The sequence below is a fragment of the Scyliorhinus torazame genome, chromosome 17 (genome assembly GCF_047496885.1).
Source record: "Scyliorhinus torazame isolate Kashiwa2021f chromosome 17, sScyTor2.1, whole genome shotgun sequence".
Lineage (NCBI taxonomy): Eukaryota > Metazoa > Chordata > Chondrichthyes > Carcharhiniformes > Scyliorhinidae > Scyliorhinus > Scyliorhinus torazame.
The window spans coordinates 166100295-166172383 of NC_092723.1; the positions used below are offsets into that span (position 1 = coordinate 166100295).

Below are 72089 nucleotides of genomic sequence, written 5' to 3' on the forward strand. Positions count from 1 at the left end.
TGTATACATCCCAGGGTGCTGGTTGGTAACAAGTGAGATAGTCTGTCTGTGTGCCAATAAAAATCAGAGCTGTATACATCCCAGGGTGCTTCGACATGGTTGGAAGATTTCCCCCACCCCTCCAAATATAAACAGCCGCTTATTGGAGTATTTCCACTGAGCTGGATTTCCAGGGATTCTGTTAACACGGTCACAGAATAACTAATAATGCACAATCTGCAAATTATGAAGGAGCGCTATGCACTGCATCGTTCGTTCAAAGAGTTGGCAGCACACGCGATGGGCCAAATGACGGGAATTGGCAACCCTCCACGATTGTCCTGGAGACTCCAGGAATTGAAGATCAAGCTCGAGGACACTGATGTGTGCAATCCCGGAGAGAAATCCACAGGACATTAAAAGTTTTTTTTTCATTTTCTCTGGACATAAGAACGTTGATAATGGGAGGAGGTGGCCGTTAGGCTGACAGGCCGGCATTATCTAATTGGGTAATGGGTCTTTTTGCTTTCCAACTGGCAGAGGAAGGTAGTGGGCCATGATGAGTGTGTTGGCCAACCAACGCTGGAGCGTGGGGACAACCTGCGATGAACCCTCCAGGAGCAAATTTAATCCGAGTTGGCAATACTATCGAATGGCCTCTGTGCAGATTCTATCGTGAGAAATATTTCACCTACATGTGAGCCTACTGCCCAGAGAGAGAAAAATCATTCGCAATTCTATAGCATCTCATCGCACTCAGAAACATTTTTCTTGGAAAATTGGACAATGCTAAGAAACAAGCAGGTGCAAGCTCTGTCTGTTGATTAGAACCTTAAACGCTCAGACAGGACAGAAACTACCAAACGATTTATATACTAATGAGCCATCTCCGGGGAGAAAAAGGAAACATTTAGATACACAATGTTAGGACAGACTCCCCGGCGCCAGAAGAAGCTAAGACAAAGCAGACTGACAGTCACCAGGACACGGCCAGCGATCAGGGAACCACCCCTCTATTGGAGGAAAATCGATACAGATGATTGGGAAAGACCCAATTAGTTGAGGCCAAATTCAAGGCCCGCCCAAAAGAGCGCGAAGCCCTTTGCAGTATAAGAGATATCACCCAAGGGAGAATCTTCCTCCTTTGGCTTTGGCTCTCAGTGAAGAGAGAGACCTGACTAGCAGCTGCATCAGACCAAGTAAGTTCCAAGTTAACGCACGCTACGAGATAGATGCTCCTAGTTGCTAACCTGTAAACAGCTCAACCCAGCAGCCTCAGAATCGAGCAACGGTCATTGTTCCTCTGACTGAGTGAGTGCCCGAAGTTAAGTATAGGCTTTGGTAATAGTGGTAGTTTAGTTTGTAGAGTTTATGCATGAGTAGATTTGACTGTGTGTAAATAAATGAGCATTGCTTTTGAACTTACTAACTGGTGTATCGAGTCATTGATCAGTATTCGGTTCTGAACCTTGTGGCAGTGTCGAAAGATACCTGGCGACTCTTGAGCAAACTTGATTAAATAGAGCCAAATTAAGAACCAACCAAAAGTTAGCAACATTTACTGGAAACTCTGGTGGGACTCGATTTAGAAGTGGCCTAACCACTCCGAGAGGACCCAAAATTTGAGTTGAGAATCCAATTGGGAACAGAAAAACCACAAGCGTCAAAACAGTACTGATCAAGCCTCTGCGAATCAGAAGTGTGTTAATGCATGCGTACTAACAGGGATATAAGGTAAACTTGAGAGATTTTGTTGTGAAAAATTGTCGGGAGTTTTGTAGGCCGGAAATTAGCGTAAGCCGTACCCTTGTTTACATCACTGCTTTATCATCCCCTGTTCCAAATTCAGTAGAGGTCCTAGTAGAAAGAATGGCAATAAAGGCAATGGAACGCCTTATGAACCCCCAGGAAGTCGAGGTCGCAGCGACCAGCAGTGGAGTAGGACAGTGACCCGTTTGAGAAGGAGAGATCAGGAAATATATCAAAGGGAAAGGATGGCCCCTTTGGAGTGAATTCTCTGATAATGATGAAACAGAACCCAGGAGTATAGGACATACTTGGTGGGAGAACCTGTCAGAGATGCACAAGAAGAGCTTAGGGAAAACTCGCAAGCCGATGGCAATAGTGTCCTGTTTGGCACAATTGTGAGGCACAGAGGAGGTCGTTAGGACGCTCCGTAGAGAGATAGAGGAGAGAGACAGAAGTAGTGAGGTAGACGTGAGTGAGGTACAGAAAGAGAATCGAGATCTGAAAGAGCAGTTAGCAGCAAGGGACAGAGAGGTGGATGATGCCAAGTGGGCACATCAGTCTTGGCTCATGCATTTGAACAGCTTTCAGACACAATATGATAAAGCCCACCAGGACACGCAACATGCGGTCTTGGTAAGACAAGAAGCAGAACAGCAAGTGGAGAAATTGCAGAAACAATGCAATGATTTAAAAGCAGCCCTTCGAGCACTCCATACTTCCACAACGGAATAAAGGCAGAGCTCAGTAGACCACGCAAAGTGCCGAAAGCAAATTGCAGAATTGCAATCTCTGCTGTCCGTGCAAAATGGATTTCAGAGTACATTCGGACCCCAATTAGATCAAGAAAACGGCCCCAATTGGCAGTATTTGAATGAGACTGCCCATAGATACGTACATGGGACATGTACGCAGGAAAAACCCCAGAAAAGGAAAGCGCCCCAACCGAACAGGCAGAACAGAGGAGGTCGTTAGGATGCTCCGTAGAGAGATAGAGGAGAGAGACAGAAGTAGTGAGGTAGACGTGAGTGAGGTACAGAAAGAGAATCGAGATCTGAAAGAGCAGTTAGCAGCAAGGGACAGAGAGGTGGATGATGCCAAGTGGGCACATCAGTCTTGCCTCGCGCATTTGAACAGCTTTCGGACACAATATGATAAAGCCCACCATGAATCCTGTGACCACACACCGCAGGGCCGCAGGAGAAGGAGAAGCAGATTTCCTCTACACAACCCCATCAACCGTGACCCAATTACGGGATGCGTGTGGAAAAATTACACCGTTCCTTCCCACTTCAGACCCCCACCAATTTTTCGCGAAAGTCAAACAACAGGCAACCCTGTACGGCCTGGAAAAAAAAGAGCAAGTGAAGCTCACAGTTTTAAGCCTCGGCCCTTCAGTCGTAGCAGCCCTTCCTGACCTACAGAATGTAGGAGGAGGCACACTCCAAGAGATGCACACAGCGATCCTAGATGCGATCGGCTTTAACAGAGGAGACCCCGTAGAAGGCCTAAATAAGTGTGAGCAAAAGAAGACAGAGCACCCCACAGCGTTTGCTGGACGTTTGTGGATTCACTTTACCGCAGTTTTTGGAGAGTTAGCCCGCGCCCATTTGTCCCCAGATAATATGGCCAAATGGACCCGAATTCTAGTCTTCCACGCCACAGAAGCAGGACGAAAAGCTTGCGCAAATTATGACCCCTCAGATGAGGCCCACAATGAAAAATGGGTTTTGAAGAGATTGTCCTGCGCTTGGGAGCAATCAATTGCAGGCAAAACCGCATTTATATCACCCGATGAAGAGCATAAGAACATAAGAACTAGGAGCAGGAGTAGGCCATCTGGCCCTTCGAGCCTCCTCCACTATTCAATGAGATCATGGCTGATCTTTTGTGTACTCAGCTCCACTTTCCGACCCGAACACCATAACCCTTAATCCCTTTATTCATCAAAAAACTATCTATCTTTATCTTAAAAACATTTAATGAAGGCGCCTCTACTGCTTCACTGGGCAAGGAATTCCATAGAATCACAGCCCTTCGGGTGAAGAAGTTCCTCCTAAACTCAGTCCTAAATCTACTTCCCCTTATTTTGAGGCTATGCCCCCTAGTTCTGCTTTCACCCGCCAGTGGAAACAACCTGCCCGCATCTATCCTATCTATTCCCTTCATAATCTTATATGTTTCTATAAGATCCCCCCTCATCCTTCTAAATTCTAACGAGTACAGTCCCAGTCTACTCAACCTCTCCTCGTAATCCAACCCCTTCAGCTCTGGGATTAACCTAGTGAATCTCCTCTGCACACCCTCCAGTGCCAGTACGTCCTTTCTCAAGTAAGGAGACCAAAACTGAACACCAGGTGTGGCCTCACTAACGCCTTATACAATTGCAGCAGAACCTCCCTAGTCTTAAACTCCATCCCTCTAGCAATGAAGGACAAAATTCCATTTGCCTTCTTAATCACTTGTTGCACCTGTAAACCAACTTTTTGCGACTTATGCACTAGCACACCCAGGTCTCTCTGCACAGCAGCATGTTTTAATATTTTAGCATTTAAATAATAATCCCTTTTGCTGTTTTTCCTACCAAAATGGATAACCTCACATTTGTCAACATTGTATTCCATCTGCCAGACCCTAGCCCATTCACTTAGCCTATCCAAATCCCTCTGCAGACTTCCAGTATCCTCTGCACTTTTTGCTTTACCACTTATCTTAGTGTCGTCTGCAAACTTGGACACATTGCCCTTGGTCCCCAAACCCAAATCACCTACGTAAATTGTGAACAGTTGTGGGCCCAACACTGATCCCTGAGGGACACCACTAGCTACTGATTGCCAACCAGAGAAACACCCATTAATCCCCACTCTTTGCTTTCTATTAATTAACCAATCCTCTATTCATGCTACTACTTTCCCCTTAATGCCATGCATCTTTATCTTATGCAACAACCTTTTGTGTGGCACCTTGTCAAAGGCTTTCTGGAAAACCAGATATACCACATCCATTGGCTCCCCGTTATCTACCGCACTGTTAATGTCCTCAAAGAATTCCACTAAATTAGTTAGGCACGACCTGCCCTTTATGAACCCATGCTGCGCCTGCCCAATGGGACAATTTCCATCCAGATGCCTCGCTATTTCTTCCTTGATGATAGATTCCAGCATCTTCCCTACTACCGAAGTTAAGCTCACTGGCCTATAATTACCCGCTTTCTGCCTACCTCCTTTTTTAAGCAGTGGCGTCATGTTTGCTAATTTCCAATCTGCCGGGACCACCCCAGAGTCCAGTGAATTTTGGTAAATTATCACAAGTGCATTTGCAATTTCCCTAGCCATCTCTTTTAGCACTCTGGGATGCATTCCATCAGGTCCAGGAGACTTGTCTACCTTTAGCCCCATTAGCTTGCCCATCACTACCTCCTTGGTGATAACGATCCTCTCAAGGTCGTCACCTGTCATAGCCTCATTTCCATCAGTCACTGGCATGTTATTTGTGTCTTCCACTGTGAAGACCGACCCAAAAAACCTGTTCAGTTCCTCAGCCATTTCCTCATCTCCCATTATTAAATCTCTCTTCTCATCCTCTAAAGGACCAATATTTACCTTAGCCACTCTTTTTTGTTTTATGTATTTGTAGAAACTTTTACTATCTGTTTTTATATTCTGAGCAAGTTTACTCTCATAATCTATCTTACTCTTCTTTATAGCTTTTTTAGTAGCTTTCTGTTGCCCCCTAAAGATTTCCCAGTCCTCTAGTCTCCCACTGATCTTTGCTACTTTGTATGTTTTTTCCTTCAATTTGATACTCTCCCTTATTTCCACAGTCGATTTTCCCTCTTTTTACCATCCTTCTTTTTTGTTGGTATAAACCTTTGCTGAGCACTGTGAAAAATCACTTGGAAGGTTCTCCACTGTTCCTCAACTGTTTCACTATAAAGTCTTTGCTCCCAGTCTACCTTAGCTAGTTCTTCTCTCATCCCATTGTAATCTCCTTTGTTTAAGCACAAAACACTAGTGCTTGATTTTACCTTCTCACCCTCCATCTGTATTTTAAATTCCACCATATTGTGATCGCTCCTTCCGCGAGGATCCCTAACTATGAGATCCTGAATCACTCCTGTCTCATTACACAGGACCAGATCTAGGATCGCTTGTTCCCTCGTAGGTTCCATTACATACTGTTCTAGGAAACTATCGCGGATACATTCTATAAACTCCTCAAGGCTGCCTTGACCGACCTGGTTAAACCAATCGACATGTAGATTAATATCCCCCATGATAACTGCTGTACCATTTCTACATGCATCCGTTATTTCTTTGTTTATTGCCTGCCCCACCATAATGTTACTATTTGGTGGCCTATAGATTACTCCTATCAGTGACTTTTTCGCCTTACTATTCCTGATTTCCACCCAAATGGATTCAACCTTATCCTCCATAGCACCGATGTCATCCCTTACTGTTGCCCGGATGTCATCCTTAAATAACAGAGCTACACCACCACCCTTACCATCCACTCTGTCCTTCCGAAAAGTTTGATACCCTCGGATATTTAACTCCCAGTCGTGACCATCCTTTAACCATGTTTCAGTAATGGCCACTAAATCATAGTCATTCACGATGATTTGCGCCATCAACTCATTTACCTTATTCCGAATACTACGAGCATCAGGTAAAGTACACTTATGTTGGCTTTTTTACCTCTGTTCTGAATCTTAATACCTCGATCAGTAACCTCTCCTAAGTTATATTTCTTCTTAACCTTTCTCCTAATTTTCCTTGTCGTTGAACCCATATCTTCATGTAACAACCTGCCGCGTCGCTTACCATTAATGTTTTCACTTCCCGTTTTATTTCTTTTAGTATTCCTGGTTCTATTCACTGAGCTCCCCTCAGTCACTGTACCTTGTACTGTCGCCCTTTTTGATTTTTGACTATGGTTTCTCTGCCTTACTGCCTTTTATGTCTGTCCCTGTTTTACTACCTTCCAACTTCCTGCATCGGTTCCCATCCCCCTGCCACATTAGTTTAAACTCACCCCAACAGCTCTAGCAAACACCCCCCTAGGACATCGGTTCCAGTCCTGCCCAGGTGCAGACCGTCCGGTTTGTACTGGTCCCACCTCCCCCAGAACCGGTTCCAATGTCCAATGAATTTGAATCCCTCCCTCTTGCACCATCTCTCGAGCCACGCATTCATCCTCTCTATCCTGACATTCCTACTCTGACTAACTCGTGGCACTGGTAGCAATCCTGAGATTACTACCTTTGAGGTCCTACGTTTTAGTTTAACTCCTAGCTCCCTAAATTCAGCTTGTAGGACCTTGTCCCGTTTTTTACCTATATCGTTTGTGCCTATGTGCACCACGACAGCTGGCTGTTCACCCTCCCCCCCCCCCAGAATGTCCTGCAACCGCTCCAAGACATCTTTGACCCTTGCACCAGGGAGGCAACATACCATCCTGGAGTCTCGATTGCGTCCGCAGAACCGCCTGTCTATTCCCTTTACAATTGAGTCCCCTATCACTATAGCCCTGCCATTCTTCTTCCTGCCCAGCTGCGCAGCAGAGCCAGCCATGGTGCCATGAACCTGGCTGCTGCTGCCTTCCCCTGGTGAACCAACTCTCTCAACAATATCCAAAGCGGTATATCTGTTTTGCAGGGAGATGACCGCAGAGGACACCTGCACTGCCTTCCTACTCTTGCTCTGTCTTTTGGTCACCCATTTTCTATCTCCCTCAGTACCTTTCACCTGCGGTGTGACCAACTCGCTAAACGTGCTATCCACGACATCCTCAGCATCGCGGATGCTCCAAAGTGAGTCCATCCGCAGCTCCAGAGCCGTTAAGCGGTCTAACAGGAGCTGCAACTGGACACACTTCTTGCACGTGAAGGGGCCAGGGACAGTGGACTTGTCCCTGAGCTCCCACATCACACACGAGGAGCATGACACGGGTCTGAGATCTCCTGCCATGTCTTAAACCTTCGGTTAACTTCAACAACTACAATTTCAACAAAAAAAAAACAAAGAAAAAATAAATAAATATACCAATGAAAAGAAACAGAAAAATAGAAACACTACTTACCAGTCACTTGCCAGGGATAAAAAGCACTTCCTCCCCACCCAGCATCGAATTCCCACCTAGATTCAAATTCCCAAACTCACTCTTAGCTGTGTCTCACTCCTGGCTCTGTCTTCTCTGGCTCACTGAGCAAACTCACTGGGCGTGAGTTTACAAGTTGCTCTTTTTAAACTGTCCTGAATTGACTCCCCTCCCCCACCTGCTTTTAGATCAAGGTAGATTTAAGTGACTGACACTTAACTGCCAACCAGTTATGTGAGTGGGTGGGGCAGCCCTTGTTAACCCACACTGCACAATACTAGCTTAATTTAAATTAATTTAAATTCCTGAAATGTAAAAGGAGCTGCCTTACTGATTTAATTCAATTCCCACCTAGATTCAAGTTCCCAAACTCACTCTTAGCTGTGTCTCACTCCTGGCTCTGTCTTCTCTGGCTCACTGGGAGATGAACCCAGTTAAGGCACACCAGAACCCCGCATGGGTAAATGAGGGCAGAAACAGCCAACCCCAGCCAAAACCTCAAGAATGTTATAATTGTGGACAGCTAGGACACTTTGCACGAGAGTGCAACGGGCCCCAGATGCAGCAGAGAAACCAACCGACAGGCACCCTAAACAAGAATAGGGCAAAGCCGATCCATAACGTTAGCGCCCGTTCAGAGAATGCAGACATGAACGGCGCCGACTGACGGTGTTCAGGCTCCCCAACTTAGATCTGCGACACCCTTTGGGACAAGTCCGGTAGACCGGTAGTAGCAGGCAAAGTTCGGGGACAACCCGTGGAATTTCTTTGGGACACAGAGGGTACCGCACCACACACAATTCCTCCACGATGTTCCAGCGAGACACGTGGCCCACAACAGACACCATTACACTCAGCGGCTTTACAGGCCATTTACAACAGGGACACATCACGGCCCCGATAGCAATACAGATAGAGAACATCGCAACCAGCACCCCGTACTTTCAGTTGATCTGCCCCAGACAGCAGAACATATCCTTGGGATCGATTTCATGAACTCCCATAACCTTTCTTTTGACCCAGTTAACAAGTGTGTATGGAAAATGGCAAAGGCAGCACGAGCCCCGCCACGCTCACAGTAGGAGAATACGTAAATAGGATCAGCTCAGTAGGAGACTTCTGGTTCGACCCTCGAGCCATTAGTGCAGACAAACAGGTGAGGGCAGTCCTGCAGGAACATAAAGCAGCATTTGCACAGCACAAGCACGACTGTGGCAGTTTGACTGACTTTGTGAACATTACAGGTCCCGATCGTAAACCCCAGAAGCAGTACGGATTTCCCCAGGAAGCAGAGGGAGAAATCTCCAAAGTAATAGAGAGTTTGTTGGATGAAGGCGTACTCAGATCAGTAGACTCCACAAACAACACACCGATTTGGCCCGTCAGAAAACCGGATGGATCATGGCGACTGACCATTGATTACCGGGAACTGAACAAAGTAACCACAGCAGCAGCCCCCACCGTAGCCACGAGTCCTGAGACCATGCTCAAACAGGGACTCCAGTCAAAATGTTTTCGGTTTTGGACACTGTCGTCTTGGGTGTTATGTACAAATGATCCATCATGGCTGGAGATGGTGTAACTCAATTTTATTAACTACTCAACTGTAACAACACACTGCTAACTTGGGTACGTCCATTACCAGCTAATCTGTGGACCCTGTCCTATCACTATAGAACATAGAACATAGAACGATACAGTGCAGTACAGGCCCTTCAGCCCACGATGTTGCACCGACATGGGAAGTCAAAAAACAAAATCCATCTAACCTACAATTTGCCATTATCATCCATATGCTTATCCAATAAACTTTTAAATGCCCTCAATATTGGCGAGTTCACTACTGTTGCAGGTAGGGCATTCCACGGCCTCACCACTCTTTGCGTAAAGAACCTACCTCTGACCTCTGTCCTATATCTATTACCCCTCAGTTTAAGGCTATGTCCCCTCGTGCTAGCCATTTCCATCCGCGGGAGAAGGCTCTCACTGTCCACCCTATCTAACCCCCTGATCATTTTGTATGCCTCTATTAAGTCTCCTCTTAACCTTCTTCTCTCTAACGAAAACAACCTCAAGTCCATCAGCCTTTCCTCATAAGATTTTCCCTCCATACCAGGCAACATCCTGGTAAATCTCCTCAGCACCCGCTCCAAAGCTTCCACGTCCTTCCTATAATGCGGTGACCAGAACTGTACGCAATACTCCAAATGCGGCCGTACCAGAGTTTTGTACAGCTGCAACATGACCGCATGACTCCGGAACTCAATCCCTCTACCAATAAAGGCCAACACTCCATAGGCCTTCTTCACAACCCTATCAACCTGGGTGGCAACTTTCAGGGATCTATGTACATGGACACCTAGATCCCTCTGCTCATCCACACTTCCAAGAACTTTACCATTAGCCAAATATTCCGCATTCCTGTTATTCTTTCCAAAGTGAATCACCTCACACTTCTCTACATTAAACTCCATTTGCCACCTCTCAGCCCAGCTCTGCAGCTTATCTATGTCCCTCTGTAACCTGCTACATCCTTCCGCACTGGCGACAACACCACCGACTTTAGTGTCGTCTGCAAATTTACTCACCCACCCTTCTGAGCCCTCCTCTAGGTCATTGATAAAAATGACAAACAGCAACGGCCCCAAAACAGATCCTTGTGATACGCCACTTGTAACTGATCTCCATTCTGAACATTTCCCATCAACCACCACCCTCTGTCTTCTTTCAGCTAGCCAATTTCTGATTCGCATCTCTAAATCACCCTCAATCCCCAGCCTCCGTATTTTCTGCAATAGCCTACCGTGGGGAACCTTATCAAACGCTTTACTGAAATCCATATACACCACATCAACTGCTCTACCCTCGTCTACCTGTTCAGTCACCTTCTCAAAGAACTCGATAAGGTTTGTGAGGAATGACCTACCCTTCACAAAGCCATGCTGACTATCCCTAATCATATTATTCCTATCTAGATGATTATAAATCTTGTCTCTTATAATCCCCTCCAAGACTTTACCCACAACAGACGTGAGGCTCACCGGTCTATAGTTGCCGGGGTTGTCTCTACTCCCCTTCTTGAACAAAGGGACCACATTTGCTATCCTCCAGTCCTCTGGCACTATTCCTGTAGCCAATGATGACATAAAAATCAAAGCCAAAGGCCCAGCAATCTCTTCCCTGGCTTCCCAGGGAATCCTAGGATAAATCCCATCAGGCCCCGGGGACTTATCTATTTTCAGCCTGTCCAGAATTGCCAACACCTCTTCCCTACGTGCCTCAATGCCATCTATTCTAATAGCCTGGGTCTCAGCATTCTCCTCCACAACATTATCTTTTTCCTGAGTGAATACTGACGAAAAATATTTGTTTAGTATCTCGCCTATCTCTTCAGACTCCACACACAACTTCCCATCCCTGTCCTTGACTGGCCCTACTCTTACCCTAGTCATTCTTTTATTCCTGACATACCTATAGAAAGCTTTTGGGTTTTCCTTGATCCTACCTGCCAAATACTTCTCATGTCCCCTCCTTGCTCGTCTTAGCTCTCTCTTTAGATCCTTCCTCGCTACCTTGTAACTATCAAGCGCCCCAACTGAAACTTCACTCCTCATCTTCACATAGGCCTCCTTCTTCCTCTTAACAAGAGATTCCACTTCTTTGGTAAACCACGGTTCCCTCGCTCAACACCTTCCTCCCTGCCTGACCGGTACGTACTTATCAAGAACACGCAGTAGCTGTTCCTTAAACCAGCTCCACATATCCAGTGTGCCCAACACTTGCAGCCTACTTCTCCAACCTATCCCTCCCAAGTCATGTCTAATGGCATCATAATTGCCCTTCCCCCAGCTATAACTCTTGCCCTGCGGGGTATACTTATCCCTTTCCATCACTAACGTAAATGTCACCGAATTGTGGTCACTGTCCCCAAAGTGCTCATCTACCTCCAAATCTAACACCTGGCCTGGTTCATTACCCAAAACCAAATCCAATGTGGCCTCTCCTCTTGTTGGCCTGTCAACATATTGTGTCAGGAAACCCTCCTGCACACATTGTACAAAAAACGACCCATCTATTGTACTCGAACTATATCTTTTCCAGTCAATATTTGGAAAGTTAAAGTCTCCCATAATAACTACCCTGTTACTTTTGCTCTTATCCAGAATCATCTTCGCCATCCTTTCCTCTACATCCCTAGAACTGTTTGGAGGCCTATAGAAAACTCCCAAAAGGGTGACCTCTCCTTTCCTGTTTCTAACCTCAGCCCATACTACCTCGGAAGAAGAGTCCCCATCTAGCATCCTCTCCGCCACCGTAATACTGTTTTTGACTAGCAGCGCCACACCTCCCCCTCTTTTGCCTCCTTCTCTGAGCTTACTAAAACACCTAAACCCCGGAACCTGCAACAACCATTCCTGTCCCTGCTCTATCCATGTCTCCGAAATGGCCCTATCTGGGTGAGGCACTCAGCTCATGGTGAATGTCTGATTGGCAGACTCTGAGCTCAGTGCTCTGAGCTGGCTGCTGCTAGAATCAGCGGGAACTGTAGTGTCCCCTGTTTTTATGGTGCGTGTGCTCTCACTGGTGATTGGCTGCGATGTTGTGTGTGTGCTGGTTGGTCCTACTGCATGTCCATCAGTGTGTGTGTGATTGCACCATGATATGCTGATCTACATATCATGACATCCCCTCTTTTCGCAAAGAATATGTGCCTACATGATAATAAATAAAGAAGTGTAGTGAGTGCATCTAATCATGTGTGTGCAATATTTACAACAATATGTACATGTGGCTATACTATATACACAGGAAGGTGCCAGGTGCAGAAACTATGTTACACCAAGAACAAAACAAATGTTATTAACAAACGACAACAAAATCTTAAACAGTATGGCAAAGTCTTAAACAGTATGTCAGAACATGTCAGTGAGTCCAATATGAAAAGGTTCATTAATTAAGTCTCTCAGGTGGGCGCCGAATTCGGGTTGACCGCCTCAAGGGTGGGCCAGGATCCACCGGCTGAGGAACGGGCCGGGCCACAGTCGAGTGAGGAGGATGCAGGGTGTCCGGAAGGTCAACAAAGTCCATTGCAGGGACAACAGGAGAGCGTAGCACCGGCGCAGGATCACATAGCGAGCGCGGAACCAGACGAAGGGCACGCCGATTGCGGCGGCGAATAGCGCCATCAGGCAGACGAACCAGGAACGAGCGGGGAGCTATCTGTAGGAGAACCTCAGCAGTTGTCGACCAGCCGCCCTCCGGAGGGTGCATGCGGACATTATCTCCAGGCGCCAGGGCAGGAAGATCAGTCGCCCGAGCATCATGTGCCGCCTTTTGTTGCTCGCGCTGTTGCTGCATCCGCCGAAGTACCGGAGCATGGTCGAGGTCTGGGACGTGAATGGGTGGCACAGTAGTCCTGAGGGTGCGACCCATAAGCAGCTGGGCCGGCGATAGGCCCGTGGACAGTGGGGCCGAGCGATAGGCCAGCAAGGCGAGGCAGAAGTCAGATCCTGCATCAGCAGCCTTGCAGAGGAGCCTTTTAACGATATGGACGCCCTTTTCTGCTTTGCAATTCGACTGAGGATGCAGAGGACTGGACGTCATGTGTGTGAAGTTGTATGAGCTGGCGAAGGAAGACCATTCCTGACTCGCAAAGCAGGGGCCATTGTCTGACATCACGGTGAGTGGAATGTTGTGGCGAGCAAAGGTCTCTTTGCAGGCCCGGATGACAGCCGATGACATGGTGTCGTGCAGGCGTATGACCTCTGGATAGCTGGAAAAGTAGTCGATGATGATGACGTAGTCCCTGCCGAGCGCATGGAACCGGTCCACGCCCACCTTCGACCAGGGGGACGTGACCAACTCATGGGGCTGAAGTGTCTCGGGGGTTGTGCCGGCTGAAACCGCTGACAAGTGGGGCAATTGAGCACAGTGTTAGCAATGTCCTCACGTATCCCGGCAAGTACACAGCCTCTCGGGCCCTCCGCCAGCACGTCTCAACGCCGAGATGGCCTTCGTGCAGTTGTTCTAAGACAAGCCGGTGCATGCTGTGTGGGATCACAACTTCAGGAGGACACCATCAACGACTGCCAAGTCGTCCCGAACGTTGTAAAACTGGGCATTGTCCCTTGAGCCACCCGTCCATCATGTGGCGCATCACACGTTGCAGAAGGGGGTCGGCCGCAGTCTCACGTCGAATGTGGGCCAGGCGTGCATCAGTGGCCGGCAGATTGGCAGAAGTAAAGGCTACATGTGCGTCGACTTGGCAAACGAACCCCTCTCGGACGGTGTGTTGACTGCCCTGGACAGAGCGTCTGCTATGATGAGGTCCTTACCCTGGGTGTAAACAAGTTGAAAGTCGTACCTCCGGAGTTTGAGCAGAATGCGCTGGAGGCGAGGGGTCATATTATTTAGGTCCTTTTGAATGATGCCAAACAGCGGGCGATGGTCGGTCTCCACAGTGAACTGGGGAAGGCCATACACATAGTCGTGGAACTTGTCAATGCCAGTCAACAGGCCTAAGCACTCCTTTTCAATCTGTGCATAGCGCTGCTCTGTGAGGGTCATGGCCCGTGACGTATAGGCGACTGGGGCCCATGATGAGGTGTCATCCCGTTGCAGGAGGACGGCCCCAATGCCGGACTGGCTAGCGTCAGTCGAGATTTCCGTCTCCCTTGCAGGATCGAAAAACGCCAGTACCGGGGCGGTGGTGAGCTTGACCTTGAGCTCCTCCCATTCGCGCTGGTGGGTGGGAAGCCACTGGAATTCAGTTGTCTTCCTGACAAGGTGCCGGAGAGCTGTAGTGTGGGAAGCAAGGTTAGGGATGAACTTCCCCAGGAAGTTGACCATTCCGAGGATGCGTAGCACCACCTTCTTGTCTGTGGGCTTTTGCATGGCCGCGATGGCTGCCACCTTGTCGGCATCCGGCTGCACCCCCAACCGGGAGATGTGGTCCCCCAGGAACTTCAGCTCTGTTTGTCCAAAAGAGCATTTGGCTTGGTTAAGGCGCAGGCCCTGGTCCCGTATCCGTTTAAAGGCGCTGGAGGTGACTGATGTGCTCCTGCGGTGTGGTGGACCAAATAATGATGTCGTCTACATAGACGCGCACCCCTTCAATGCCCTCCATCATCTGTTCCATGATGCAATGGAACACTTCAGAGGCCGATATGATGCCAAATGGTATCCTATTGTAGCAGTATCTGCCAAATAGAGTGTTGAAAGTGCACAGCTTCCTGCTGGACTGATCCAATTGAATCTGCCAGAAGCCCTTTGAGGCATCAAGCTTGGTGAATATTTTTGCCCAAGCCATCTCGCACGTGATCTCCTCACATTTGGGTATGGGGTAGTATTCCCTCATTATGTTGCGATTTAAGTCTCTCGGGTCTATACAGATCCGGAGCTCGCCGGAAGGCTTCTTGACGCACACCATGGAGCTGACCCATGCAGTTGGCTCCGTTACCCGGGAAAGCACTCCTTGGTCCTGAAGGTCCTGCAGCTGCTGCTTGAGGCGGTCCTTGAGGGGTGCTGGGATCCTGCGAGGTGCGTGAACTACCGAGGTGGCATCCTGTTTAAGGCGGATTTTGTACGTGTAGGGCAGTGTGCCCATGCCCTCGAAAACATCCTGGTTGTGCGTGAGGATTGAGTTGAGCTGCGCCCTAAAGTCTGCATCTGGGAAATCGGACGTGCCTTCTGGAGAGAGAGAGCGAAAGAGAGTGTACACGCCGAATGAGGTGGAGGATTTTGCACGCCTGTGCGCCTAGCAGAGAGTCCTTTGAGGAGCCCACGATTTCGAATGATAGTATGGCTTTGCGTGAGTTGTGTGTCACTTCGAGCTGGCACGACCCCGTGGCGGGGATGACGTTGCCATTATAGTCAACGAGTTGACAGTTGGATGGCAGAATAGGTGGTCTAACCTTCAGGGTCTGGAATGCTGACCACGCGAGGAGATTGGCGGAGGCACCAGTGTCCAGGCGGAATCTGATCTGGGATCGGTTGACCGTCAGGGTGGCACACCATTCGTCGTCTGGATCAATGCTGTGCACTGACAGCGGCTGGTGTTTTCGACTCGGGGGCAGCGTGTTCTTGTTGATGACAGCAACGCGGAAGGGCTCCCTGTCCTCAGTGTCACTGGTCTGTATGATGTCGGGATCGGACTCGGTGAACGTGGATTGAATTGCCCGAACGTTTCTGCGAGGCTGGTTAAACGGGTACGAGTTGGCAGGCTGAGCTGCTCGACAGCAGGCAGCATAGTGCCAACCTGCCACAGCGTAGGCATTGTCGCGCTTTGGCAGGACATTGCCGCTTTAAATGGGCGGAGCCACAGTTGCACATCGTGACAGTGCGTTCGTTGCGCCACCGCGCATGCGCGGTGCGGTCTTGCGTAGTGCGCGCCTGCGTGTTCCTCTGCGTCAGCGTCCCCTCTTTTGGCGCGTACAAGCGCGGGAGGCCTCAGAAAGCGCACAAAATGGCCGGCCTCCTCCAGGCCGCGGCCCGGGAGGTATTCGATCCTCTGGACCCGCTCCGCCTCGTGGGGCCCGTGCCGCGCCGTTTCGGCTGCCTGGATGTGTGAGTACCGGCTAGTGGCGTTCTTATGCAGGACGCAGGTCTCGATGGCAGTTGCCAGGGTGAGTTGCTTGACCCGAAGGAGCTGCTGGCGCAGGGTGTCCGACATGACCCCGAAAACTACCTGGTCGCGTATCATGGAGTCAGAGGTGGTTCCATAGCCGCAGGACTGCGCGAGGATGCGGAGGTGTGTTAAATAAGACTGGAAAGGTTCGTCCTTACCCTGCAGGCGCTGCTGGAACAGGTACCTATCGAAGCTTTCGTTTACTTCAACGCTGAAGTGTTCGTCGAACTTCAGGAGTACCGTCTTGTATTTGGTTTTGTCCTCGCCGTCTGCAAATGTAAGGGAGTCAAAGATGTGGATGGCATGTTGCCCTGCCGTGGAGAGAAGAAGGGCAATCTTCCTGGTGTCCGATGCATTCTCCCTGTCTGTGGCCTCGAGGAAGAGTTGGAAGCGCTGCTTGAACAGTTTCCAATTGACCCCGAGATTGCCAGCGATTCGGAGCGGCGGCGGCGGGTTGATGTTCTCCATGGTGCAGGACGGCGGATTGCTGATACGTTGCAGGTAAGTCTCACAGGCGCTGGTTTGCGTCTACTTCTGGTACCATGTCGTGTTGGGTGTTCTGATGTACAAACGATCCAACACGGTTGGAGATGGTGTAACTCAATTTTATTAACTACTCAACTATAACAACACACTGCTAACTTGGGTATGTGCATTACCAGCTAATCTGTGGACCCTGTCCTATCACTATCTGGGTGAGGCAGTCAGCACATGGTGAATGTCTGAATGGCAGGCTCTGAGCTGGCTGCTGCTAGAATGAGCGGGAACTGTAGTGTCCCCTGTTTTTATAGTGCGTGTGCTCTCACTGATGATTGGCTGCGATGTTGTGTGTGTGCTGGTTGGTCCTTCTGCATGTCCACCAGTGTGTGTGTGATTGCACCATGATATCCCGATCTAAATGTCATGACAGACATTAGCAATGGCTTCTGGTCCATTCCATTGGCTAAAGCATGCCAGTATAAATTCGCCTTTACATTCCAAGGGCAACAGTACACGTGGACGTGCCTTCCACAAGGCTTCCATAACTCCCCCTCCATTTTCCACCGACAGCTGGCAAATGGTTTAGCAAAATTATCCCGCCCCGATTGTCTGGTCCAGTATGTAGACAACTTGTTACTACAGACAGACACAAAGGGAGAGCACATTTTGCTTCTCGCCGAACTCCTCGCACTCCTAAAAGAAATTGGTTGTAAATTCAACCCCAAGAAGGCCCCGATTCTGAGAGAAAAAGTGATTTACTTGGGAACAGTGATCACGCATGGTAAACGTGAGATCGAGCACAAGAGAATTGACTCGATCGTCAAATTGCCCCTTCCCCACAATGTCTCAGCCCTCCGGTCATTTTTAGGACTGGTTGGCTACTGCCAAAACCATATTGACGGTTTCGCCACTAAAGCAGCGCCCCTTTCCGAACTTCTCAAGAAGCAGGCACCTTGGGAATGGCTTCCACAGCATACAGATGCCGTGGATGCTTTAAAAGGAGCACTCAGCACAGCCCCCGCACTACAGGTCCCAGATCCACATTCCCCGTATGTTATCGAAGTAGCAAGCACCGACCGAACCCTTTCGGCCGTGCTTCTCCTGGAACGCCATGACCAATTACGCCCCGTAGCATACGTCTCACGCGTGTTAGACCCCGTAGAGCAAGGATTTTCTGCCAGCGAAAGGCACCTGCTCGCAGTTTTTTGGGCAGTACAATACTTCGCCTACATTACAGGACTCAACCCCATCACCATCCTCACAGAACACACACCGACACAGCTATTGTTAAACGGCTGAATTAAGGATGGCACTATCAGCCAAATTTGCGCAGCCCGTTGGACCCTTCTTTTGCAGGGACGGGACATCACGGTAAAGAGAACCAAAGCCCACACCTTCCTTGCCGATAACATGCAGTATGCAGGCACCCCTCATGAGTGTGAGATCATCACCACAAAACAGAACACAGGCCCATTTATTCCCAAAACACCCCCCAGGAAAACAGGCAGTACACCCCACAGACCCCAGCCCACAGACGCGTGCGCACCCCTAAGGATTTATGTGGATGGCTCATCCACAGTGTTAAACGGAAAGAGGATTATCGGTTGCGGTACATATGTAGCGGACACGCAGGGACGCGCCCTAGATGAAATTTCCTTGAAGTTGCCAGGATACTTAGACTCGCAGGCAGCAGAGCTGGCAGCGATTGCATACATTGTAGACCAACCAGACTCGTTCCCGACCCCAGCAGACATCTATTCAGACAGCTTGTATGTCTGCAATAGTTTGACAGAGTTCCTACCACTCTGGGAAACAAGTGGATTTGTTTACGCGGACCGTAAACCCCTACCCTCAGCCCCATTACTCCGCCATATCTTAGAGACAGCGAAGGATAGGAAATACGGAATAATTAAGGTTCACAGTCATCACCGTTCTTCCCCCCCCCCCCAAGTAACGTTAAAGCAGACGCCCTAGCGAAGGCAGGCTCCAGGCACGGTTATTTTTGGAACCCCCCCGAAACCCCCCAAGTACACGCAGTTCAGGTCTCACAGACCAACATTCAGGATTTAGCGAAGGCCCAGAAAGAGGACGAGAAACTCAGGGAAGTTTTAAAGAGAACCTTCTCAGCCCCATACGACAAGTTTAAAAATGCAATCACCACACACGACGGTGTGATTTTAAAGGATGGCGTTTATATAGTTCCCAGCCAGGACAGGAACCAGATCATTTGTCAGTTCCATGACAACGATGGACACCAAGGAATTGAACCCACCCTAGCCCACCTCAGACCGCTCTGCTGGTGGCCTGATTTAAAAACCGATGTCACACACTACGTAGAGAATTGTTTAATCTGTGCCCAGAACAATCTGGACAGATATGCTAAAAAGACTCAATTTAGCCATACCCGCCCCGTTAATGCACCCTGAACAAATCTCCAGATAGATTATATAGGACCCCCTACCCCCGTGCAGAAATGGTTACAAGTATGTGTTGGTGGTCATAGACACCTCCACCAAATGGGTGGAAGCATTCCGTCAAGAACTAAAATGGCCAAGACGACGGCTAAAATATTAACACACCACATCTTTACAAGATGGGGCCTCCCACACAGTATAGAGTCCGATCAAGGCTCCCATTTCACCGGACATGTAATGAAAAACGTCCTCACGATTTTCAGAATTAGACAACAGTTCCATATTGCATACCACCCCCAGTCAAGTGGTATTGTAGAACGAATGAATAGGACATTGAAAGCCACCCTCAGGAAAATGGTTCAGCAAAATAATAGTACCTGGGATTCAGTACTCCCATTTGCTTTGATGTTTTTAAGAAACACAGTATCTACATCCATAGGTTACACCCCCCACACCCTCATGACCGGACGCCCCATGAAAGGCACTGAGTATTTACTAGGACTGGATTTGGCCAGCCCCGCAGTTACAGCCCTCACACATGAAAACGCGGTCACACAACTAGTACAGAACATAAAGGCAGCCCAACTCGCCGCAGCAGTGAGACTTGGAATCAGGAAGAAACAGAGCAAGGCCTGTTTCGACAAAACAGTACACGCCACTGAGTTTACAGTAGGGCAACAAGTTATGCTTTCCCTTTACAACCCCAGTTCATTCCTCTCCCTAAACTTTTCCGGACCGTACTCCATTTCGGACAAAGTCAGCCCCTCCGTATACAAAATAACCTATCCCAATGGGTAAGTCTGCGTGGTTTCATATAAACCAGCTCAAGGCTTACGGCTCACAGAATAACCATACACACCACATCTTGCTCGCAGCAGCAGACGAGCACGCCCTGCCCACAGATGACGTATTCCTACCCTCCCCCAACAACGCCAGCCCGCCCTCAGACACAACTTCAACTCCGCCCCCAGAGGCACGACTCCGCCTCTCCCTTCCCTCAACCAGCAGTGACAGCGACAGTGATAGCGATCACGATGACGATAGCCACAGCACACCACGTTACGACTACACCCCTGCACCAGCCCCACTCCCAGTGAATCTGAGCATGATTCCACGGACCCATTTGAGATCACTTATATCAAAGCCCCTGACCCAGACCCACCGCCCGCCGATTACGGATTGAAGCATCGTAGCTCCAACCTCGACACACGATTCTGGCACTGAGACAATTCGTTCAGGCTCATCCGGAATGATGAGATGGATCCCAATTCGCCCCAAGCAGCTTTAGCACGGTTACTACAGACAAGAGTTTGGCAGCCGGGAGAAGATGATGACTTGGAGTCTGACTCCCACCAAACGAATCCCTTTGCGACCCTGTTCGCTAGTGTTATCGTTAAGTGTTGTGTGTAAACTCGGAAAGTTTATCACGGCCCCACGTCACCACTCCTTTAACGCCCCCCGGCTGTTAATGGAACAAGTTTGTCCCAGACAATAGTTCAGAGGAACTAATTTGTCGACAGAACCCGACTCATAGTTGCTCTCCTAATTAGAGAGGCAACCCCCCACGACGACCACATTCTTACCCGTTCTTGCCGGTTGCTCAGGTAGTGGAGAAACGGCATTGGTCTCCGCCCTGCCCGAGGACCCCCCCCCCCCACCCCCCTGGTCAGCTACGCTCGGGTAGAGCACATACGGCATTGATCACCGTCCTACCCGGGGATTCCACCCATTTCTTGCCCATACCACCCATTTTGGCTCATTACGTTCAAAATTCTTTTGTTTGATTTTGGCAACCCTTAGGTTGATTCCCTATGCTATTTACATCCTCAAACACTGGGATGGTAAATCACACAGGCTGCGAGACTGCTCGCAGTATGGCAGTATTTTCTTAGATGTCTTGTCCAAATATTCATTTTTTTTTTTAAATGAGGGAGTCACAGATGGTGACCAATTATAAAGAGAAATTGGCAGTAAAGGACAGACAGACATACGAGATCTTAAGCAAGATAATAACAGAAATTATGCTTGTGTTCACAGAACTCCAGAAACCCAGGAACCCCAGAGGAAGACAAAGAAGAAGTCCGACAAAGATGAAGACAGCCATAGTAATCCAGTGTTCACATGGATCTTAGCGGGATCCCTTCAGTTGAGCGCGGACGCTACCCCCTGACCCCTACCACACAAACCGTAAATGATTCCCACCCCTGAGATACACGGAACCCCGAGATAACTAGCCCAGCGACAGCTAGCAATACCCCGACCTGGTGTGATAGGTTTATCACCTGGTACTCATATGTAGTCGAAGCATTCTTAGTGCTGGCGATACTTTGCAGTGTCGTGCAAACGTTTAGAGTTAGGAAATGGCGAAACAGAGCATATCGCTCTCGCACCCCGGTATACAGACTTAGGTCCCCCATTTTCAGCTTTCACCAGACCCTCGAACCCATTGGCATCCATTTTGTTTCTATGGAATAAAGTGATGTAAACCTCTGTGTCTGACTGCTAGGCCAGAGAAATTGGTGTGCTGTTATTTTGTACAGTTTAAGATGTATAGATTATTTTTGGATTGTTTGTATTTTTGGATTGTTTGAATGAGGATAGTTTATTGAGAATAGTTAGAGGTTCCAGTTTTTTTATTTTTCTGTAATGCATGTATTAATGTCATAGCATCCCGTAGAATTTTTTGGCGATGCATGTATCTGAAATGGTTTAGGTAAAGTTGTGTTGCATAGGATAGGACAGTGTAGAGCCTAAGCATGGGTGCCCCGGGGATCAGAGGATGAAGACGCCATAGTAATGTGATCCTTCATCTTCGCCTTGAGGATCACAAGGAGGGTGAGTCTGGGATGGCCACGTCCCGATTACAAAATGGACACCCGCAAAGAATGCAGGGAAAATTGGACAGTGCTAAGAAACAAGCAGGTGCAAGCTCTGTCTGTTGATTAGAACCTTAGATGCTCAGACAGGACAGAAACTACCAAACAATTTACATACTAATGAGCCATCTCCGGGGACAAAAGGGAAACATTTAGATACACAATGTTAGGACAGACTCCCTGGCGCCAGAAGAAGCTAAGACAAAGCAGACTGACAGTCACCAGAACACGGCCAGCGATCAGGGAACCACCCCTCTATTGGAGGAAAATCGATAGACGATTGGGAAAGACCCAATTAGTTGAGGCCAAGTTCAAGGCCCGCCCAAAAGAGCGCGAAGCCCTTTGCAGTATAAGAGGTATCACCCAAGGGAGAATCTTCCTCCTATGGCTTTGGCTCTCAGTGAAGAGAGACCAGCTACAGCAGACCAAGTAAGTTCCAAGTCAATGCACGCTACGAGATAGACGCTCCTAGTTGCTACCCTGTAAACAGCTCAACCCAGCAGCCTCAGAACCGAGCAACGGCCATTGTTCCTCTGACTAAGTGGGCGCCGAAGCTAAGTATAGGCTTTAGTAATAGTGGTAGTTTAGTTTGTAGAGTCTATGCATGAGTAGATTTGACTGTGTAAATAAATGAGCATTGCTTTTGAACTTACTAACTGGTGTATCGAGTTATTGATCAGTATTTGGTTCTGAACCTTGTGGCGTTGTCCAAAGATACCTGACGACTCTTGAATAGAGCCAAATTAAGAACCAACCAAAAGTTAGCAAACTGCCCAGAGAGAGAAAATCATTCGCAATTCTATAGCATCTCATTGCACTCAGAAACATTTTTCTTTGGTGTGGCAACTATTGAGAGAAACAGATGTTTCGGGCAAATGCTGGACAGTGAACCGCTTCTCTCCGCTAGGAAAGGAATTGTCGGAATCACTTTTTCCATCAATGAGAAAATGGAAAATCTCTTGCAAATTTTAGGCTGCTGATCAGAAGAAAACAGCAGTAAGTAACCCTTTCTTTATTTGGTGAGCGGTGGGGGAAATTTATGTTCTGTCCCATTCACATTCACTCATACAGATTCTACTCATCATCTCCCAGACACAATTCTTGCTGGAATGACAACAGAAGAGAAATAAAATATCCATGAAAGGCCAACATGACCTCTGCCCTCCCCAGTCTAACAATAACCACCACCTCCTCCCCCACTGCCCCCCAAGATCTTTGCACTCCTCCAATCCTGTGCATTTACACCCCCCCCCCCCCCCTTCCCCCTCCACCGTTACTGGCCTGTGGTCAGTTGCCTGGGCCCTAAGCTCCAATTCTACACTGTCTCAACCCACAAATCGGTCCTTAAAATCTGTTTGACCAAGTGTCAAGGAATTGTGTCAGAACAACCCGAAAGATTGGAATATTTTCTGTTGGTAATATTCAGAATTTTAAAAAACTGGTGGAGGGTATGAGTGACAGGCAAGGCAAGTGTGATCAATGCAAAAAAATTCATTTTTGCAGTAATATTAAAATACAGGCAGTGTGGCTGCGAGAGTGGCGATTAAGGTGTCGTAAAAGTAAGGGTATTCATTGATTTGCATGCAGAGTGTTCGCTTACAGATCTTCAGAACCATTTACTTGTTTAAAGATAGATAGATAATGGAACATTGTTTATGTTTGAAGGATACCTGGGGGGTTAAACAAGTCAAGGGACAACTTGTAAGAAGCGACAAAACAATGGCATATGCTTTGGGTATGGATGACGGGTGGAATTTACTAACCACCCCACCACGTTTTGTTCGGCGGGGGAGACAGTGGATTTACCAGTCCCGCCATTGTCAATGGGATTTCCCGTTGACAGCACCCCTCCTCACCGAGTAACCGTGTGCCGGCGTGGGCCCAGAATTTCTCGCTGGCGTGAACACCCAGTAAATTCTGCCTACTGTAGTTAATGGGGCAAGCCAGGTCTGTCTGAAAACGCAGTTGGTTCTAGAACTTTCATTTGAACAGGTGTTTCAGTTTCCTGAAATGTTCTCTCTCCAAAGATTCTGCACAATGAAAAGCAAGTAAACGCCTGGTTGTTAATGGTATTTAATATATATTGGTTTATTTGGAATATAGTGGCACGTCAAGGAAGTTAAAGTTTCTTCTTTACTGAACTGTTATAACTGTGGTTAATTCTGTGATTAAATCAATGTTTGTTCTAATGTAAAAGATACCTTTTGGTCAGCATTATCACGTCTGTGGTAGTGTAACATTTCCTCACAGTTTTACAATTTGAAAATAGTGGGTTCTCACTCAGGGTCCTGACAGAGGAGACTTTGTGAACGATTTTGGCCCTCTCCGTCCGCACGGCCTTCCGGTCTTGCTGAAGGTGACCTCCTGCTATGGGTTCCCCGACAGCGCGGTAGGCGAGCAAAGCAAACGGCCATCAAGTTTGGGGGGGGGGGGGGGGGAAACCAGAAGATCCCTCCACTGGCCTGTTAATGAGCCCAGCAAGACTTCAAAGAGATGTCTGCCGAAAGCAATTTAGTAGGGATGGGCACAGAACAGGAATAGATTTGAATAGGTTGTTGTGATTCAAAAGGAGAAGATATACAAGGTGTGAAAGAAAAGGTGTCATAGGTACGGTATGAATAAAATGTTTTTTACATTCTGAAGTGAAGAGATTAATTTAACCAATTCTGGGAACGATTAGGTCTAAAGAAATTGGGTGAGACAATGGAGAGATCAAAGAGAAAGAACATATTTAAGGTGATAAAAGGAAGTTACTGCAGATGTTGGAATCTGAAACAAAAACAGAAAAGACTGGACAATCTCAGCATGTCTGACAGCATCTGTGGAGAGAGAACGAGCTAACATTTTGAGTCTGGATGACTCTTTGTCAAAACAAGAGAGAACTGGAAATGGGGTCAGATTTATACTGTTGTGGGGAGTGCGTGGAGCAGTGCGGCTGGATAGAGAGTCAGCGATAGGAGGAGATTGACAGAGATGTCATGAACAGAAAGGGAATGTAAATGGGGATAAAATGGAGGGTGACATTAAGATATCAGAATATGCTAATGGCAAATAGGTCACTGGGTATGTTGTGTACATGGCAAGGGCTGGGGTTAGAAATCATGGGGTCCGAAGGATGGGAAGGGGTGGATGGAGAGAGATAGCCATGATGTGGAGATGCCAGCGTTGGACTGGGGTGAGCACAGTAAAAAGTCTTACAACAGCAGGTTACAGTCCAACAGGTTTGTTTCAAATCACTAGCTTTCGAAGCACTGCTCCTTCCTCAGGTGAAATCCTGGAGGAGGAAATTCCTCAGGCGAGAGAGAGCATGTGCATAAGGTGGTGCTGATTTAAGTGGATAATGAAACTTATGAAGGGAACGGTTTTAGATCACAGCCAATAGCAGGAACAATTGGTTAACTCCAGTAGTCAGGGTGAACGAAGCCACGTTTGAATGGCCAACTGCTGGTTAGCCCCAGAGCAACGGCAAAAAGAAAATGTGTGCTAAAAGTTACTGGATTTTTATAGATCTTAAACCGGTGTTGATGAATAGATTTAGGGAGGTTAGCTCTGGAAGCAGTTACATTAAGGACTGTTTAAAGGTTTCAGTGTGTGAAGCCATTGCCTTACTTTAATTGCCATTCTATTTCATTTCATTGTTTTTTCTAATTCTTAACAAACATTTACTTTGCTGTAAAATCATCACAAGTAGTCGGGGACATCGTTTCTGGATTTCTCAACCTCCTCCTCTTACATTACGAATTGCAAACACAAACACATCCAGTGGGTAGCACAGTGGCTAGCACCACTGCATCACAGCACCAGGGACCCGGGTTCAATTCCAGCCTTGGGAGTTTGCTTTATTACAGTTTTATTAAAGGCTCGATATGAATGCAAGCTATTGTCAGCATCACACCTGACAGGGGACGATAAAAATACTTTTTCGTCGGAAAAACAATTCAATGAGCCAAAAGTAGTCAACGTTGTCATGCTGAAATACATTTATTAACAATATACAGTATACACAAAAGACAGAGTATTATACAAGTTACTGAAATGTGCTTATGAGATTTTCAAACTAGATTCTCAGAAGTAGAAGGTGTAACGACTGCACAAATCACTGGTATCAGAAATTTGCCCGTTTATATAAAGGTTTACGTGCTTTCCTTCAAGTAGCTATTTATCTTGCATTATTGACTGCAAAGTATTCAGCTAGAAAGCAAAGATTATTCAGTTTCTATCCACATAGATGGTTGTCATGCTGATTAACACATTCCACCTCTCGCTGCTGGCTACTGCCCACAATCATCTTTCCTTTTCTTTACAGATACTTCAATTTTTCAAGCCCTATTCTTTCCAGCACTTCAAACTAGTAGTACATCAAAATAAAAATCTCGTGGATGCTGGAAATTAAAAATAAACATTAAAAGAAAATGCTGGAAAACACCCATTAGATCAGACAGCGCCTCTGGAGAGAGGTACAGAGTTCATCGTGATCGATCGGCAGAATTGAATGAAGTGTTCCAGCGTAAAGTCGTCGACCTGAAATGCAAACTCAGTTTCTCTACCACAAATGACCCCTGACCCGAACGTTTCCAGCATTTTCTGGGTTTTATATATCAAAGATTTGTTGAAAGTTCGTGCATGTTTCAATCCAAAACTTACAAGATCCACGTGAACCCCAAACAGTGTTACAGACTCCACCGTTAGCCCCCTATGTATTGCTTCTAGTTATTTTATACCTTGAATACGTAGGAGGCTATTCAAAATGTGGCACCTCGATTTTGGCCTTGTGTGAATACGGTTCATTAAAGTATACAAAGTTGGAAAGAGCCACTGTGCATTGCAGGAGGGATACGTTAAGAGTTGACGCTAGCGACAAAAATATATTATCCAAGAATTGCAGCCTGCTGCGTCCAGAACCTGCAGGTCAAATAAGAAAATTAACCATTTTGCTTGCAGAATTCTGGGCTGGAAAGTATTAAAAGGGAATCTAGGGAAAATGAATACAAACAGGAGCTGGTCAGAATCTAGAGCGTCCTCAAAACGTACTAATCCACTACCCTTTACAATCCTCAAGCAATACAGGAAATCCACCTTTGATAATCACACCCCATTTTTCCCCCCAAATCCCTTCAACCTCCTTAGTGCTCCTGTAAGGGAGCCTCAGAATACTGTGTTTAAACAGATTGCATTACTATACTTAATAAAGAGTACCAACCCGAATGCTGACCGAATGTCAGTGTTTGGTCAGCGCCACTGATATTACACTTTTGTCGCTAAAACTTAAGATTTCTTCTTATTTTTGTACTGTCAGTCGATTCTGTACTGTCAGTCAATTTAAATGCATTGTGAAGCATGTGTTTATTTATAGCTACCCAGTGACAGCATTAAAATGTACTTCCCCTCTCTCGCCAACTTAAAACAGTGATGTGCCAATGTGCGAGAAGCCAATATTTAATCTCCATAATTAGCTCTCAAATTTTACTGCTTGAAGTAACTCATTACTATCAATATAAATCTGGTGAAGATGTTGCAAGATTGGTGGGGGTGGAGGTGGAGGGGCGGGGAATGTAAAAATATTTTCAACGCTGCTTAAAACAGCAGTTAGCATACAAAAAGAAATCAAACCATCTGATGCGCAGTAAAATGGTTCCTCTATATAGTGTCTTACACTGAGGCTGTAATGCTCAGGAAGATTGCGCCTGCCCTTGCCTCCCCTCTTTACCCATCTCACATTTTGTAATTGCCACCAAATTCGATAAGACTTTGCATTTCACACACCATCTGGTGAAACCCACGAGAGCGTCAAAAGACAAGACCAGGTAAGCTAAGACATTTTTAACCAGGCAGCTCTGGAAATACGTACGAGACATGGTGCTCAAATGGAGGCATTGGTAGCCTGTAGGTTATTAGCCTGTAGGTTATTAGGCCAAGCAAGTCTCACACGATTCTTGTCGACATAATCCAGTTACTCTGTCCTGTAATGAAGGCTGGTTGCACTATCAAAACTCAGCTCAAGTTAATTCTCAGCTCAAGTTTAAAAAAAAAAATTAAGCAACAAACACAAAAAGCTGGTGGAAAGCATCTCATCTGTTCGCTAGCACGATTAAAACTGCGCTACGACAAATCATATGCAAGATATACCTTAAGCATAAAGCAAATAAGCAGCTGGCATGTAAAAAGGTAAAGCTTTGGTCACAGTCTTTTAATGATCATATTAACGGGTATTTTCTTTTTAATCCTCTGCCATTTGAGGCGCTGAAGAAACAAATATCAATGGAGTGAGGATGTTAACTCTGCCTGGAGGTCAGGGGAAACCAAAGAGTTCAAATGGGACAATCCATTCAGCTTAAAAGTTGCTGAAAATTTCATGCTTCTTGTTCCAGTCCATCGGAGGGGCCCTCTTGTTCTTGCGTTTCGCTTGCATTTTCTCTCTGGTTTCAGCCGCTGTGGGACTTAAATTCAATCCGCTCTCTGCAAATGGATCATTGTCTAGGTCTTCTTTCATCTGCATGGGTTCAGAAAAATGGTAGAGAAAATAAATAGGAATATAGTTAAAAGGTACATAGCCATGATAGAATGGCGGAGCAGACTCAATGGGCCAAATGGCCTAATTCTGCTCCGATATCTTATGAACTTATGAATACACACACATTTAAAAAAAAGAGAGCAATAACCGGTCTAACTGATTGGCAAAGAAAAGGCTGGTGGCAGTGAATGACATGAAAGACATCTCTAAAATTTTGAATAGCATAGGCATGTCCAAAATGAGGGGTAGTCACTAATAAATCCAATAGGGAATTCAGGAGAAACATGTTAAGTAGAGAGTGGTTCGAATGTGGAACAAGCTACCACAGGGTGTGGTGGAGTGGAGTAGCGTAGGTGCATTTAAGAGGAGGCTAGATAAACACTTGGGAGAAAGCATTAGAAGGACATGTTGATGGAGGGAGCCGATGAGAGGTAGGAGATGACTCACTGGACATTATATTCCACGCAACGTCCATGTCTGTGCTGCAAATTCTACATATCGTGCAGTTGAATAAGTAGATTGTAAAATTCTACTCTGAAAGTAAGTTTTAATTCAAATGCCCTAGGATCCAGGTTTCTAATTTTGATGCTATTCATGGAAGTAAGCTGCTTCAAAACAGAACCTGGCTTTGCAACTTTAATTAGGGCACTGCTCCAATTGTATTCATATCACAAGAGCATTTATGTTTTTTTTTAATTGGGATGCTTCTGCAATCCAATTCATATTATTAGAGTCTCCTTAGATTATAATTCCTATAATTTAACTAAATAAATTTCATTTAAAGGTCTGATTAGACCTTTGCGTGCAGCCATGTGAAGAAAACGCGAGATACTCTTAGAAATAATCACCGCTCTCGGTACAATATGAAACACCCCCAAAGAGCTGAAGAATACCAAGCCCTACAATTAAGCTTGCTCTAATTTGTGGGGAACTGGGTTTTTAATTACAGTCTCGTTTCAGCAAACATGCGCCCTCATTGTATCTCACCTTGCTAGAAAGTTCAAAATAATTCCTTTCGGCCAACTGCTAAATCAAGAAAATAATGTCAAAGCCAGTACATTTTAACTCATTATAGTGAGCAAGAGGATTCTCCAGTAATTTGTAGAGGAATAAATAAGATCTCATTAAAACTCTAAATCTGAAAGTGATGGTGCGCTCTGTAACAGGTACACATCACAAGAGCCTAAAATGACATGCATGCCATTATCTGTCACCTGCATTAGTTGTATATGAGTGCTCAGAGAGGCTGTATATAGCCTGGTGCAGTCGACCGCAATGATTAGTGCTCCTCATTTGCCCTTTTGAAAGACTGGAATCCTTCACAGGTCAACATTCCATCGCTTTCTGCCATGTGGAATGAATTCATTTTGAATTAGGTAAATTTTCCCTCAGGAAAATTGATAGCCCTGCTGTCAGCCAATGCCGGATAATTCACTTTAGTCTCATTTATCTTCAGGCAAGGGGTACTCTTTTCTCTCTGACTGATCCAAATTAATTAGGTCACTGCAAGTGCGGAGCAGCGCACATTTACTGCTTGCTCTCCTCATGCCCAACGTCCACTCAGGAGATGAGCGATTAGCAAACTTTCATTCCAGTAAGTAGCAAAGGAGTTACCGTTAGGCACAATTAAATTGTGCTGTATTGCAATTTGGCAAGATTCACCAGCTTTGCAAGATTTGCACCCCCAGAAGTGTGTTCACAGGCAAAACTGTATTTGCTTTTCACAGAAACAGAACATTTGGATAGCATTGGTACAACAACAATTTATCTGTGCTGCTATTCGCAATTACACAGTTGTCTCTTTGTACAATTGGTGGCACTTAATGCAACAAGTCTAAAATATGATCCCCATAAATCCAATTGGTCAGCAATTTAACATTGTTAAAACTGAGCTGCAAAAATAGGTAAGAAATATTAACACGTGTGCAACAAAAACCTGCATTTATACGGGCACCTTTTGTGCAGAAAAATGTTGCATGGTGTTTAGAAATATATAGCACTATTTGCTAGCCAAGGCACTCATCATAATCCCCCGCTATTGAAGATCCAGCATGTCTCGATGGCCGAGGACTCACATAGTAGATCTTGGCCCTTCCGACCTACAAACTATATCTAGTCAATTCTTGGTCCTACATGAGCATTCGATTTAGGGACCACCCTCACCTACCCAAACTTTCCGATGGGAGGACTGTTGGAAACCCCTCCCCCCCCCCAGGCCACACTCCTGGAGCTGTGGCAATGTGACAGTGCAAGGGTAGCAGTGCCAGGGTGTCTGGGTGGCAATGTAAAGGTGGCCACACCAAAGGGAGTGCCAGGGTACTCCCCTGTCCACAGTGAGTGTCAGGATATCACCCTGTCCTGTCCCAACCACCCGGAGGTCACTAATGGCCTGGGAGACCCGCCCTAGTTACCATTAAGACTTGTCCACGATCGTGTGGATCTGTTCTAAACAGTGCCCTAGGCGCCGGGTGAATCCAGTGAACATATATTTAAATGAATCAAGGACCGCATGTGCTCCTGGCTTGCTGCTGCTGGATATCTGGCCTGGCATCTGCTCTCTCGCCCTCCCAGTCCAGTAGCCACCCAGCCCTCTCACTTAGCCTGACTTCTGGCTCTGGTCGAGTCACGCCACTGCTTCCCGAAAATCACAGTGACGGCGCCTGCCTGGTCTTCACACCACACCTCTCGGCTTGGGTGGCTTGAGCCTCGATGACCGTGTGCCTCTCGCTGGCTGCTGGCTATCTGGTCTAGCCTCTGCTCTTTCACCTTCACCACTCCAGTTTCCACCTGGTCAAGTCACCCCACTGGCCACTGCTCCCTGAAAACTACAACGCCTGGCCTCCCCACCTGCCGACTGCTTACCTCTCTGATCTCGCTGGGGTGGCTGGGCCTGGAGCCTCGACGACCGCGGGTGTGCCGCTGGCTGGTTGCCGCTGGCTTTATCTGGCCTGGCCTCTGTTCCTTGTTTGGTTGCCCGACCCCCTCAGCCCTGGCCTGGAGGTTGAAAGTCGCCCCACTGCTTCCCTTGATAACTGTGGGCCAGCATCACCTCCACGCCTCGCTGAAGGCTTCGCAGGATTGCACCCTGATGTTAGGTCATCGGCATTATTTTTGCCTCAGGTTACCAGCCGAGCCGAATGTCAGAATCCTGGCTTCTGTTCACTCAGAAACGTTAGAGATGTTTGTCTGAACGGCTCGAAGTCTCCACCACCTTTCAACATTGAGCAAACTGTTTTCCTGCTATAAAGGGAAGTCCACAATCAGAGCCCAATGTTGTTTTGTATTGCCTGCTAAGAATGATCCCATCTGTAAAAGGCTGTTATTGGTGCTCCCATGGTGTTCCCACCACAACAGTCACCTCTCTGTAGAGGACCCCACATTGACTTTAGCCTCGCGTTGCAGCGCTGTGTGTTTCATGCAAGTCCGCCTCTGCTTCAGTAGCTTTTTTTGCTATTGAAGAATGGCTTGTTTGTGACACATTAGTCTTTGAACTGGGCTACTTTCCATAGTCAGGCTAGTACTCCACTCAAGGATTGCCTTGTATACGTCTGTGCTAGATTCGCTCGATATCGATGATTCCTTTGGCATATTTTGCTGCTGTCTCAGCCTTTCCATTTAACTGGGGAGAGTGCAGAGATGATGTGCATTTCCCAATCCTTTGCGAAACTCCTGAATTCTTCACTCGTGAACTGAGGGCCATTGTCACTCATCACAATGTCTGGAATGCTGTAACAACTATAATGTGCTTTGAGGCCTTCTATTATTTCTTCTGTCACTGAAGTCAGCTGATATACCATCCAGCAGTCAGAATAGTAGACCACAATGATGAGATAAATGGGTTCCTGAGAGAGGTCTACTCCTAGCTTCATTCATAGATCATGGAATTTACAGTGCAGAAGGAGGCCATTTGGCTCATCGAGTCTGCACTGGCCCTTACAAAGAGCACCCTACTCAAGGCCATGTATCTACCCTATGCCCATAACCCAGTAACACCCACTTAACCTTTTTGGACACTAAGGGCAATTTAGCATGGCCAATGCACCTAACCCGCACATCTTTGGACTGTGAGATGAAACCGGAGCACCCGAAGGAAACATACGCAGACAATGGGAGAACGTGCAGACTCCACAGAGACAGTGACCCAGCCAGGAATCGAACTTGGGACCCTGGAACTGTGAAGCAACTGTGCTAACCACTAGGCTACTGTGCTGCCTGTCTGGGATTCATGGCCTGTTTGGGATGTCATGAGTCATCAGAGGCTATATAGCTTGTTTAACTTGTAATTGTTCTAGGCACCTCACTGGCCAACATGGTCCTTAATTTAATTGCTCACATTTGATCTGCAGAGCACTTCTCTCTCACCTTCCTTGCTCTCAGTTTACTTCCTTGATGGCTTTCTCCTTGGGGATAACGATGTTCACAGGCCATCCTTTTACTACTACTTCTTATAGCACTTGGGTAAGTTACATCTTGTTGGGCAGTTTGGAACAAGGCTCGTCTGCCAGATTCAATGCCTCTGCCAGGTTGATGATTCAAGATCATATTGTGCTGCTGCTTAATGTTCAATCTGGAGGGTTTCACATTCGGTTCATAGAATCCCTACAGTGCAGAAGGAGGCCATTCGACTCATTGAGTCTGCACCAACCCTCTGAAAGAGCACCCTACTTATGCCCTATTCCTGTAACCCCACCTAACCTGCACATCCCTGGACACCAAGGGGCAATTTAGCATGGTCAATTCACCTAATGTGCACAACTTTGGACTGTGGGTGGAAACCGGAGCACCCGGAAGAAACCCACCAAGACACGGGGACAACCTGCAAATTCCACACAGTCACCCAAGGTCGGAATTGAATCCGGGGTTCCTGGCACTGTGGAGACAGCAGTGCTAACCACTGTGTCAGCCCCCACCCCCCACCAAACTTTCTTCATGGAGAGTGCTACTCGCAACAGCATGTCTGCGATGTATAACTGTTTCCCTTGCTTGTATGTCATGTGTTTAGATGATATGTCTGCAAACGAAGTAGCATTCTTTGCAGACACTTTGGAGCAGTTTGAGAAAAATGCTTTGAAGTGGCTGCACTGTTACTTTGACTCTGCCAAGCAGGTATTGATGTTCCGGGGATGGTGGGACTGTCTTACGAAGAGAAATTGGGCAAACTGGATCTAATTTCTCTATTTGAAGAGTGAGAGGTCATCTCATTGAAACCTACAAAATACTCAAAAGGAATAGACAGAATAGGTGCAGGTAAGATGTTTCCTTGTTTGGGAAGCTGAGAACCAGGGTTCACAAGTTCAAAATTAAGGGGGGGGGGGGGGGGGGAGCCACTTAGGAGTGAGATGAAGAGAAATATTTTACACTGAGGATTGTGAATCTATGGAATTCTCTGACCCAGAGAGCTGTGGAAGTTCAGTTGTTTAAAGCAGAGATTGATAGGTTTTGGATTAATAATAACTTAGATGGCTATGGGAATAATGGGTGTGAAAGGCATTGAGGTGATTGGACTGAATGGCAGAGCAGGCTCGATGGGCTGATTGGCCTCCTCCTGTACCTATTTTCCCAAGACTCCTACAATGCTCACAAGCAAAAGAAATAGTCAGGCACGCTTTCTGGATCGGGGTGTAGCGTCGTTCCATTTGCATTGATGCTGTGGAGGCAAATACAACTCGTTGCCCTTGCTGCATTAGGGTTGCTCCAACACCTAGCTCATTTGCATGAGGTTACAAGTGGCTTCAACACTGAAGTCAAAGTACCTGAGCATTGTTGTCACTAATCATTTGATTCCACTGCACATGCTTGGCGGTGAGCTTGCGAATGCAGATATCTTGCTTTCACATCTGTTCATCGTTTCTCCAGCTCTCACTTTGTCAAGATGCATCCAAAGGCCTTTTACTCTCAGCACAGGACCTATGTACTTGATTTCAGGCATCTTCAATTACAATTCTTTTCTTCTTCAACTAGAGGTTCATTTGACGAGCTTGCTCTCGCAGTCGTATTGAATTCCGATCATGGTCAGCTATGGCTTCTTCCATTGTGTCTGCACATCCGTAGACAAATAGATCATCCACTATGGCTTCTACTCTGGGAAGATCTCGTGCTGTCTGCGATGACACTCTTCGGGAACCGTGGATATACCAGATATTATGTGCAACCTTCTGAATCTCGCGATCGGCATATAGAATGTAGTTAGAAAGTTGCTGCTTTCATCCAGCTTCACTTGCCAGTAACCGTCCTTCAGGGTAAAAATCTTTGCTGTGGCAAATTGCAGCAAAACTCCTTCAATGGCTGGCATGGGGTAAAGAGATCTCTTCAGCACTTCATTTAGATCCTTTGGTCGAGCCATACTTGCAGCTTTACAGGTTGTTTCATGCTCCTGATCCCGTGGTTAGCACTGTTGCTTCACAGCGCCAGGGTCCCAGGTTCGATTCCCGGCTTGTGTCAACGTCTGCGGAGTCTGCACGTTCTCCCTGTGTCTGTGTGGGTTTCCTCCGGGTGCTCCGGTTCCTCCTACAAGTCCCGAAAGACATGCTATTAGGTAATTTGGACATTCTGAATGCTCCCTCTGTGTATCCGAACGGGCACCGGAATGTGGCAACTCGGGGATTTTCACAGTAACTTCATTGCAGTGTTAATGGAAGCCTACTTGTGACAATAAAGGTTATTAATTTAAAAAAAAAAAAAAAAAATTCCAGCTCTATCTTGTTATTTTTATGCTTGAGGGCAGCTGGAACACTTCTCAGCTCTATACTTTCATCTACTTTGATATGATAGTCTCCAGGTAGATCCTGGAAACACATCTTTGTCTTCCTCTGTTCAGCAGTCAATGGTGGTGTGCGCTCCGACAGGTTCCAAACCTCTGTTGGCACATTCAGGGTTACTGGTTCAAGCTTTAAACTTGCTTCAGCTGAGATGATTAGTGGTTGTATCGCAGCTATGATCTGGAACTCAAGTTGCATTGGGCTCTCTGACTAATTTATCTTCCCGGTGTGAATATCGTGCCATCATATGGCCTCAACCTTACTTTTGAGGGCCTCATTGCTGGATCACCATGTTGAGCCACTTTTCACAGGTCTGCGAAGGCCGTGATGTTGCATTAATGTCCATCTGATGCTTCTTGGTTCTCTCGAAACTCTCCTGCGGTCATCATAATTGGTTTACTTGAAACTCTCTTGTGGTTATCATTGTAACAGTCACAAACCACTTATCACCTGTAGACATGACTGGCCCAACCTGTTGTATAATGCTTCATCAGACTCTTCTGTTGATATCTCTCATCTGTATAGACTTATTTTGATTCTTTCAAGCAAAGCACCGGTGTAAAATTAATCCGCTTCTTGCAGTTAAAACACTGCTTTCCCCACACTGGGCAATCCTTCTCTTCCTTTCATGATGAATGGAGAAATTGTTATATATTATATTCTGTTTCAGTAATGTTATTACAGACCCTGGTTTAAAATACATACAGGCAATGTGTCTACTAATTATGAGTCATAAAAGGTGAGGTAATCATTCATTTTAACCACACCTTAGTGAAAGATAAAGGACTAATGGAATAATGTTGTGATTGCTGGAGATTCCCTGGAGAGTAGATAATTTATGAAGGATTGTATTTAGTCCTAGCTGGTCATGGAACATAGTGGGATACAAATGATGTAATTAATGGGAAGAGCCAGGACTGTCTATAGTTTTGTAGTCTTGTTGTAGGATTTTACAGCAGTTTCGCCAAATGCTGTTAAGTTGAGAAGTACACTGGATCTGCCCCAAAAAGATTTCTCTCCAAAAGTCTCTCCACAGATAAGCAAGTAATGTGTTTTGTTAACTTTATTTATAAAAGTGGCATTTGAACTGTATTGGGTTGCACTGGAAATAGTGGCAGGTGTAGGTTTAAGAACTGTTTAACTGATAATTGTTAAAGCTATTCATTGGACATTAAAGTGGTTAATTCTGTGTTTAAATTAAAGTTTGTTTTAACATAAAAGATACACATTAGTCAGAGCCATCACTCCTGGGTGAAGCATCCTTTCCTCACAGTGTTTACAAATTGAAAAATTGTTTGGGATTCCCATCTGGTGTCCTAACAAAAGTTGGGGTTTGGCCCAGTATCCTAACACTTTGTATGATGTCTTCCACAATATTTACACCCTGCCCTCGGCCTGTGATTGCTCTGCTCTTTAGGCCCTGTATCTCTGGTGTGCTCTTCCATATATGGTGTCCGAACTGATGTTTTACAAGATCCGTATTTCTACACCACTATAATTTTCCTGAGTGCAAGTTTCCCATCTTTCTGTAGAATTTCTCTCACCGAGGGGGTCTCGTATTCCATCTTCCATCAGATCATCATTTACCTGTCTGAATTCGCATGATTCTGCAAGCTGTGTTACTGCAGTCACATACTGTTCAATGTCCCCTTGAGCTCTAATATTGAATACATAGTGTTCATAAGTTGTGTTCAATTTGGATTCAAAGCGTTCGTTCAAGGCTTTCACAATCTCTGCCATCCGGTTTCTTTGCTTATCAGTTAGATTTGGGGCGGTATACAATTTGTAGGAGTTCCACCCCAGTAGTGTTAGAAGTGTGACTGTCATCAGTTCTGGCTTGTTAATTTACCAGTTGCAAGTGGAAACATTGCCAGTTCTGCCCATATTGTCTTTTATTTCCTGGAGCTGGGAGTAGAAAGTTTACTACCATGTTCCCTCATCCAATATTTCCCCTGCAGCCTTTGGTTATGTGTTTGCTTTTCCTTGTCCTTTTTTGCAGAGTTGAATATTTGTGTGCACCATTCTGACCTGCATCTCCCCTGCAGCATTTCCAAGATTTCAAAACTCTATTTTATCCCACTTCTGGCAATGGCCTGTAACTTTCTCGGAGTGGCCATTAGTGGCGGATTATTACACCTGCGCTCAACATTAAAGTGCCTGTCTTGCCTGATCTTCCTGACTCAGGCCATCACAGCAACTAAATTCCACTTAGTGCATGGCTTAGCAAGACATTTGCAATCAAGTACATGGGATCTAGAATGGAAATTTTGCTTGTAATTTTGCAAATTGTAATTTTGATTTTGGATGATGAAAGGTGGAGATGGATTCAACCACCTGTTATCCAACTCTCCCCATGTCCATTTCTATTGCCTGGCATTAAAAAGCATCTATTTTACCTTCAGACAAAGTCAAAATTTTACCCTCCCCACATTAAGTTTTGAAGATGGCATCATGTGGCTACCGTAGGAAAGTTCTAGATGTTATGGTGATGATGAAACCATGTCATTACCTGACCCCCTCCATACAAGCCACTTCTGAATGGTGCTCTCTTTGAAAGTACTGCACACTATCCCACGATGAACAATCTCCGAATACTTCTATGATTATGGGTGCTTTATTGAAATCTATAGCCGAGGGGTGACCTAGAGGAAGTAAAATTATTGAGGGATTTTTTTTTTTTTTTAAAAGAGGAGAGATAAAATTTCCAATTGTGGGCAAAACTGAGGGCATCATATTTAAAAAATCCGAAGAAATTGGGTAAGGAATTCTTTACCCAGAGAGCAATGGGAATGTGGAATCACAGGGAATGGTTAAAGCAAATGTATTTAAGGGGGATGCTAGACAAGTATATGGGGAAGGAGAGAATAGAGGTTATGCTGATAGAGTTAGATGGAAAGGACCTTAAGAAGGGCAAGAGCCAGGTGGGCCGAATGGCCTTTTTCTGTGCACTCCCTACGCGAGAACATTTTCTGGATTTAAAATGGAAGGGACAGAGCCGCAGAAGAATTTTTTCATCCACAATATTCAGACTGTGGAATTAGAATTTCGTTGCCCCCTGGCATCAGACATCCTAACAATCCGTCAGTCATTACTCACCGGAGTTCTTGGAGATCCATTTGCCAGTGGCTGTGGCAAAAGCCCTGAAAGGGAGAACACAAAAAAAAAATGGAACATCAGAAAATTCTCAAACACGAGTGATCTTCCAAAGTACTCCATGCACTAATCCACACAGATTTCATGAATTGTTACCACACGAGACCAGCTGACATTCATTCACTAAAGAGGAAGACAATTTTGATTGTGGTATTGGACTAGCAGCATAAATGTTCTTTATTATTTCATGGATGAGGGTTTCTCTGGCATTTGTTGCCCATTCCTGATCATCCTTGAACTGAATGGTTTGCTTGGCCATTTCCGAGTCATGTAGGCCAGGCCAGACCAGATAAGGATGGCAGATTTCCTTCCCTAAAGAACATTAGAGAACTAGATGATTTTTTAAAGATAACCAATGACAGTCATCACAGACATCATTACTGAGGCTAGCATTATATTCCAGATTTCATTTTATTAATTGAATTTCAATTCCACCAGTTGCTGTGGTGGGATTTGAACCCATGATTCCAGAGCATCAGATTGGGCCTCTGGATTACTACTCTGGTGACATTACCACTGCACCACCATATCCCCAATATTAAAGAGGGTGGAAATCCCTGGGCGTTCCCCAATCATACTGCAACTTCAGTGGGAAATTGGGCAAACTCCAAAATTCAACCTCCGCAAGTTCAAATCTCACTGCGGCAAGTTGTGAAATTGAATTCAATCTCTCCGATATAGTGGGTCATGCCAACAGTGGTCATGATGATCATCAGAGCAAACAAACAAACATTGGCAACACGCATCACTGGAACATTATTGTGGGCACTGCGTGGAAGCTGCAGAGTTTGATAACCCAACTACTCGAACGCCCTGGCTTAAATATTACCTCACAGAGGGCAGATTTAATTGCTTCACCCAAGGTCAGTAACTACTCACATCCAGCTCTTAGCAAGTGGCATGATGCAACAGGCTCTGTGAATTATGACACATACTGCCCAGTTTCCAATTACAACGCAGTAACCAGTTTAACTAAAAATGTATTCTTTAGGACTTCCAGTTGCGGCCTTGCCTGGATAGGTCGCACGTTCGGCATCTCCCACCGGGAACGGACTTTTGGGCTCTCAAGAGGGGCCCCAACGGCACTTGTTCGATGGCTTCCAGTGTGGGAAGGTGACAGCAAGGTCCCCCCAACAGTATATGGATTGGACCAGGAGTGGAGCGGTGAAAAAAGGGATCTTGGAGCAGCGAAATGTGAGAGGGAGAAAAAGCAAGATGGCGGCGGGTGGAGACCAAGCAGCGTGGGCGCAGTGGTCGCAGGAGCAGCAGGAGTTTCTTAAACGCTGCTTTGAGGAGCTGAAGACAGAAATGCTGGCGCCAATGAAGGCGGCGATTGAGAAGCTAGTGGAGACCCAGAAGGCCCAAGGGGTGGCGATCCGAGAGGTGCGGCAAAAAGCCTCGGAGAACGAGGACGAGATCTTGGGTCTGGTGGTGAAGGTGGAGGCGCACGAGGCGCTGCACAAGAGGTGGGCAGAAAGATTTGAGGACCTGGAGAATAGGTCGAGGAGGAAGAATCTTCGGATTCTGGGTCTCCCTGAAGGAGTGGAGGGGCCCGATGCCGGGGCATATGTGAGCACGTGCTCAATTCGCTGATGGGCGCGGGAGCCTTCCCGAGGCATCTGGAGCTAGATGGGGCTCACCGGGTCCTGGCAAGGAGACCCAAAGCCAACGAGCCGCCAAGGGCTGTAGTGGTGAGGTTTCACCGCTTTATGGACAGAGGGTATGTCTTGAGATGGGCCAAGAAAGAGCGGAGCAGCAGGTAGGAGAACACGGAGATCCGAATCTACCAGGACTGGAGTGCAGAGGTGGCCAAGAAGAGAGCTGGCTTTAATCAGGCTAAGGCGGTGCTCCATCGGAAGGGGGTGAAGTTCGGTATGCTGCAGCCAGCGCGATTGTGGGTCACATTCCAGGATCGGCACCACTATTTCGAAATGCCTGAGGAGGCTTGGAGCTTGATACAGACTGAAAAGTTGGACTCAAATTGAGGGTTTGTTGTTGTGGGGGGGGGATGTCTGCTGTATATATGGTTTTAACTACGTATAGAGAATGTTCCCTTGGTTGGGTGCTGGATGGGGATGGGTGAAGAGATTTGATGGGGAGACTGTGGGAGAGTGTGGGCGTCGGTGTTGGAGGGAGGTGAGGCCCAGGGATGGGGAATTGAGATAAAGCCGCAAAAGGATCTGCGGCAGAGGGGGCGGGGCTGGCTCAGGAAAGTGCGGGCTCTTTCCCGCGCTAGGGAAGGACGGAGGTGGGGGTCGGAGGGGGGGGGGTATAGGGTTGCTGCTGCATTGGTCAAAGGGGAACTGGAAATAGGAGAGAGGTGGTCGGGGCGGGGGTCCGCCGTCTGGGGGACTGGAGGGTGCGGGAGGCGCGGGCACGTGACTGGCCTCAAAAAGGAGATGACTAGTTGGCAGGGGGGGGGGGGGGGGGGTGAGCAGCCCCCCAATCCGGCTGATAACTTGGAATGTGAGGGGCCTGAATGGGCTGGTTAAGAGGGCCCGAGTGATCGCGCACTTAAAGGGACTGAAGGCAGACGTGGTCATGCTTCAAGAGACACATTTGAAGGTGGCAGATCAGGTCAGGCTGAGAAAGGGATGGGGAGGACAGGTCTTCCATTCGGGGCTGGATGCGAAGAACAGAGGGGTTGCAATACTGGTGGGGAAGCGGGTGTCGTTTGAGGTAAAGAATATTGTAGTGGATAATGGAGGTCGATACGTGATGGTGAGTGGTAGGTTGCAGGGGGTGCGGGTGGTATTGGTAAACGTATACGCCCCGAACTGGGACGATGCTGGATTTATGAAGCGCATGCTGGGTCGGATTCTGGACCTGGAGGTAGGAAGCTTGATAATGGGGGGGGGACTTCAACACGGTGCTGGATCCAGCATTGGATCGCTCTAGATCCAAGATGGGGAAGAGGCCGGCTGCAGCCAAGGTGCTTAGGGGGTTGATGGACCAGATGGGGGGAGTGGATCCATGGAGGTTTGCTGTTGACCAGGGAATTCTCATTCTTTTCCCATGTACATAGAGCCTACTCCCGGATAGATTTTTTTGTTTTGAGTAGGGCGCTAATCCCGAAAGTGGAGGGAACGGAGTATTCGGCCATAGCCATCTCGGACCACGCCCCGCACTGGGTGGAGCTGGAGTTAGGAGAGGAGAGGGATCAGCGCCCGCTGTGGCGTCTTGATGTGGGATTATTGGCGGATGAGGAGGTGTGCGGGAGGGTGTGGGGGTGCTGTAGCCACGTAAAATGGCTGCGTTCTGATTAATCTGGCCAAAACCCAGTTTGAAATGGCTAACCCGAAAGACTGCTGGGAAAAGCAGCTAAGAAGACACAAGCAGGCAGCTGCAGACAGTATTGCATATTCGGCTCTGGGGAAGTTAGCCCAGATCGATACTCAGGGCTATCAACAGCCCATCAACCCAGGTATTTGTAGTTGCATTCAGGACTGTTTGCAGCCCATCTACCCAGACATCTGCAGTTAAATCGGCTATCCTCGGGAACAATTGCAACATGTTAGCAATTGAATACCGGGCCAGACCTGTTGGCGCCTGCAGTGGCCGAAACAAAGACAGGTGAGCGACCACCCCCCGATCGAGGCATCGCCTCACCATTGGACACATCGACCCCAGAGATTGGGGACAGATCCAATCACTTGGGACTCAGGGTCAAGGGCCGCCCCGGGAGGCGGGAAGCCCCTGGGCCCTATAAAAGTGAGGGTCCAAGTTCAGATCTCTCTCTCTCTCATCTTCGCCTGCTCGAGACCTTCGCAAGAACAGCAACCGGCAACAGTAAGTTTGAATCCAGCGATCGCTATCCGGTAGAGACACCTAGCCACCGACCTGTAGCAGCCTTTTGAATCCCGCGGGCCAGATCTGATTGGACAAGCCATTCGTTTCCCTGACCTGGTGGGCTCTTCCTAAGTTAAGTATTGGCCAGTAGTGATAGGTTTATTATATAGAAAGTAGTGTTAGGGTATTAATATTGCTTGTTGTATATAATAAATGACCGTTGTTTTAATCCTTACTCAGCAGTGTGCTGTATTATTAATCATAACCTGAACTTGAACCACGTGGCGGTATCATAAAGATACCTGGCGACTCATGAGCAAAGGTGACGTACTCAGAGCAAATAGACTAAGGTTAAAAAGAGCAACGGTGCATCGAGAGATATTTGGAGGCCAATGACAATGGAGAGGTGCAGGTGGGGTAGTCTGGGAGGCGTTGAAGGTGGTGGTCAGGGGAGAGTTGATCTCCATCAGGGCCCACAGGGAGAAGAGAGGGGGCAGGGAGAGGGAGAGGTTGGTGGGGGAGATCTTAAGGGTGGACAGGAGATATGCAGAGGCCCCCGAGGAGGGACTACTCAGGGAGCGGCGAAGTCTCCAGACGGAGTTTGACCTGTTGACCACAGGGAAAGCAGAGGCACAGTGGAGGAAAGCACAGGGGGCGACGTAAGAGTATGGGGAGAAGGCGAGTCGGATGCTGGCACACAAGCTTCGTAGGAGGGAGGCAGCGAGGGAGATGGGTGGAGTTAAGGATAGCGGGGGGAATACGGTGCGGAGTGCGGTGAGAGTAAATGAGGTATTCAAGGACTTCTATGAGAAGTTGTACAGATCTGAGCCCCCAGCAGGGGAAGAGGGGATGCGACGATTTTTGGATCAACTGAGGTTCCCGAGGGTGGAGGAGCAGGAGGTGGCTGGTTTAGGGGCGCCAATTGGGTTGGAGGAGCTGGTTAAAGGATTGGGGAACATGCAGGCGGGGAAGGCCCCGGGGCCAGGTGGGTTCCCGGTCGAGTTTTATAGGAAATATGTGGATCTGCTAGGCCCGTTGCTAGTGAGGACTTTCAATGAGGCAAGGGAAGCGGGGACCCTGGCCCGACAATGTCCGGGACGCTGATCTCTCTGATCCTGAACCGGGACAAGGACCCACTGCAATGTGGGTCGTATAGACCGATCTCACTCCTCAATGTGGATGCTAAGTTGCTGGCAAAAGTGCTGGCTACGAGAATTGAGGACTGTGTCCCGGGGGTGATCCATGAGGACCAGACGGGATTTGTAAAGGGCAGTTAAACACTAATGTGCGGAGTCTCCTCAACATGATTTTGATGCCATTGGTGGAGGGAGAGGTGGAGGTAGTGGCAGCTATGGACGCGGAGAAGGCCTTCGACTGGGTGGAGTGGGAGTATCTTTGGGAAGTGTTGCGGAGGTTTGGGTTGATGGGAGGGGTTCATCAGCTGGGTCAGGCTGCTATATAGAGCCCCGGTGGAGAGTGTGGCTACGAATCGGCGGAGGTCGGAGTATTTTCGGCTGTACCGAGGGACGAGGCAGGGGTGCCCCCTGTCCCCCTTGTTGTTTGCATTGGCAATTGAGCCTTTGGCCATGGCACTAAGAGAGTCCAGGAAATGGAGGGGAGTGGTCCGAGGAACATCGGGTGTCGCTGTATGCGGACGACCTGTTGCTGTGTGTGGCAGATCCAGTGGAGGGGATGGCGGAGGTCATGCGGATCCTAAGGGAGTTTGGGGACTTCTCGGGCTATAAGCTCAACGTAGGGAAAAGTGAGCTTTTTGTGGTGCATCCAGGGGACCAGGGAAAGGGGATAGACGACCTACCATTGAAGAGGGCGGAAAGGAACTTTCGGTACTTGGGGATCCAGGTGGCTGGAAGCTGGGGGGGCCCTGCACAAGCTCAATTTGACACGGTTGGTGGAGCAGATGGAGGAGGATTTCAAAAGATGGGATGTGCTGCCACTCTCGCTAGCGGGCAGGGTACAGTCGGTTAAAATGATGGTCCTCCCGAGGTTTCTCTTTGTGTTCCAGTGACTTCCTGTTATGATTACCAAGGCCTTTTTTAAACGGGTAGGTAGGAGCATCATGGGTTTCGTGTGGGCAAATAACACCCCGAGGGTAAAGAGGGTGTTTCTGGAGCGTAGCAGGGACAGGGGAGGGCTGGCGCTGCCGAATCTGTGCGGCTTTTATTGGGCAGCCAACGTGGCGATGATCCGAAAGTGGGTAATAGAGGGAGAGGGGGCAGCGTGGAAGAGGTTGGAGATGGCATCCTGCAGGGGCACAAGCCTGAGGGCGCTGGTGACGGCACCGCTGCCACTGTCGCCGACAAGATACACCACGTGTCCGGTGGTGGCGGCGACGTTGAAGATCTGGGGGCAGTGGAGACGGCATAGGGGCGAGATGGGAGCCTCGGTGTGGTCCCCGATCCGGGAGAACCATCGGTTCGTCTCGGGAAGGATGGATGGGGGGTTTCGGAGCTGGCATCGGGCAGGGATTAGAAGAATGGGGGACCTGTTTATAGATGGGACGTTTGCGAGCCTAAGGGCGCTGGAGGAGAAGTTTGGGTTACCCCCGGGAAATGCATTCAGGTATATGCAAGTGAGGGCGTTTGTGAGGCGGCAGGTGAGAGAATTCCCGTTGCTCCCGGCACAGGGGATTCAGGACAGGGTGATTTTGGGTGTATGGGTCGGAGAGGGCACGGTTTCGGCGATCTATCAGGAGATGAAAGAAGAGGAGGAGGCCTCGGTAGAGGAGTTAAAGGGCAAGTGGGAGGAGGAGCTTGGGGAGGAGATAGATGAGGGTCTGTGGGCTGATGCCCTGAGTAGGGTTAATTCCTCTTCCTCTTGCGCCAGGCTCAGCCTAATACAATTTAAGGTTACTCACAGAGCGCATATGACAGGGGCGAGGTTGAGTAGGTTCTTTGGGGTGGAGGACAGGTGTGGGAGGTGCTCGGGAAGCCCGGCAAATCACGTCCACATGTTCTGGTCGTGCCCGGCACTGGATGGGTTCTGGAGGGGTTTCACGAGGACCATGTCCAAGGTGGTGAAAGTCCAGGTCAAGCCGAGTTGGGGGTTGGCACTATTTGGGGTAACGGACGAGCCGGGAGTGCAGGAGGCGAAAGAGGCCGGTATTCTGGCCTTTGCGTCCCTGGTAGCCCGGCGAAGGATCTTGCTATTATGGAAAGACGCGAAGCCCCCCAGTGTGGTAGCCTGGACAAATGACATGGCAGGGTTCATTAAGCTGGAGACGATAAAGTTTGCTTTGAGAGGGTCTGCGCAGGGGTTCTTCAGGCGGTGGCAACCGTTCCTCGGCTATCTCGCGGAGCGTTAGGAGGAGGTCAGCAGCAGCAGCAACCCAAGGGTGGGGGGAGAGGGGGGATCTCTTTCGAGGGGGGTATTTGGGTGGATGGGGGGGGGGGGGCTTCCCCAAGGGTACCTTTGAATGTCATATGGGGGGGGTTACTATATACGAGGGAAACCCAATGTATAAGTTTGGTATTATTTTCGATTGTTGTATTTGTGTTCTTTTTTCTTTTTGTTATGGGGGGGGGGGGGTTGTTAAAAGTTTTGTTGGAAAAATCTGAATAAACATATATTTTTTTTTAAATGTATTCTTTAAAAAAAAATTATACTGAATCCCAACTCTTTCAAGTTGCAAAACACTGTGCCCAGTGCTGAAGCAATGACTGCTTTCATCTCCAGGACCTCAGTAACATGTCCTCTATGTGACTAAAGTCTATTTTGCCTCCAGGGTGGAAGTTCCAAAGTGATGCAACCTTGGACAGTCTCAACTCCATTCTAGACAACTGCGGGGCACAGCATCAAATTTACATTTACAAATTCCAGACCCAGCGGTTTGAAAGCGGTGCATCCTGTTAGGATTCCCAGAAGCACTGCTTCTGTTTCTCCAACTCCTTCCGATGTCAGGCAGTTGAGTTCCTTCAAAAAAGACATTTCTACACAGCAGCAACTTAATGCAACAAAAATGGAATGTGCCCAAAGACAGCAGTGGCCGTGTCAACAAATGCCAGGTCAGAGTCAGAATTAAACACAATAAAAGGTGATTCACACAGAAGAACATCAGCGGTTTTCCTGGGAGACAGAGGTAGGGTGGTAATAATAATCACTTATTGTCACAAGTAGGCTTCAATGAACTTACTGTGGAAAGCCCCTAGTCGCCACATTCCGTCGCCTGTTCGGGGAGGCCAGTACGGGAATTGAACCCACGCTGCTGGCATTGTTCTGCATTACAAGCCAGCTATTTAGCCCACTGTGCTAAACCAGCCCCTAATGTCACTGTACTAGTAATCCAGATGCTTAGGCTAATGCCCAGGGGACAGCAGGTTCAAATTCTACAATGGCAGCTTGTGGAACTTAAATTCAAATAATCAATCGAGAATTAAAAAGCTAGCCTGAGTAAAGGTGGCCACAAAACCATTGCCGATTGTTGGAAAAATCTATCTGCTTTACTATTGTCCTTTAGGGAAGGAAATCTGCCATCCCCTCACCCTCTTTCAAAGAGCCAGTACAAGCTTGATGGGCCAAATTGCCTCCTTCTGCAAGACGCTGTGATTTTTGCCATGGGTGATGGGACATTGATCTAGTTTCAGCCAGAAAGGCACAAAAGTCACTCGAATAAATTATTTGAAATTATTCAAATATATTTATTTATTGGCTCAACGTGCTGTGCTGAGAAATAACAATTAACCCCACACCGCTTTACACCACATCTAAAACCCACCATGAGCTCATTTCAGACAATATGTTCACAAATGAAACAAATTCTATTCCCCACTAATGAAATCATTCTTCTGGCTGATCAATAAACAATTAAGATGGAGGAACAATCCATGGTTGAGCTTAAGCCATCTTGATCCAGCTTCCACTGGGAACCGTCCATGATGTAGCAATCTCACTCGGAAGCCTTAACAATGATCAATGTCTGGGGTGTCTGTCCGTCCTTCAGAGGAGACACGAAGCTCAGCGGAAATCAGATCTTTATTAGCAACAGAATTTTACAGGCCACCACCAGCAGGTTTGCAAGTAGTAGGGTGCTGGGTGGAGGGAGAATCCCCTGATTGGGCTTCAGGTGGGGGGGGGGGGGTTACTGGCCCCCTTTCGAGATCGCACAAAAGTTCTGGGCCCCAGCCCCCACCACCCCACTCCAGCTGCCCTTCAGATCAAGATCTCTACCCCTCTCAGCCCGCCCCCCCCAGATTATTTCACCTCCCTACCACCAGACCCCGGACTTCCCCAGGTCCTGTGCGCCCTGCAGTTTACGTCTGGAGACTGCTTGCAGTATCGACAGTGGCCTCTGCTCCCAGTGGCACTTCTGGGACTACAGAGCTGCCAGCTTATCAGACTGCCTGGCAAGCTCTCCCGAGGCAGGACTTCCATCCCAGTAAGGGATTAAATGATCCTCAGAGCGTTAAGTGGTTCTGGACAGCCGGCATTGGCAGGGATGCCTTCCCCCACCAACTTCTCTGGCGGATTGGCGGAAAGCCGCACTCTCAAGAAAAATTCTGTCTGAGTGTTACAGGAAGGCAGGATGGGGCTGGAACACCTGGAGGGGAGCCGAGGGGGTTTAAGGCGGGTTTCTGGGACGGTGCGGAGGAGGTTTTACTTTCAGGTTAATGACCTGTCATTCAGAACGGAGTGATGAAACCTGAAACATTCATTCTCTCCACAGATGCTGCCTGACCTGCTGAGTATTTTCTGCACAATGGGCAACATATTAAGAGTATCACCTCCAGGTGCACTTTCTGTTGGTCGTACTTAACGTACGGCAACATCACCCCCAATACCATCATCAAGAAGCAAAAAACCTGAACAGAAGTGTCCCCTTTGTTGATGGGGAACAGCTAATTAAAAAAACAAACAGTGCAAATAAAAGTGGATTAAAATAGATAGGTGCTTGATGGCCAGCACAGACACAGTGGGCTCTTTCTATGACTCAAAAGGAAACTTCTAGAATTTCAGAGGCCAGATGGGCAGCACAGTAGCACAGTGGTTAGTTAGCACTCTTTGTAGTGCCAGGGACCTGGGTTCGATTCCCGGCTTGGGTCACTGTCTGTGCGGAGTCTGCACAAGCTCCCCATGTCTGCGTGGGTTTCCTCCGGGTGCTCTGGTTTCCTCCCACAAGTCTCGAAAGACGTGCTTGTTAGGTGAGTTGGACATTCTGGATTCTCCCTCTGTGTACCCGAACAGGCGCCGGATTGTGGCGACTAGGGGCTTTTCACAGTAACTTCATTGCAGTGTTAATATAAGCCTACTTGTGACACTAATAAAGATTATTAGTACGTGGGTGAACAAGACTGCAGAAGAGTGCAGGCATCCAGACTAACCCCACCTTCCAAGGGCTATGTCCATCATGGACCTCTGAACGGCCACCTTGCTCAAACCCAGGAATAAAGTTGTCTAGTCTTCTTTTCACTGGACTAAATTAAGATTTTTTTTTGCCAATTCCCACCTTTCAGATGTGATTCAGTTGGAGTTATTCCCAGTTTCTTGAAGTACTGATCCGTTTCTGGATCCACCACCAGCAGCCTGGCCTCTTCCTCACTGGCTTTGATCCAAGCTACAACTTCACTATGCTTCTTCCCTTCAATATTCACACCATTCACCTGCAAAGAAGCAAGAGACAAACACATGATTCTCCCAGAGCATTTATCAGATCCCAATTCTGCGAAGAGACCAGTGGGATCATTGGTGAACTGTGAAAATGATTAGGAGGGTTTGGAAACGGTTTTGTTACCTCCACAACTCTGTCTTGGGCCCGCAGGCCAGCTTTAGCAGCGCAGGAATCTGGGTCAACCGATCGGATGTACTGCCCAGGCTTCGCTTTCTCACTGTGTAGGTTGAAGCCATAGCCATTTTGGCACTTCTTCATGCAGCACAGCCGAGGGCACAGTTCTTTGGTTTGTCCATTGAGTTCCTGCAACATAATGGAAACACAAGACATTTGTTTTTAAAGTATGTGACTCTCCTACACCTTGCTGTATCCACGGGCAGCACCCGGACACAACCAAACAACTTGCATGTATCTAGCACCTTCAATTTAGTAGCAATATCCCAGCAGCATTAGCAAACATAATCTGGCACCAATATATCACATAGAGATATTAGGACAAAGCTTTGGGCTTCAAGGAGTGCTTTAAAGGAAGAGGGAGATGTGAAGATGGTTATGGAGGGAATTCAAGAGCTTTGAGCCAAGTCGGTGGGGTGGGTGGGGAGGGGGAACGAATGCAATATTTTTAGTTTAGACAACTCTGCTTTCCAAAGATATTCCTTCGCCACGTCTTCATTGAGAGCAGCGTATTAAGAAATTAGGAACAAGAGTGGATCATTCATCCATCAAGCCTCTTTTACTATTCAATGAGATTGTGGCTGATCTGCATCTTTAACTCACCTGCCTTGGATCTGTAATGCTTAATATCTTAACTCAGCAAATGCCTATCAAACTCGACATTTTCCGTTGACCCCCCAGCTTCATTGGATTTTCTAGCGGGGAAGAGTTTTGCATTTCCACTGCCCTCGTGTGTGGAGAAGCGCTTCCTGACATCATCAGTAAATGACCTGGATAGAAGTTAAGGGTGCCTTGTTCCGAACTCCCAGTCAAATTATTTTTCTCTATCAACCCAATTATATATATTTCTATTCGTTCATGAGATGCAGGCGTCCCCGAGGCATTTAAGAGTCAACCACATTGCTGTGGATTTGGAGTCACTTCTGGGACATTCCAGGTAAGGATGGCAGAATTCATTCTCTAAAAGGACATGAGTGAACCACATGGATTTTTACAACAATCAGCAACAGTTTCATGATCATCATTAGACTTTTAATTCTGGATGTTTATTCAAATTTCACCTTCTGCAGTGGTGGGATTCGAACTCCAGTCCCCAAAGCCTCCTGGGTTCCTGGATTGCTAGTCCAGTGACAATACCATTACGCTACTGATTCCCCTTGTTTATATCGCCCCCTAATCTTCCATACTCAATGGAATCCTAACCTTGTCGATGCAGCTTATCCTCAAATATGTACTCACTGCATCCTCCTTCCATAAACTACTATTTCTTCTCTCCTGTCACCATCTTCAATATGACATTTCCTTCATTACAACTGTGACTACACGCCAAAAAGATGCCCTGCAGGAATTCACCAGGACTCCGCAGACAGCACCTTCCAAACCCATAACCGCTACCATCTAGAATGACAAGGGCAGCAGATGCATGGAACACCACCACCTGGAGGTTCCCCTCCAAGCCATCCCCATCCGGACTTGGAAATATATCGCCATCCGGTCACTGGGTCAAAATCTGCCAACTCCCTCCCTAACAATCTGTGGGAGTATCTACACCAAAGGTACTGCAGCGGTTCAAGTAAACAGTTTGCCACCACCTTCTCAAGGGCAGTTAGAGATGAGCAACAAATACTGGCCCAGCCGGTGATGCCCACGTCCCGCAAATTAATAAAAAATACCTAATTTGGCTGTAAAATGTTTTGGGACAACTGGTGATTGGGAAAGGCACTATATAAATGCACATCTTTTTCACTCACTTCCCAAAGTTCCTGCCCAGTTTGCATTTTTACAATGAGTAAGACGTCAGTATGAATTGAATAACCCAAACATATCAACCAATAAAAAGACAATGCTTCAATTAATTTCACACTTGGATCATAAGAACATAAGAACTAGGAACAGGAGTAGGCCATCTGGCCCCTCGAGCCTGCTCCGCCATTTAATGAGATCATGGCTGATCTTTGTGGACTCAGCTCCACTCTCCGGCCCGTACACCATATCCCCGAATCCCTTTATTCTTTAGAAAGGCATCTATCTTTTTCTTAAAAACGTTTAAAGAAGGAGCCTCAACTGCTTCACTGGGCAAGGAATTCCAGAGATTCACAACCCTTTGGGTGAAGAAGTTCCTCCTACACTCCGTCCTAAATCTACCTCCCCTTATTTTGAAGCTATGCCCCCTAGTTCTGCTTTCCCCGACCACTGGAAACAACCTGCCCGCATTTATCCTATCTATTCCCTTCATAATTTTATATGTCTCAATAAGATGCCCCCACATCCTTCTAAACTCCAATGAGTACAGTCCCAGTCTACTCAACCTCTCGTCATAATCTAATCCCCTCAACTCTGGGATCATCCTAGTGAATCTCCTCTGCACTCCCTCCAGTGCCAATATGTCCTTTCTCAGGTAAGGAGACCAAAACTGAACACAATACTCCAGATGCGGCCTCACCAACACCCTATACAATTGCAGCATAACCTCACTAGTCTTGACCTCCATCCCTCTAGCAATGAAAGACAAAACTCGATTAGCCTTCTTAATCACCTGTTGCACCTGCACACCAACTTTTTGCGACTCGTGCACCAGCACACCCAGGTCCCTCTGCACAGCAGCATGTTTTAACATCTTACCGTTTAAATAATAATCCATTCTGCTGTTATTCCTCCCAAAATGGATAGCCTCACACTTGGCAACATTGAATTCCATCTGCCAGACCCTAGCCCATTCACCTAACCTATCCAAATCCTTCTGCAGACTTCCGGTATCCTCTGCCCTTTTTGCTTTACCACTCATCTTAGTGTCTTCTGCAAACTTTGACACATTGCACTTGGTCCCCAACTCCAAATCGTCTATGTAAATTGTGAACAACTGCGGGCCCAACACTGATCCTTGAGGGACCCCACTAGTTACAGGTTGCCAACCAGAGAAACACCCATTTATCCCCACTCTCTGCTTTCTGTTAGTTAACCAGTCCTCTACCCATGCTACCACTTTACCCTCAATGCCATGCATCTTTAGTTTATGCAGCAACCTTTTGTGTGGCACCTTGTCAAAAGCTTTCTGGAAATCCAGATATACCACATCCATTGGCTCCCTGTTATCTACTGCACTGGTAATGGCCTCAAAAAATTCTACCAAATTAGTCAGACACGACCTACCCTTTGTGAACCCATGCTGCGTCTGCCCAATGGGACAATTTCCCTCCAGGTGCCCCGCTATTTCCTCCTTAATGATAGATTCCAGCATTTTCCCTACAACCGAAGTTAAGCTTACCGGCCTATAATTACCCGCTTTCTGCCGACCTCCTTTTGTAAACAGTGGTGTCACGTTTGCTACTTTCCAATCCTCTGGGACCACCCCAGAGTCTAGTGAATTTTGATAAATTATCACTAGTGCGTTTACAATTTCCCTAGCCATCTCTTTTAACACTCTGGGCTGCATCCCATCAGGGCCAGGAGACTTGTCTACCTTTAGCCCCATTAGCTTGCCCAATACTGCCTCCTTAGTGATTACAATCATTTCAAGGTCCTCACCTATCATATCCTTATTTCCATCAGTCACTGGCATGTTATTTGTGTCCTCCACTGTGAAGACTGACCCAAAAAAACCTGTTCAGCTCCTCAGCCATTTCCCCGTCTCCTATTATTAAATCTCCCTTCTCATCTTCCAAAGGACCAATATTTACCTTAGCCACTCTTTTTTGTCTTATATATTTGTAGAAGCTTTTACTATCTGCTTTTATGTTCTGAGCCAGTTTACTTTCATAGTCAACCATACTATTCTTTATGGCTTTTTTAGTAGCTTTCTGTTGTCCCCTAAAGACTTCCCAGTCCTCTAGTCTCCCACTAATTTTTGCCACTTTGTATGTTTTTTCCTTCAATTTGATACTCTCCCTCACCTCCTTAGATATCCACGGTCGATTTTTCCCCTTTCTACCGTTGTTCTTTTTTGTCGGTATGAACCTTTTCTGAACACTGTGAAAGATCGCTCGGAAGGTTCTCCACTGTTCCTCAACTGCTTCACCATGAAGTCTTTGCTCCCAGTCTACTTTAGCTAGTTCTTCTCTCATCCCATTGTAATCGCCTTTGTTTAAGCACAAAACACTAGTGTTTGATTTTACCTAGTCATCCTCCAACTGTATTTTAAATTCCACCATATTGTGGTCGCTCCTTCCGAGAGGAACCCGAACTATGAGATCATTAATCAATCCTGCCTCATTACACAGGACCAGATCTAGGACCGCTTGTTCCCTTGTAGGTTCCATTACATACTGTTCCAGGAAATTATCCCGGGCACATTCTATAAACTCCTCCTCAAGGCTGCCTTTACCAACCTGGTTAAACCAATCGATATGCAGATTAAAATCTCCCATGATAACCGCTGTACCATTTCTACATGCATCCGTTATTTCTTTGCTTATTGCCTGCGCTACCATCCTGTTACTATTTGGTGGCCTATAGACTACTCCTATCAGTGACCTTTTCGCCTTACTATTCCCGATTTCCACCCAAATTGATTCAACCTTGTCCTCCATAGCACCAATATCATCCCTTACTATTGCCCGGATGCCATCCTTAAACAACAAAGCTACACCACCGCCCTTACCGTCCATTCTATCCTTTCGTATAGTCTGATACCCTTGGATATTTAACTCCCAGTCGTGACCATCTTTTAACCATGTTTCAGTAATGGCCACTAAATCATAGTCATTCACGATGATTTGCGCCACCAACTTATTTACCTTATTTCGTATACTACGAGCATTCAGGTAAAGTACACTTATGCTGTTTCTTATGTCTTGGTTATGAATCCTAACACCTTGATCAGTAACTTTTCGCAATTTATTTTTCCTCTTACCCTTTCTCCTAATTTTCCTTGTCTTTGAACCCATATCTCCACATAATAACCTGTCACGTAACCTGCTGCCTTGATCTCCATTAACCATTATACTGTCCATAGCTTTACACTTCCCTTCCCCCCAACTTGCTAGTTTAATGTCCTTGTGACCAACCTAGTTATCCTATTCGCTAGAACACTGGTCCCAGAATGGTTCAGATGAAGACCGTCCCAACGGTACAGGTCCCTCCTGCCCCAGTACTGATGCCAATGCCCCATGAAATGGAATCCCTCTTTCCCGCACCACTCCTTTAGCCACGTGTTAACTTCTCTAATTTTCTCAACCCTATGCCAATTGGCACGTGGCTCGGGTAGTAATCCAGAGATTATAACCCTGGAGGACCTGCTCTTTAATTTAGTCCCTAGTGTTTGATAATCCCCAAACAGGTCCTCTTTCCTAGTCTTACCTATGTTGTTAGTCCCAACGTGGACCACAACAACTAGATCCTCCCCCTCCCTCTCCAAAATCCTTTCAAGCCGATCAGAGATGTCCCTCACCCTGGCACCGGGCAGGCAACATACCATACGGGACTCTCGATCTGGCTTACAAAGGATGCCATCAATCCCCCAATTATAGAATCCCCTACAACTACCACTTGTCTTTTTGCTCCCCCCTCTTGAATGGCTTCCTGTACCACGGTGCAGTGGTCAGTCAACGCATCCTCCCTACAGCCCTCTTCCTCATCCACACAGGGAGCAAGTACCAGGATCAGCAATCTAAAGCCTCAATCTTTGGTTAAAAAACAGTGGCTCCATTGGAATGACACCCATTCTAATTGAAAGAGACATGTACTACACACCACTGCCCAGCACTCTTCTCAACTCTTATCAATTTGTTCTCAGGCCAATATACAAGGATAATTTTTTCCAAAAGATGGTCCCTGACACTACCTTGCCTGCCAGGAACACAAACAATTTTCCGTCAACAGAAGCTTCGGTTTGGGAAAGTAAAATTGACCGAATCTTTGAACAACTTCTGTAATCAAGTGCTCAGTTAATTGAATCAAGTAAATCAACAATGATGCATAGACCAAACTAATCAATGCAAGAGAGCCCTTTGCCCTTGGATGTGTCTAATACTCTTATTTTCAAGTCATTGGCCTGGGTGACGCAGTGCCACAAGGTTGCGCACTGTCTGTATTTAATGCGGCACAGGAAGGCGTGATTAGATATAATCTCAAAACTTCACAGCAGAAGAAAAAGACCTTCCACAACCTCTCAAGTAACACCTATCTGTTGAAAATGCGGTCTGATAACAACGGCCAACCATCCAGGTTGAAAGAGAGAGCCACACTTTAAAATTACAAATACTATACAGATATAAGAAACAGGCCATACAGAACTGCAAACCTGTTCCCTCATTCAATATTAGGCTGATGATATGCCGAATGTTTAAAGGATGAGCGCTGATAATATGGATGGGAGGAGGGAAAGATGGAATGCCCAGCAAGGAGGACTGGGTCAGATTGTGTAAGGCACTCTGTCCTGGCGAATATTTATCTCTCAACCAACATGACTAAATAGCACATGCCGTTTGTGGGAGCTTGCTTGTGCCAATTGGCTGAGACATTTCCCATATTACAACAGTGACGTCTTTGTGGAACACTAAAGGACTCTGTGTTACTCTGATAATGGACTGAGCAACAAAAGGACTACAGGCAAGCTAAGCAAGATTCCATCAATTGCAGGGCACAGTAGCAGAGGGGGTACCTTCAGTTGACATTCAATAGCAACAAACACAGCATCTGTGCTGCAGATGTGTCCTAAAGTGCACTCACCTACGTACAAATCAGATAAGCCGTTTTATGGCTCCTAACCGAAATGAAAGTCGCCACAGTCCCAGAGGATCATAGGCTGCTCTCTCCCGTGTGTGAGAGAGAGGCCTGACTGGCGGTGATTTAACCCAAGGGTCACCACACCTCAGTGAGGGACAAGGTTGAAAAGGTGGGGCCCTTCAGAGAATTGAACCCGCGCTGTTGGTGTCGTTCCGCATCACGAACCAGCCAGCCAGCCAACTAAGCTAACCGACATCTGTTCCCAAGTGCATGCAGGTCTTCTCATCTGTTGGGTAAGGTACCCTCCCCTCAAAGTCAAAATGATCTGCAGCACCGCACTGACAATTCACCCCATAATGCAAACTGTGCAGTGTCAGCCTGCCAAAGAACGGCTATTGCTTTAAGAAGGTGCTCTGCAGCATAAATGCATTGTGAGGAGAGATACAGGAGAATGCTTATTGGAATCCACCTTGAAGAGCTCATACGTCATGAATATTGAAAGCAAAGCGAAAACGGTTTATAATTGTCATCTGAACTACAATATTGAATGACAGCCTTTATTTGGCGCACAGTGGTATTATTCCATGCAACAGATACTTCAGTTTTTTTCTCCCCCAAAGACAAAACCAAAAATGTCAATCAGGAATCCAGGATGTTGCAATGAGAGGCAAGTAGTAATACCGATGGAAGTAAATGATAGCAAATGCTACAATCCTTTAAAGTATCACGGTATTTATTCCACTCTACTTAAAAACTCACAACCTTGTAAATAGTTAATTGTGGTGCATAAATTTGGATCAAAAGAGTATTGGAATTGGTATGCTTCCCCCCACATTGTTTGTGGTCAAACATATTCCCCATTGGTACATCGAACACGTCGGTTTCGGTGGCAGCTAACCCAACAGGCAAATAAAGCTAAAAAAAAAATCTTCTGCGCACTATTTTAAAGTAACAGTTAGAAAATCAATCACACACATATGGGTTGATCTCTTTGTGCACCATCTGCAGTTCACAACTGCACATTATTCCACCAGCTACGTGTCCCAACACTTACAATTCTGATTGTGTACATTATGGACTCACCCAGACACATACTTGCAATGCCCAAGTTCTAAATTATCGCAAAATTCTCCATTATAATAGCTCACATTAGTTTTTTGTTTTAAAAAAGCGCATTACTCACTTGTGCCTATTTTTGACAAACTGTTCTCATGCTTGACATAATGATCCCAATTCATGATGCATGTTCATGAAAATATATATTTGTAAAGCTTACGGTAGATTTGTGATGTTATTCTTCACTGATAGATACGCTGTTCAAAAGTTGGACATTTTGCTTTCAAAGTATGAGTTACTCGAAGTCTGATGGCTTTCTCCCCCCAAATAGTGGACTTTTTGCTGTTAAAGTTTCCAAATACCAGTGAGTCTTTTATGTAGTTTTCTTCTAATTTCGGATTTTTGATTGATCACTTCAAAAGAATGAAACTCCAGAATCAATGGGCATTCTAGTGCGTGAATGAAACGGAAGTGGAGACACCGCTACATCATACAGTGCAGTATGTGGCTGAAATCACCACCAACTGGTACAGATGCAAGCTGGCAAGAAACTTTTGATTCCCTACCAGCCTGTTCATTCTACTAGAGTCAGGCAGAGTTTAGCTGCATAATGCGTTCTGCGATTACAATAATGAGTGTAACAGGCTACTGAACCATAAAATATTATGTTACTGCTTTGCTATTTTCCACAATTAATGATGCTCAAGCTTTGGTTTGATCAATGTCCTTTCGTTCAACCAGTGTGGGCCGTATTGCACAAGACTACTACAGCTCAAAACAGCACTATCGTCTCGAAGATATTTTATTCCAATCATCATGCACGGACCTTCACTGAAGTTCAAGTTACTGAAGGATCCATTATAGAAAAGTAATCCTTGTAGAAATGTCCCAAACAGCTTCAACAGGCAATTAAATGTGCTGGAATATAAAGACTGTCATTATGTAGACAAGAATTGTCAGATAAACAGCAATGTGATAAATGACCGGTTAATCTGTTTTTGATGAGATTGAGACGAAGAGGAATGTTTGTAGGAAAGCAAACTCCCCACTCTAAGCAGCTTTGGATCTTTGACAGCGACTATTCTTTCAGAAAATAAGATTTGGGCTACAGTATTAGAGTAATTTAAGACCTGGCATGGTATATCATAAGACTGAGAGGAACAGGTGACTTTGCACCCATGGTTCCCACAGCTTTTCAGCACTGGAATTTACCTTTCCTTATGTCCAGGTCTGCTGTAAACCAATTGAGGAACTGATTGCAGTAGGGAGAGAGAAGGGAATTAACGCTTCGAGTCCGTTTGGCTCTTCGTCAGAACCGGGTGAGAGGGAAAATCTGTTTGATACTATATTGTAGCTGGAAGAGATTGCGATGAAAATAGAGCAAATTTAGGAACAAGAGATAGATTACCAGGTGTGGGGGCGTGAAGATGTGTTTTTCCATTGAGACAGAGATATTAAAAGAAGGGTTAAGATGGAGAAGAAAAGGGTCACAAGTTGTTGAACTTATAAACAGGGTTCTCCGGTCACCAACTCAATTGATGTTTGTGGGAGCTGCTGCGAGTTCATAGTTGAGGTTCCCCCGACATTACCACAATAACTATACGTCAAAAAGGTACTTGATAGGTGTTCTGGCACATCCCGAGGTTCAGCAAGTTCTTGCCACCTGTCGTCATCAGGAGACGATGTGGGAAAGGCAGCAACGAGGGCACCCAGATTGCCAAAGGAAAACCAACCAGACGCGGCAATGTGGCAGGGTGCAATATCCCACAACACACCCAGCAAACTTCCAAAGCCTTCCAGGAGTTGGTTGATTGTATTCCTGGAAATCTTGTCACCTGGGGCGAAATTCTCCGGTATCGGCGCGATGTCCGCCGACTGGCGCCCAAAACTGGCGTAAATCAGTCGGGCATCGCGCCACCCCAAAGGTGCGGAATGCTCCGCATCTTGGGGGGCCGAGCCGCAACCTTAAGGGGCTAGGCCCACGCCGGACAAATTTCCGCCCCGCCAGCTGGCAGAAAAGGCCTTTGGTGCCCCGCCAGCTGGCGCAGAAATGACATCTCCGGGCGGCGCATGCGCGGGAGCGTCAGCGGCCGCTGACGGCATTCCTGCTCTTGCGCAGTGGAGGGAGTCTCTTCCGCCTCCGCCATGGTGGAGACCGTGGCGAAGGCGGAAGGGAAAGAGTGCCCCCACGGCACAGGCCCGCCTGCGGATCGGTGGGCCCCGATCGCGGGCCAGGCCACCGTGGGGGCACCCCCCGGGGCCAGATCGCCCCGCCCCCCCACCCAGGACCACGGAGCCCGCCCGCGCCGCCTTGTCCCGCCGGTAAGGTAGGTGGTTTAATCTACACCGGCGGGACAGGCATTTTAGCGGCGGGACTTCGGCCCATCCGGGCCGGAGAATCGCGGGGGGGGGGGGGGGGGGGGGGCCGCCAACCAGTGCGGCGCGATTCCCGCCCCCGCCGAATATCCGGTGCCAGAGAATTCGGCAACCGGCGTGGGCGGGATTCACGCCAGCCCCCGGCGATTCTCCGACCCGGCGGGGGGGTCGGAGAATCTCGCCCCTGATGTCCCATCTCTATCTCCCCACCTCCACGCTCTCTCCACTGGATCACCCGACACATCCACTTTCATTTGACCACATTGTTCTATGATCACCCGACAGTCAAGAAGCATCTATTCAGCCTTTTATTCCTGTCTGCAATAGTTTTGTCAAAGTAAATTCAATTATCCAATTTTGGGCTGAATTTTCACTCCCAGGTTGGGAGCTCAGAGTTGGAAAAAATTCCTGACTCCGCAAGCCCGACTTGGGAGAAGGTACCCTGAAGCTTTGGATTTTCGTTCCAGGGGGCCAGGTGTAAACAGGAATCAGGCCTGCTGGGGATGGGAGATGGGGCGTTGGCCATTGGGGGCGGGGCCAAGGGGGAAGCGCGGGCTCGGTTCCCGCGCTATGATAATCATGGCGGGAATAGGGAAGCAGGAAGGAGGAGGCGTCGCACGATGCGAGCCGAGGTCACGGGGGGGAAGCCGAGGTCGGCCAGAGTTTGCTGACTTCTGGGAGCAACATGGGGGTGCAACTACGCTAGTGGGGAATCTAGCGGGGGGGTGGGAGGCGGGAATTACTGGGCTGCTGCTGCTGGGGAGAGGGGGGAGCTGGTATGGGGTGGGATGGGCGGGGGGGGCACCGCCTGGGGGGGGGGGGGGGGCACAGCTGCGTGGGAACCGGGTGAGGAGCTGGAAAAAGGGGATGGCTAATCGGCAAGGGGGAGGGGTAAAAAGCCCCCCAACCCGGCTGATCACGTGGAACGTGAGAGGGCTGAACGGGCCGATAAAGAGGGCACGGGTACTCGCACACCTTAAGAAACTTAAGGCAGACGTGGTTATGTTACAGGAAACGCACTTGAAACTGATAGACCAGGTGAGACTACGCAAAAGTTGGGTGGGGCAGGTGTTCCATTCGGGGCTAGATGCGAAAAACAGGGGGGTGGCTATATTAGTGGGGAAGCGGGTAATGTTTGAGGCAAAGACTATAGTGGCGGATAGCGGGGGCAGATACGTGATGGTGAGTGGCAAACTACAGGGGGAGACGGTGGTTTTGGTAAACGTATATGCCCCGAACTGGGATGATGCCAATTTTATGAGGCGTATGCCAGGACGCATCCCGGACCTAGAGGTGGGAAAGTTGGTAATGGGGGGAGATTTCAATACGGTGTTGGAACCAGGGCTGGACAGGTCGAGGTCCAGGACTGGAAGGAGGCCGGCAGCAGCCAAGGTGCTTAAAGATTTTATGGAGCAGATGGGAGGAGTAGACCCGTGGAGATTTAGCAGACCTAGGAGTAAGGAGTTTTCGTTTTTCTCCTATGTCGACAAAGTCTATTCGCGAATAGACTTTTTTGATTTGGGAAGGGCGTTGATCCCGAAGGTGAGGGGAACGGAGTATACGGCTATAGCCATTTCGGATCACGCTCCACATTGGGTGGACTTGGAGATAGGGGAGGAAACAGAAGGGCGCCCACCCTGGAGAATGGACATGGGACTAATGGCAGATGAGGGTGTGTGTCTAAGGGTGAGGGGGTGCATTGAAAAGTACTTGGAACTCAATGATAATGGGGAGGTCCAGGTGGGAGTGGTCTGGGAGGCGCTGAAGGCAGTGGTTAGAGGGGAGCTGATATCAATAAGGGCACATAAAGGAAAGCAGGAGAGTAGGGAATGGGAGCAGTTGCTGCAAGAACTTCTGAGGGTGGACAGGCAATATGCGGAGGCACCGGAGGAGGGACTGTACAGGGAAAGGCAAAGGCTACACGTAGAATTTGACTTGCTGACAACGGGTACTGCAGAGGCAGTGGAGGAAGGCACAGGGTGTACAGTACGAATATGGGGAGAAGGCGAGCAGGTTGCTGGCCCACCAATTGAGGAAAAGGGGAGCAGCAAGGAAAATAGGGAGAGTGAGGGATGAGGAAGGAGAGATGGAGCGGGGCGCGGAGAGAGTGAACGGAGTGTTCAAGGCATTTTATAAAAAATTATACGAAGCTCAACCCCCGGATGGGAGGGAGAGAATGATGGGCTTTCTGGACCGGCTGGAATTTCCCAAGGTGGAGGAGCAGGAAAGGGTGGGACTGGGAGCACAGATTGAAATAGAGGAAGTAGTGAAAGGAATTAGGGGCATGCAGGCGGGGAAGGCCCCGGGACCGGATGGATTCCCAGTTGAAATTTACAGGAAATATGTGGACTTGCTCGCCCCGCTACTGATGAGGACCTTTAATGAGGCAAAGGAAAGGGGACAGCTGCCCCCGACTATGTCTGAGGCAACGATATCGCTTCTCCTAAAGAAGGAAAAGGACCCGCTGCAATGCGGGTCCTATAGACCTATTTCCCTCCTGAACGTAGACGCTAAGATTCTGGCCAAGGTAATGGCAATGAGGATAGAGGATTGTGTCCCGAGGGTGGTCCATGAGGACCAAACTGGGTTTGTGAAGGGGAGACAGCTGAATACGAATATACGGAGGCTGCTCGGGGTAATGATGATGCCCCCACCAGAGGGGGAAGCGGAGATAGTGGTGGCGATGGATGCCGAGAAAGCATTTGATAGAGTGGAGTGGGATTATCTGTGGGAGGTGCTGAGAAGATTTGGTTTTGGAGATGAGTATGTTGGATGGGTGCAGCTGTTGTATAGGGCCCCAGTGGCGAGTGTGGTCACGAATGGACGGGGATCTGCATACTTTCGGCTCCATAGAGGGACAAGGCAGGGATGCCCTCTGTCCCCATTATTGTTTGCACTGGCGATTGAGCCCCTGGCAATAGCATTGAGGGGTTCCAAGAAGTGGAGGGGAGTACTTAGAGGAGGAGAAGAACACCGGGTATCTCTGTATGCAGATGATTTGCTGTTATATGTAGCGGACCCGGCGGAGGGGATGCCAGAGATAATGCGGACACTTCGGGAGTTTGGAGAATTCTCAGGCTATAAACTGAACATGGGGAAAAGTGAGTTGTTTGTGGTGCATCCAGGGGAGCAGAGCAGAGAAATAGAGGACTTTCCGCTGAGGAAGGTAACAAGGGACTTTCGTTACTTGGGGAGCCAGATAGCCAAGAATTGGGGAACATTGCATCGGTTAAATTTAACGCGATTGGTGGAACAAATGGAGGAGGACTTCAAGAGATGGGACATGGTATCCCTGTCAATGGCAGGGAGGGTGCAGGCGGTTAAAATGGTAGTCCTCCCGAGATTCCTCTTTGTGTTTCAGTGCCTCCCGGTGGTGATCACAAAGGCTTTTTTCAAAAGGATCGAAAAGAGTATCATGAGTTTTGTGTGGGCCGGGAAGACCCCGAGAGTGAGGAAGGGATTCTTACAGCGTAGTAGGGATAGGGGGGGGCTGGCACTACCGAGCCTAAGTGAGTACTACTGGGCTGCCAATATCTCAATGGTGAGTAAGTGGATGGGAGAAGAGGAGGGAGCGGCGTGGAAGAGATTGGAGAGGGCGTCCTGTAGGGGGACTAGCCTACAAGCTATGGTGACGGCCCCATTGCCGTTCACACCGAAGAAATACACCACAAGCCCGGTGGTGGTGGCGACTTTGAAAATTTGGGGACAGTGGAGACGGCATAGGGGAAAGACGGGAGCCTTGGTGGGGTCCCCGATAAGAAATAACCATAGGTTTGCCCCGGGGAGAATGGATGGGGGATTTGGAATATGGCAAAGAGCAGGAGTAACGCAACTGAAAGATCTGTTTGTGGATGGGAAGTTCGCAAGTCTGGGAGCGCTGATCGAGAAATATGGGTTGCCCCAAGGGAATGCATTTCGGTATATGCAACTGAAGGCTTTTGCGAGGCAACAGGTGAGGGAATTCCCGCAGCCCCCGACGCATGAGGTGCAGGACAGAGTGATCTCAAAGACATGGGTGGGGGACGGTAAGGTGTCAGATACATATAGGGAAATGAGGGACGAGGGGGAGATTATGGTAGATGAGCTGAAAGGGAAATGGGAAGAAGAGCTGGGGGAGGAGATTGAGGAGGGGCTGTGGGCGGATGCCCTAAGTAGGGTAAACTCATCGTCCTCGTGTGCCAGGCTAAGCCTGATTCAATTTAAGGTGTTACACAGGGCGCATATGACTGGAGCACGGCTCAGTAAATTCTTTGGGGTAGAGGATAGGTGTGCGAGATGCTCGAGAAGCCCAGCGAATCACACCCACATGTTCTGGTCATGTCCGGCACTACAGGGGTTCTGGGTGGGGGTGACAAAGGTGCTTTCGAAAGAAGTGGGGGTCCAGGTCGAACCAAGCTGGGGGTTGGCTATATTTGGGGTTGCACAAGAGCCGGGAGTGCAGGAGGCGAAAGAGGCCGATGTTTTGGCCTTTGCGTCCCTAGTAGCCCGGCGCAGGATACTGTTGATGTGGAAGGAAGCCAAGAATTGTCAACCTCCTCCCCGGGGGTGGAGACTTGGATAAATTACATGGCAGGGTTTATAAAGCTGGAACGGATTAAGTTCGTCCTAAGGGGATCGGCTCAAGGGTTCACCAGGCGGTGGCAACCGTTCGTCGAATACCTCACAGAAAGATAGAGGGAATGGAAAAGAAGGCAGCAGCAGCAGCAGCCCGGGTGGGGGGAGGAACCAGAAGGACTCTCAGGGTTGTTAATATATATGTATAATATGCATAGGTCGTTGCTATAAATAATTGTATATTGGACTGTTCAATCATATTTTTGGAGAGTGTTTATCTGAGACAAGGCAGTTGCCATTTAGTTTTAGTTTTTGTTATATTATTTATTCTTTGTTTATAAAGCAGGGCATTGTTATTTATACCGTTATATTATTGTGTAAAGGATACACAATGTACTGTGATGGTTGACCAAAAATTTTCAGTAAAATATATTTAAAAAAAAAAAAATAAAAGCAAACATTCACATTCGTAGCACCATACCAAAGACAGCTAATCAGTTTATAACCATTTGGCGCTGTTAATCCAAGTATGCACTTACAACCACCACCTACCCCACAACTCTGATAATGACCGGTTGTGCAAGCAATCTTATAATGATAATCTTCAGGCAATGTCAACAACTAGTGAAATTGCAAAAACAATCTATCCATAGAATCCCTACAGTGGAGAAGGAGGTCAGTCAACCCATCTAGTCTGCTTCAACCCTCTGAAAGAGCACCCTGCCGAGGCTCACGCCACCGCCCTATCCCGGTAACCAGACCTAACAGCACATCTTTGGACTGTGGGAGGAAACTGGAGCACGCGGAGGAAACCCACGCAGTCATGGGGAGAACGTGCACCCAAGGCCAGAATCACACCTGGGTCCCCTGGCACTGTGAGGCAGCAGTGCTGACCACTCTGCCACTCAGCAGGTTATTGTTTTTTCGAAAAAATGTTAGGGCTTGGGGAGTCAAATAACCTGATGGCTTTACAGAGTCATTGAGTTCATCCACTTTATCTTCACATTCAGGCCTACTCTGAAAAACCTCAAAGGGTAACTGACCTTTCCAAATAACCAACAGAATCAGACCTTTTCCTCAAACGTCTAAAGCCCACAAGAATTATACCGATTTGAAGATAGTTTCACTTTTACATGTGCAGCCGCTTCCATGAATGACGGTTGCGCAAAATAGAAAAACAAAACTTTAAGGCACCAACTGCAATCAAAATTAAACAAAAAAACAGGTTACATTTACAGTGTTATTTAGTAAGCTTATGGCACTGGGAACAAAGACTTCTTGAAAACAGATTTTTTTTCCTGGCAATAGTCATTCTAAAGCACTGGCCCAAAGGGAGCCCTTCAAATTGATATATAAAGAGTGAGAGGGATCACCGATGAGGACTGAAGCTTTCCCCTTAACTGCGTTGTTAAATAAATTATCAAGCTGCATCTGCTGTATATCAATGATTTTACCTGCAGTGTTGACAATTCTAGCCAGCTTACTTTTGCATGTCACGCTCAGGTTACCATACCAGACTGTCCTGTTAAATGTAAAAATGCTCTCTACCAGCAATACAACCCATCCCAGTCTTTCTCCCCCCCCCCCCCCCCCCCCCCCCCCACCACCACCCCTTGCTCCCAGGAAACATCAGTGATGCTGGATTCTAGCACCATTTTGGTTAAGACATGGAGCCTCTCTTGACACCGTGAACATTCAGTTTTAGAAAGCAAACACCTCAAAAGATCAACTCCATTATCCTGGAGTTTAGTGTTTGAATTCCTGGAGAATCTGGGTAATCCTGGAGAATTGGCAACCCCAGGACAAAGAAAATTCCACATTCTTGAGCATGCATTAGTGATAATTAATTTGAATCACAGAAAATTTGATAGCACAAAAAGAGGCCTTTCTGTCCATCAAGCCATTGAAACACAATTTGAATTTATACAGCACCTTTTACAGTCACGGGACACCCAAAACCCTTCACAGCCAATGAAGTAATTTAAGTGTAGTCACTGTTGTAATGTAGGAAATGCAACAGTTAATTTGTGCACAGCAAGCTCCCACAAACAGCCATGCAGTAATGGACAGATAATCGGTGTCTGTTATGTCAACTGAGGGCAGATGTACTTGGCTTAATGTTTATCCTAAAGGATGGCACCTTTGGCATCGCAGCACTCCCTCAATACTGCACTAGAGGGTCAGTTCTGATATTTGTCCTTGAGCCTCTGGAGTGGGACTTGGAAGCCACAACCCTCCGACTCGGAGGCCAGAGCGTTGCCAACTGAGCCACAGTTGGCACAAGAGACGGTAAAGGCACAGTCAAGAAATATTCCTTGCCCAGGTATTTTCAAAGTAAACATGCAAACCTTGATCACAGGAGAGGGATAGCTGTTTGATGTTTGAAAGAGCTATGGGTAGAGAGCTGGGATTGTGCAACTGAGAGATCTGTTCATAGATGGGACGTTTGCGAGTTTGGGAGCGCTGACGGAAAAATATGGGTTGCCCCAAGGGAATGCATTTCGGTACATGCAACTGAGGGCTTTTGCGAGGCAACAGGTGAGTGAATTCCCGCAGCTCCCGACGCAGGAGATTCAAGATAGAGTGATCTCAGGGACATGGATGGGGGATGGTAGGGTGTCGGATATATACAGGGAAATGAGGGACGAGGGGGAGATCATGGTGGATGAGCTGAAGGGAAAATGGGAAGAAGAGCTGGGGGAAGAGATTGAGGAGGGGCTGTGGGCTGATGCCCTACGTAGGGTAAACTCGTCGTCCTCATGCGCCAGGCTAAGCCTGATACAATTCAAGGTTTTGCACAGGGCACATATGACCGGAGCAAGGCTCAATAAATTTTTCGGGGTAGACGATAGGTGTGGGAAATGCTCGAGAAGCCCAGCAAACCACACCCACATGTTTTGGTCATGCCCGGCACTGCAGGGGATCTGGGTGGGGGTGGCAAAGGTGCTTTCGAAGGTGGTGGGGGTCCAGGTCGAGCCAGGCTGGGGGTTGGCTATATTTGGGGTTGCAGAAGAGCCAGGAGTGCAGGAGGCGAGAGAGGCTGATGTTTTGGCCTTTGCGTCCCTAGTAGCCCGGCGAAGGATATTGCTTATGTGGAAGGAAGCCAAACCCCCAGGCGTGGAGACCTGGATAAATGACATGGCAGGGTTTATAAAACTAGAACGGATAAAGTTTGTGCTAAGGGGTTCGGCTCAAGGGTTCACCAGGCGGTGGCAACCGTTCATTGACTACCTCGCAGAACGATAAAGGAAATGGGAAGGTGACAGCAGCAACCCAGGGGAGGGGGGAGGGCTCGGGTGGGTCCTCAGGGGTGGTTTTTGTATAGATATTTGTACTTGGTTATGTATATTGGATTGTTTGATTTTACTATCTGGAGAGTTATTATTTTTGTTATGGCAGTTGCCATTTAGTTTATATATTATTTATTTACTTGTTAAAACGGTCACTGTTATTTATATTGTTTTATTGTTGTAAAAAGGGAAAACCTTTGTATTGTTTTGTTTGGCCGAAAAATTTGAATAAAATATATTTTTTTTTAAAAAGAAAGAGCTATGGGAAAAGAGAAGTGGGACTGATGGAATAGCTCTTTCTGAGAACTGACACAACGGGCTGAATGGCCCTAATCTTCTGTTCCGATTCTATGAAAGCAACATTTCCTACCATTTCACCTCACCCTTCCACGTGTAAGTACTAGGAGGGGATTCAAAATTGATGAAAGTACTACAAAACGGTAGCCCGGTTGTACACATCTTGGTGCGTTTTTGTTCTCAAGTAAATAAGAGCCTCTCCAGCGGTTGTTAAATAAATCTGTGCAGATTATTATTAATGACTACTTTTTACTGGAGTTGGGAGGCAGGCAGGCAGGGCGTGTACTGTCATCGTAGTGATGTCTGTTTAGCACATTAAGTAGATTCAGGAAGAGAACCTTTGGTTTTTCTGACATTGATTCATGGTGCCATCCTACTCCGAAACAAAAGATTGCAGAGCTCAATAGATTGACCCAATTTCCTTTGTCTTCCTTTCCTCCTTGAGAAAAAAAAACATCCGTTGTTGTAAATTTTGCTGCAGGGTGCATGGTTTCTACATGGTTCACCATTTACAATGCTTAGTGATGTTCTGCAATCAACTTGGTAAAGACAGGAAACGGTCCTGTACGAGCATATACCAGGCGACAAATCTCCAGGTGATAAACTGTATCCCGTATTGATGAGTCAGTACAGCAGGGACACAACTCATCAATCCTCGTGTACAAGTCCATTAAGGACCTGGAATGCGTGGTCAGTCAGTAAAACACCCAAGTAAATTCTCCCTGCTGAAGCCAGAGATAAATTATAAATTTTACGGAGCTTCAGTTTCATGGCTTTTGACCACCATTGCAGTGTAAATCACCTCGGCATCCATTCTCTGATCATAAACATCATGGACTTGATGGGCTGAATGGCTTTCTTCTGCACTGGAAAAAAAATATCTACGGGCAGCATTTAATATGTCCCAATCAGAGGAGAACATGTGATCAGGCAGAAAGGCTTGGGGTGGAGATCCTGCCAATTTCTGACTCAGACTCGGGCCCGAGGGCGGCCTTCTCATCTGGAGGCCAATTTAGGCAATCCAAGTGGTGCCTTAAGGGCCCCATCCCACTGCTGCTGGTATTTAACAGGTTAAAAATGTGTTTGAATAAACACCGCATGTGACGATCAATTAGGCTTTAACCTTGTAAGAATTAAGTCTGTTTTACACATATACATATTTACATTGTTGAGAAGATGTTTATCGATTGTAAAACTTTGCATTGAACAATGCTTTGCAAATGTTGGGTGTGTTAAATTGAGGAGATCACCAGTGATATTCTTTATTTTCTCCAAAGGAAGGTCACAAGAACAATCCCGGAATGAAGGGCTTGTCATATGAGGAGCGGTTGAGGAGTCTGGGTCTGTATTCAGAAGGATGAGGGGAGATCTCATTGAAACTTACAGAATACCGAGAGGCCTAGACAGAGTGGACATGGAGGGGACGTTTCCAGTGGTAGGTGAAACGAGAACCAGAGGGCACAGCCTCAGACTGAAGATCCTTTAAGACAGAGGTGAGGAGGAATTTCTTCAGCCAGAGGGTGATGAATCTGGGGAACACTTTGCCGCAGAAGGCTGTGGAGGCCAAATCACTGAGTGTCTTTAAGACCCAGATAGATAGGTTCTTGATTAAGAAGGGGATCAAGGGTTACGGGGAGAAGGCTGGAGAATGGGAATGAGAAACGTATCAACCATGATCGAATGGTTTCTCCATCTGGAGAAGATTACGTACACCACCCAAGGGTCAGAGGAAGGCTTCCTGGATACTTAGGGGCAGTTTGTCGGTCTGTTCCAAAACCTGTTCGAGGTCAGCAACGAGGAGTAACCTAACACAATTTTTTTTAAAACACCAAGATAGATGAGGTACCAAAAGACTGTGCAACCTTGCGGTAGGGGGGGGGGGGGGCGCAACAACGGGGATGGGGGAGGGACCATAGACGAATCCAAAGGGCAATGAAATTCATGTAGGGTCAGTTAAACGAAGGACAAACTAAACCTCTCTGTATAATAAAGGAAATTAGCGCGGGCAAGAAAAATGTGGTGTATATATACAACTGTTTATAAATATGGGAAATGACAATAAAAAGATTTTTTTTTTAAAAAAGAAAAAAAAGTTTAGGGACAAAATAAAACATGATCGAATGGCAGAGCAGACTCGATGGGCCAAATGGCCTAATTCTGCTTCTATATATTATGGTCTTGTACAATATGGGCAGCCTACCAGGTAAACCCAGATGGGCACGCCTGCACCCGATTGGGAGGATCCCTTCGACTTGGGAAGCCCATGTCCAACAGAGAGATCTGCCGGAGGCATAGGCCACTCAGGTGAAGATCCCTCAGACATTCCAAATACTAATACACTTCCTACACACCCCTCCATGATCCCGATTGCTGGAGTCTCCCTGTCTGGTTCATGTGAACCCACCCCACTTACCTGATCCCTGGGACATCATTGCTGATTGTCTGCCTGGGTCGCCTGCATTACCAGCAGTGGCACCATCTGATCAGCCAGCTGTCCCCAGGGATGGGATATCTGCCCTGCAGTAGGACTGGGAAAATTTCCCTTCGCGAGAAGCCAGGAGGCCGAAAGATGGGAAGGCAAAGGCTTGATCCACTCTTAATCCCACAAGGCCTCCTGAAAATAAATAAATGACTCTTAAGTTGCTCTTTTGCCAAACAGTGATCAATGCATGGAATAGATTTCCAGGATGAATAACGACCATAGAAACAGGAGGCCCCATTCAGCCCATCGAGCTTGTTGCACCATTCAATGTGATCATAGCATTTACTTGCCGAGGTTTCTAATATTTACATCTACTTAACAAAAATCTATTAAACCTCAATGTTTTGAGATTTTTAACAAGACTTCATACATAACAGCTGTTTCGAGGAGAGAGTTCCAGATGTCAACTACGTAAACAAGTGCTTCATGACATCAACCCTGAACAGCTTAGCTCCAAGTTTTAATTTACATCTCCTTATTCTGAACTCCACTGACCAAAACCTCACCAGAGGAAATAGTTCCTATCTGTTTACCCCATCAACCACTTCAATCATCTGAAACACCTCAATTACTGGAGGCAAAATGGCAGGAACAAATGGATGATGATACAGGGGAACGTTAGAATTTCTTTGGATCGGTAAACCAAAAATGGGCCGAATGGTTTCTCTTCTCCATCACGATCAGATAAACACCCATTTACAAAAGATTACAAGGGAAAGGGGGAGAGAAAACAAAGAGACAAACATACAAGTCAAATGCCTAAGCATTTACAAGTCTTGGAATTCAGAATTCCAGCATCTACAACACTTTCTTTTCAATAAAACATTATCGTAGCCTTAATTAGATTCAGAGCCTAATGGGTTAAATTAGGAGGACAAGTTGCATAAACATGGGCTTGAATCCCTTTGAGGTTGGGAAGATTGAAGGGTGATCTAATCGAGCGATCAATGTGTGAATAGGATTCATGCAGGCAGATACAAAGAAGTTACTTCCTCGAACAATTTCCTCCCCAGCGAGGAAATCAAAGAACAGAGAGAGACTTAATATTCAAATTAGAGCTTGCCCATTCGAAAGGCCCGGGGTGGGGGGGGGCGGGTAATGGAGATTTTAGGGAGCACTTCTTCACACAAAAGTGAAGTAGAAATTGTCGTGTTATTTACCCTGGGGGTAACACGGACTGCAGCAGGATGCAGGTGAACTGTAAAGCATACACCAAACGTAGGCGTTGGTTCAATACGATTTAGTGAACTTCTGTAGCAATGCACACAGCTGGCTGTGGGTTGACACTCTACTACTCTAACTTACTAGACCAGGTTAGCTCTGATCCACGTGTAGAAGGTGCTGACTGATATATACACCCCGACTGTCACTACAGTTGTCACCAGTGGAAAGAGGCGGAGTGCTGATGCCACGTGTGTTTTATAGTTTGAAGCCCCCCTCTGGTGTTCTGTCTGGTGATTGGTTGTGTTCTGTCCTGTATGTTGATTGGCTAACCTGGGTGTCTATCCCTGCCTGTTTTACCTCATGATGTGCATGGGTGCATATTATGACAGAAATCTTGAATTATTTCCCCTAAAAGCTAACAATGCTCTGGTCAGACCCTATTTAGAGTATTGTGAGCAGTTTTGGGCCCTGTATCTAAGGAAGGACATGCTGGCCTTGGGAAGGATCCAGAGGAGGTTCTCAAGAATGATCCCTGGAATGGAGAACTTATCGTATGAGGAACGGTTGAGGATTCTGGGTCTGTACTCGTTGGGAGTTTAGAAGGATGGGGGGGGATCTTATTGAAACTTACAGGATACTGCGAGGCCTGGATAGAGTGGACGTGGAGAGGATGTTTCCACTTGTCGGAAAAACTAGAACCAGAGGACACAATCTCAGACTAAAGGGACGATCCTTTAAAACAGCGACAAGGAGGAATGTCTTCAGCCAGAGGGTGGTGAATCTGTGGAATTCTGCTGCAGAAGGCTGTGGAGGCCAAATCACTGAGTGTCTTTAAGACAGAGATAGATAGGTTCTTGATTAATAAGGGGATCAGGGGTTATGGGAAGAAGACAGGAGATTAGGGATGAGAAAAACATCAGCCATGATTGAATGGCGGAGCAGATTCGATGGGCCGACTGGCCTCATTATGCTCCTAT

General features: G+C 47.2%; 1 protein-coding gene across 1 annotated transcript; it reads right to left on the minus strand.

Moving 5' to 3' along the window:
* Positions 1 to 26185: 26185 nt before the first annotated feature.
* Positions 26186 to 57131, minus strand: LOC140393487 (Na(+)/H(+) exchange regulatory cofactor NHE-RF2-like). Its single transcript, XM_072479813.1, has 6 exons — positions 57077 to 57131; positions 55829 to 55896; positions 49180 to 49359; positions 48895 to 49048; positions 38589 to 38632; positions 26186 to 28713 (listed from the first exon to the last, which is right to left on the minus strand). Exons 1-6 carry the CDS (start codon positions 57129 to 57131, stop codon positions 28555 to 28557), a joined length of 660 nt encoding a protein of 219 aa, XP_072335914.1. The 3' UTR covers positions 26186 to 28554.
* Positions 57132 to 72089: the final 14958 nt, after the last annotated feature.

Excerpts from the sequence above, each read along its gene's own strand:
- LOC140393487 (XM_072479813.1), bottom strand. The coding sequence starts at position 57,131 with ATGAATTGGGATCATTATGTCAAGCATGAGAACAGTTTGTCAAAAATA. Across the intron at positions 49,049-49,179 it reads CCCAAGACAGAGTTGTGGAG|GTGAATGGTGTGAATATTGA; the intron begins GTAACAAAACCG and ends GCTTCTTTGCAG. Across the intron at positions 28,714-38,588 it reads ATGGATCTCCAAGAACTCCG|ATGAAAGAAGACCTAGACAA; the intron begins GTGAGTAATGAC and ends GAACCCATGCAG.